General features: G+C 44.1%; 1 protein-coding gene across 3 annotated transcripts; it reads left to right on the top strand.

Moving 5' to 3' along the window:
- The first annotated feature begins 18,544 nt into the window (after window positions 1–18,544).
- LOC115203979 (rhotekin) lies at window positions 18,545–57,721 on the top strand. 3 transcript variants are annotated; one of them, XM_029769121.1, is made up of 13 exons: window positions 18,548–18,937; window positions 27,111–27,310; window positions 27,408–27,469; window positions 32,499–32,552; window positions 33,330–33,447; window positions 33,665–33,916; window positions 34,076–34,170; window positions 34,251–34,351; window positions 35,809–35,937; window positions 44,418–44,586; window positions 49,462–49,566; window positions 50,528–50,620; window positions 56,603–57,721. In XM_029769121.1, exons 1-13 carry the CDS (start codon window positions 18,830–18,832, stop codon window positions 56,752–56,754), a joined length of 1,638 nt encoding a protein of 545 aa, XP_029624981.1. In that variant the 5' UTR covers window positions 18,548–18,829; the 3' UTR covers window positions 56,755–57,721. The 3 variants fall into 3 exon arrangements, 2 of the variants coding, with proteins under 2 accessions (XP_029624982.1, XP_029624981.1); XR_003880290.1 differs by lacking the exon at window positions 44,418–44,586 and having other exon boundaries at window positions 18,545–18,937; window positions 56,603–56,630; XM_029769122.1 differs by lacking the exon at window positions 50,528–50,620 and having other exon boundaries at window positions 18,546–18,937.
- Window positions 57,722–69,333: the final 11,612 nt, after the last annotated feature.

Below are 69,333 nucleotides of genomic sequence, written 5' to 3'. Positions count from 1 at the left end.
TTAAATAGTGAAATCAGAAAGGTGAAGGATCTGATCTATCTTCATTGTATTGTTCAACCAGAAAATACTGCGAAGGTAAGAAACTACGGTCTCTTGGATCCAATAACTACTCAAAGGCAAAGCATCTCTCTCTCTCTCACACACACACACACACACACACACACACACACACACACACACACACAATCTATCTCTGTCTGTCTCTCCCTCCATCCCTTGGCAAGTATTTATTTCACCTTTATTTAATCAGGTAGGCTAATTGAGAACAAGTTCTCATTTACAACTGCGACCTGGCCAAGATAAAGCAAAGCAGTGCTACACAAACAACAACACAGAGTTACACATGGAATAAACAAACATACAGTCAATAACACAATTTAAAAAGTCTATATACAGTGTATGCAAATGAGGTAAGATAAGGGAGGTAAGGCAATGAATAGGCCATAGTGGCGAAATAATTACAGTTTAGCAATTAACCACTGGAGTGATAGATGTGCAGAAGATGAATGTGCAAGTAGAGATACTGGGGTGCAAAGGGGCAAAAGGAGAAAAAGTATGCAAGCAGACACAGAGCGACTGATTACAGATTCGGAATCAGCCGTTTCTACAGGGCAACAGAGGAAAATTAAAGCTGTAGTAAACAGTGAGACGGTGAGCCGGAGGTGATATCTCTACAGGCTGGCTACTAGCTCCTCTCAAGCTTTCCCCTGTTGCTGCCATTATCATCATGGCTGCTGGCCATGGGGAAATGTCTGAGTCACAACTCACTGCATGCACTCACCCTTTCTCCTTCTGAGTAGTTGCTAGACCCATTTCCTTTGACTATTCCTATTATCCTGATCAGAAAGTGTCCTATAAGGCCAAACAGACAGCGTATGACTTGCGGACCAAAGACGATTATGAAGGGGATACAAGGCCGGCTCCAGGCATATTTTTAAAATATTTTATTTATTTAACCTTTATTCAACTAGGCAAGTCAGTTAAGAACAAATTCTTATTTACAATGGTGGCCTACCCCGGCCAAACCCGGACGACACTGGGCCAATTGTGCGCCGCCCTATGGGGCTCCCTATCACGGCCGGTTGTGATACAGCCTGGAATCAAACCAGGGTCTATAGTGGTTGTGCATTACCATTTTTTCTCTTGTTTGTCAGTCACCGACCGTCACTCAATTAGCCATGTCAGCTAACAATTTTTAGATTGGTAGTTAGTTATCTAAACTTGAGGTAATCATGGCTGAATACTGACCGGCCACACAGGGCATGTGCCCACGGGCCATGACTGGCAAAATATGTAGATTTGTAGAAAATATGCTTTAAAATTGCACAAAAATGATCTCCATCCCATGGAAAAATGGGTAGAATTGCAGGAAAGCAGCTTTAAAACTGCAAAAATGTCTCTCTGCCCGATGGCAAAATGAGTAGAATTGCAAAAAACATACTTTAAGTTTTGAGGGAGCATGCAATTGGCATGCTGACTGCAGGAATGTTGACCAGAGCTGTTGCCAGATAATTGAATGTTCATTTCTCTACCACAAAGTAGTTTTACAGAATTTGGCAGTACGTCCAACCGGCCTCACAATCGCATACCATGTGTATGGTATTGCATGGGCGAGTGGATTGCAAATGTCAACGTTGTGTCCGGGGGCATTCGTATTGTGCCGCTAGAGGTGAAATTCATGGACCGGCGCAAGACGGACGAAAGCGAAAGCATTTGCCAAGATTTGCCATGGTGGTGGCGGGGTTATGGTATGGGCAGACATAACCTACAGACAACGAACCCGATTTGCATTTTATCTATTGGCAATCTGAATGCACAAAAATACCTTGTGACCAAGAAATGCATATCTGTATTCCCAGTCATGTGAAATCCATAGATTCCTCACATGAACTGTAACTAAGTCAAATCTTTGAAATTGTTGCATGTTGCATTTATATTTTTGTTCAGTATACATCGAGACCTTCGAGACCTATGCCCTCGACCCCAGTCCCATCATTGATATATATACAAAAGTATGTGGACACCCCTTCAAATTAGTTTACAACAAGTCAAATTTCTGCCCTGCTAGAGCTGCCCCAGTCGACTGTAAGTGCTGTTATTGTGAAGTGGAAAAGTCTAGGAGCAACAACGTCTCAGCCGCGAAGTGGTAGGCCACACAAGCTCACAGAATGGGAATGGTTTGTCGAGATCGATGTGGAAGAACATGAGTGGCCTGCACAGACCCCTGACCTCAACCCCATCAAACACCTTTGGGATAAATTGGAACGCCGACTGTGAGCCAGGCCTAATCCCCCAACATCAGTGCCCGACCTCACTAATGCTCTTGTGGCTGAATGGAAGCAAGTCCCAGCAGCAATGTTACAACATCTAGTGGAAAGCCTTCCCAGAAGAGTGGAGGCTGTTATAGCAGCAAAGGAGAGACCAACTCCATATGAAGGCCCATGATTTTGAAATTAGATTTTCGATGAGCAGGGGTCCACATACTTTTTGGTCATGTAGTGTATCACAAAGTATTGGGTTTGCAGTGAGGGAGATGTGACAGTCAAAACCTGCACCATGATTCCACCTAGTGGTGATTTCACAGAACATACGTCTCATATTCAGTTCAAGATTGGCAGTATTTCTTGACACTGACAAGGACTTATAATGACACAGACTACTGTGGGGCCAGAACAGAAGGGGTGAATTTCTGAGTTTGTGGCCATGCTATTGTGGCACACTGCCCAATTTATGTGGATAGTGTAGCTCTTGGGCATAATCAGATAATAATGACTGACGATAGGAAACTCGTCCCAGGACATTTGGCACTGTACGTTATGTTGTAGGCTAACGTGACCTCACAATTACACAATAGAAAAGGGGGTTCTCTCTCTAAGCACCTATAGAAGAAGCCTACTTTTTTAGCAGATGTCCAAAATACGGATTCTTAATCCACACATTATTTGCCTCACAAGTGATTTGTACTTTCTGGTGTTTGTAAAAATAAATGTTTTGAAAAGAATGTCAGACGAATATCGACATCAGCTAAATTTACTAGATATAGGCAAAGACACAGAGATAAATCCTACACTGTTGAGACTCACCACAATTCTGTTATAGCTCTCTATCTCCCTCCGGCGTTTTAAAATGACACATAAAGCTTGGAGTACACCTTGTTGTATATCACAAAGTGGTGGTTCTGAGGACATAAGGGAAGGGAACACTGCCGTTGGTTCACTCCAACCAAAGTGCATGAATTTTACAGAATGAATATCGGGCGCGTCAAGCAGATCAATTTTGTCCAGTGGTGTAAAGTACTTAAGTAAAAATACTTTAAAGTACTACTTAAATAGTTTTTGGGGGTATATGTACTTTACTATTTATATTTTTGACTACTTTAACTTTTACTCCACTACATTCCTAAGGAAAATAATGTACTTTTTACTCCTTACATTTTCCCTGACACCCAAAAGTACTCGTTACATTTTAAAAGTGTAGCAGGACAGGAACATTTCTAAATCACGCACTTATCAAGAGAACATCCCTGGTCATCCCAACTGCCTCTGACCTGGCAGGCTCTCTAAACACAAATGCTTAGTTTGTAAATTATGTCTGACTGTTGAAGTGAGCTTTTGATACTTAAGAATATTTAGCGATTACATTTACTTTTGATATATTTAAAACCAAATAAATCGCTCCCTATCCCAGTCTGTTGTCCCCACATGCTTCAAGATGGCTGCCATTGTTCCTCTACCCAAGAAGGCAAAGATAACTGAACTAAATGACTACCGCCCCGTAGCACTCACTTCTGTCATCATAAAGTACTTTGAGAGACTAGTCAAGGATCATATCACTTCCACCTTACCGGCCACCCTTGCCCCACTTCAGTTTACATACCCCCCCAACAGGTCCACAGACAACGCAATCGCCATCACACTGCACACTGCCCTATCCCATCTGGACAAAAGGAAAGCTATGTAAGAATGCTGTTCATTGACAACAGCTCAGCATTCAACATCATAGTACCCTCCAAGCTCATTATCAAGCTAGAGGCCCTGAGTCTCAACCCCGCCCTGTGCAATTGGGTCCTGGACTTTCTGACTGGTCGCCCCCAGGTGGTGAAGGTAGGAAACAACATCTCCACTTCGCTGACCCTCAACACTGGGGCCCCACAAGGGTGCGTCCTCAGCCCCCTCCCATACTCCCTGCTCACCCACGACTGCGTGGCCATGCACGCCTCCAACACAATCATCAAGTTTGCAGACGACACAACAGTAGTGGGCTTGATTACCAACAACGATGAGACAGCCTACAGGGAGGTAGTGAGGGCACTCGGAGTGCGGTGGAGAAGGTGGAAAGTGGAGAAGGTGGAAAGTTTTAAGATCCTTGGCGTACACATCACAGACAAACTGTGATGTGCAACAGCGCCTCTTCAACCTCAGGAGGCTGAAGAAATCTGGCTTGTCACCCAAAACCCTGACAAACTTTTACAGATGCACAATCGAGAGCATCAGGCTGTATCACAGCCTGGTACGGCAACTGCACCGCCCTCAACCGCAAGGCTCTCCAGAGGGTGGTGCGGTCTGCACAAAGCATCACTGGGGGAAAACTACCTGCCCTCCAGGACACCAACAGCACCCGATGTCACAGGAAGGCCAAAAGATCATCAAGGACATCAACCACCCGAGCTAATGCCTGTTCACACCGCTACCATCCAGAAGGCGAGGTCAGTACAGGTGCATCAAAGCTGGGACCGAGAGACTGAAAAACAGCTTCTATCTCAAGGCCATCAGACTGCTAAACAGCAATCATTAACTCAGAGATTCTGCTGCCTACATTGAGGCCCAATCACTGGCCACTTTAATAAATGGATCACTAGTCACTTTATACAATGCATTCTAAATAATGCCACTTTAATTATGTTTACATATCTTACATTACTCATATCACATGTTCTGTATATACTGTATTTTAAACCATCTATTGCACCTTGCCTATGCCGCTCGGCCATTGCTCATCCATATACTTACATGTACATATTCTCATTCACCCCTTTAGATTCGTGGAATTGTTAGATTACTTGTTAGATATTACTGCCTGTCAGAACTAGAAGCACAAGCATTTCGCTACACTCGCATTACCATCTGCTAACCATGTGTATGTGACAAATATAATTTTATTTGATTTTAGACTTTTACTCAAGTAGTTTTTACTGGGTGACTTTCACTTTTACTTTAGTTTTTTTTACTTTTAAGGTATCTTTACTTTTACTCAAGTATGACAATTGGATACCTCTCCCATCTCCTCAATGGTTTTTAGGAGCATATACTCACATGCCATTTCCTCATTGGTTTTTAGGAGCAAATACCCACGTGGGTGATTGAAAGATGAACTGAGGTCCACACTCCAGTCCAGTCAGTAGTGGTAATGCACCTTAAAGTTGGTTGCCAACTGCCATATAAAGTCCAAAGAAAAAGAAGAAGAAGCCTGAAGGAGGAGAGATTACTAGAAAACAAACTTTAACCATTTTATCTGTGCATTAATTGTCGGAGTAGAGGACCTTGTGCATTTCTGGTAAAATAACAATAACAACAATGTTTATATCCCAGGACAAATTAGCTTGCAACAGCAAGCTAGCTAGCTAAATTGCCATAAATGTTTGCTTTTCGACCTGTCCCCAAATTAATATTGTTGGTTCAGAGTTAGTTTTGATATTTCAACCTGCGTGTCCTGATCGTGTCTGGTAAACAAAATCAACATGCGCGCGATGGCATGGTCAGCATGTTAGTGTGTTTTTAGTTGACCCACGCAAACATGACCAAAGACGTGACTGAAACAGGAACCAACTTTGCCTTGATTCTAAAGCTACAGGGGATACAAATGAAAGTGATATTTGAGACCTATAACCAATTTATTGGACACATGTTGTTTTCAGTTTGTGTGGGTGTATATGTAACCAGTGCTGTACTGAACCACTGAAACTCTGCTTTGTGTGTGGTTGATTGAGACTATAGACGTGGACTTTGGAGATCAGGTTGTTTTAATTAAGCAGAATTCACTCTCTGCATCCTGCATCTGCATCCAAAAGAAAAGAAAACATTTGTAGAGCACATATGTTCTGTGAATCGTCGCCTCTTTCTCCCATAGTGCATCAAAATTATTTTAGAATACAAAAATTATTACAGCCTCTCCTTATTATGCATCAGCACATAACATATATTTTACATAGATAAAACCACATGCCTGCATCCAAAAGAAAATAAAACATTTGTAGAGCACATGTGTTCTGCGAATCGTCGCCTCTTTCTACAACAGATGCACAATACAACAGACTGGGATCATTTGAGGAGCTAGCAATTGTTCACACATACAATAGCCTGCTAATACCTTAGCTAGCTATTTACCACATGTTGAATTCAGAATGTTAATATTGTAGCGACCCACACAGACAGCTGTGTGTTATGTGTTAGGCTATTAGTTGGTTGTGTTGTACTTACCAGTACCCAGTGTTCGCGGGGTCCGACATGCCAATCAACCCGCTATCTGCCAATCATGGGAATGCCTGGAATGTTCTGATGCTGGGCATCCTGCTGGTTGGCGCAGTGGCGTGGAGGGGGGTTGGGCAGGGGGATGGAGCATTGGAAGTTAAGACCAGGTTTAGCCATTGTTCTCTCTCTTACGTCTGGGCTTCACAAGAGACGGTCACGGTTGGTTTGTGGGGTATCCTTTATTTATTTTGCATGGGCTACGGCCAAACAGTAGCCTGTGTGAAGTTGGGTTAATAAACCGTCAATTCGTAAACTCAATTCTCTGTCTGGACAATTGTTCCTTTATGATCTAGTCCGGTCATTACAATATCATCCTAAAAAGTAGTTATAAGTGCATCTTAACAATACCATCCACTTCTGAGTAACCTCTAAATATACACATTATTCATGAACAAAACACAGTGTATGACTTTGTGCTTAAAATAATCAAACTTTTCTGAAGATGACAGAAAAAGTGTGCCTACCTCTCATAGTGCATCAAAATGATTTGAGCATGAGCACGCAGGGAAAAACGTAAGTACACACTCCCCTACTCCCAGGATGCAGGCATGCATAATAACAAATCAACATGCCATATTAATATATGAACCTGGTGAAATTCACACAGTACTTTAACAACTGTTACATATAGAAAAGTTAATTTCGACATTTATAAAGAAAAACTTTGATAAACAAATGCAGCTATTTTGACACTGGCATGTTGATCTGAGCCTTGCTGTTGGCTAGGTCATAGGAAGAAGTAAAGAGAGGCCCAAACTCATTGGAAAATCTGTCTCCCTCCAGCAGATGGTGTTTTTTCGCCCACCAAGCAAGGAGTTTTTGTATGGAGGTCAATTTGGTCAACAACAAAAATGTATGGCTTATTTGCTACATGAGGTTTATTTGATTGACTATAAGTTTCGTAATGCTTAGGTTGTTACGAGTGTACTGATATAAGAAGGACACGTGACATCCCCGCAACTTTGAGAAAAGTGTCACGCCCTGACCTTAGAGAGCCGTTTTATTTCTCCAGTTGGTTAGGTCAGGGTGTGATGTGGGGTGGGCATTCTATGTTGTCTATTTCTTTGTTTTTGGCCGAGTATGGTTCCTAATCAGAGGCAGCTGTATCGTTGTCTCTGATTGGGAATCATACTTAGGCAGCCTTTTCCCACCTGTGTTTTGTGGTTAGTTGTTTTTTGTTTTGTATCTGTACCTGACAGAACTGTGCGCTTTCGTTTCGTTTTTTGGTTATTTTTGATTGAGTGTTTTGGTGAAAATAAAACATCATGAACACTTTCCACGCTGCGGTTTGGTCTCATTCCGATGACAGCCGTTACAAAAAGGCTCTTTATATTGAAGTTGTATCAAAATGGCTATTCATGGCATGAAGCTAGTAGCATAGCATTGCTCCGTTGAGTACAGGCGGTTGACGTCAACAACCCTCATCAAATATTCCAAAAAGTATTACAATTATGAGATGTATCCACCAATCCAAAGAAAGAATAGGCGGGAACTAGACAGCACGCCATGCCGCTTTGTGGACGACTCCCATTGTTTGTATATTGTCAGTATATGCATAATCTTTGGCTCAGATCAACAGTGTCCGACTTTCGGCTGTTGCAGATGCACCTCCCCCGACTTTACTCGTCAACTTTCCTCTACAGCCAGTTTCGTTAGCCTTAAAGACAATTTATGCTTGCTCTGGAAATGCAATCCGGAGTCTCTGTAAGGAGGGTGAGGTGAAATTGTGGAGGCTTGCGTAGGCCAAATTGAGCTCCATACCGCATTGCCAAATTTTGTAACAATGCAGAGGGCTCCATATAGCTCCACATTGACATGATTGGTTGACGGTAGGTGGGAGTGGTACATCAAACTCACTTCCTTGACAACAAACATGGAGAACTTTGAGGAAAGGCTATCAGAACAAGTGAACAAATTTAAAAAAACATCTTTACCTCATAGGGATTTCAAAGACACAAAAATTAGTTTGAACTCCTGGAAAGAGATCAGGGAGGTAATGGGGATAGATGCGGTACTGTAAAGAAGTCAATGGAATGCAAACCAAGGGGGATTGAAGGACGCTGGATTGGCGCACATTCAACAAATTCGGTCTAACAAAGTGGCAATTTGTCAAATCCGTCATGATTGATGTTTTGTAACAGGCCCACAAGGTGGTTACTAAAATCAAATATGGATATATTTGCCTATTTTTGCTGCCTAACATTTAGTTGTCCCTTTTCAGGTTTAGAAAAAGTGACTGCTAAATGCTAACTCCCATTCGTATAAGCTGGTAGCATGGCTAATATACAGAAATCGGTGGTGGTAGTCAGTGGTTTTGAACTTTAATGGAGTGGATTTATGAAGATGACATGAACATGTATTGGGGTTGTCATCCATACAAGCATTATACTCAGATTTTTACCTCAACATAATGTGAAATACACATATAAACAGTAGTCTAAATGTAGGCTAATTTTGCTATGGGGAGATTCGGAATGGAGCTGCAGGTGTGAAAACGGTGCAGTCTTTTTACTTCATCCTATCTTAGCTGAGCTCCTATGTCAAGCACTGGAAAATGGACTCCAACATCTCAGAATAGGTAAGGTCTTGTCTTTTTGTTTAGCCAGTTGCTTGTAGCTGGATGGCTATAGAGATTAGCCCTGAAACACTACAAGTGGTGTGGTGCTGACATTTGTAGGATGTGTATGACAGCTCCCGGAAGCCTAAGAGGTATGGATGCTCTGACTTCTGCTCGAATGCGCCCAACTTATTCTCCTTCTCTGGTATAATATCATTTGCACATTGAATGTGCATGCCGCCACCTGGAGAAATTGTTTTAAGCTAAAATTCTAATAATTCGCCTAATTTCAGTTTATGTGACAAAACAAGCAAGTATAATGTAGAGAATCATTGTTTCATCTAAACCGCTGTGAAATATATTTTCCATAACCAATAGTATTCTTTTTGTAGCTGTTTGAAACTGGTGTACAAAACAGAAAGTAAAAGATGCAAAAACAAGACTTAAAAACAGGAAGCATAGAAATAGAGCACCTAGAACAGATCTACCGCTTCTTAGACTTGCTTTCAATGCAAATTACAGAGTTAGAACTCACATTTCTATGTGAATTTTGTCAGGTTAACCAAAATGTTACATATGCAGCTTTAAGTTCATTGCAGAAAAGAAAAAAGAAAATGACAAAAAAATAAAATAGATAAATCAAAACCCATCCCACTCCTTCAGTCATAGTCAAATCGAGATCTCATTCCTACACAGGCTCAGAGACCTGTGAGGGCGGAAAAGTTGTTAACAGGATTCCTTGAAAGGCCTCGGCTGTGAAATCAAGGAGACCCAAAAAGCTTTCAGCCACACTCACAATGATGCTAATTTTCTCTGATTTCTTCTCCGCTTGTGTTGTACAGTTTATGACCGTTGCAGTAAATTATACAAATTCCACTTTTTCATATGCAATATGTCAGGATCCCTCACTTGATGAGAAACATTCACTGGTGGCGCTACTACCATTGTTTTTTCAATTCCACTTGCCCTTTCAACTCTTCTAACCAACTCCGGCCTCCTGGTAGGACACACGTTGAACAGCCCTTATTCTTGCTATCTCTGTCTCCTTCACCCTAATAGGTCGCTTCAGGAATTTGGGGTGCATATTCACCACCACATTTGCAGCATTTTACCTCAGCTGGCATATGATACTCTTCCTGTATGCATACACTTGACACATGACCAAATCTTTTGCATTTATGACACTGGAGGTACTTGGGTATAAAAGCTCTTACAGGGTATCTCACAAAGTCTAACTCTACGTGAGAAGTGAAAGACTCTTCATCAAAGAACAATAGTATGGATGAAGTACCACTCCAGGTACTATCAAAAATGAAAGGTATATCATTTGCATCCACTTCATGTGCCACCCCAGAGATAATCGGTAAAGGTAGCTCGAAGTGGACTTGTGATGATTTTCTGTGTTTCTTCTGTCCAGAAAAAGAGGGCGCTCATGTCACGTGCCTAGGGACAAGACCTGTGCTCTCCGGAGCAGGGCGACGTTGAGGGCGGCGTTGAGGTGGAGCAACTGAAATGGAAAATTCCCTGTGTCTGTGATGACAATGTGAGTGTGGTGAAACTGAGAAGACACTGTCTGTCCTTTTTGAGTTTTGAAGCAGTCTTTACCTGACAAAGTAATGGTAGGATATGTCAGGTATCCCGTCAGAGCTTTTGTGCCGAACCCACTAAGGTGTTTCAGATGCCAAGATTATGGTCATGTTGCAGCAGTGTGTAGGAGGGAGATTCCAAGATGTGGGTGTGCAGGAGGTCAAAACTGTGTGTGTCAATTGTGAGGGTGCCCATGTTGCTGAGAATCAGAAGTGCCTGGTGCGAGAGAGACAGGTTGAGGTTGCCAGGGTTAGAGTAGAACAGAAGGCATTGCATGCTGAGGCAGCGAAGAGAGTAGAGGATGATGGGTCAAGGGTAAGGGAAGACCCTCATGAAATGGACAAAAATGAATGGCAACTTATTGGCATTGGGCGAACCATATACACAATCGCAAATACCACTCAAATGGACGGCAGTTCATCAAAACCATATTGCAAGCGGAACATGGCAAATGCCAAGTGTTATACCCCCAGAAATCCCAAAGATGGCGAGCACGCTCCACTGTAGATTTTCATATGGCAAATGGTCACAAAGTCAGGTCCCAAGGGTGACATTTTGAAAATCTAAAAATAAAAATCTAAATTTTAAAACCTATTTATTTATATTTTTGTCAATTATTCATATGTAATAACTGTATGGACATACATTTGTCTTATTTTATTGAGTTTGTCCATAAGGTCCATTTGCCATATATGATCATAGGAAGTTGGCTTCCGAACCCAAAAGTCAGTGAACCATGTCCAAATGGCATAAGAAATGTCCAAATGGCATTTATACTGACCAAATTATACATATCCCTATGTTAAGCCCTGAATCAACCTAGAAGGTCTATTTGTCATGTTTGATCATAGGAAGTCATAGGAAGTAAGAATTTCTCATTGGTTTTGATTTCAGCCTGTCCATTTGGTGATGGAAAATCCCTCATTAAATACATTGGAAATGGACAAATGTAAACTGTCCATTTGCAATGTCTTACAATGGGCATTTACCATTGCGAATTGGACATGGTCTAATATACTGCAGAAATGCCCAACTAACTGGCTCGTTGAACGGACAAGCAGTGATAGTGGTTCCTCTCCATCACTCGTTGGTGCAATGAGAGAGAAGTGGGACTCTGTCATTTAAAAAAAAAGTTTTTTTGAAAAACGTCCAAAATGACCAGGGGCGACCCCCATTGGCAGGACCCGGGTGGGGGTGCTCCCTGCCTGGCCATGGACCCCTAGCACCCCCCTGAAGCCATTTAGAGCCATATTAAAAATACGCTCCTGCCTGGCCATGGACCCCTAGCACCCTCCTGAAGCCATTTAGAGCCATATTAAAAATACGCTCCTGGTAACCCATTCAGATGACCAGGTGCACGGCTGCCTATTTGCAATGTCTTACAATGGGCATTTACCATCACGAATTGGACATGGTCTAATATACTGCAGAAATGCAAAATTGACTGGCTCGTTGAACTCGGGATGGTCGAGCAGTGATAGTGGTTCCTCTCCATCGCTTGTTGGTGTTGATTTCAGCATGTCCATTTGGTAATGGTAAATCCCTCGTTAAATACATTGGAAATGTACACTGTCCATTTACAATGTCTTCCAACGGGCATTTACCAACACGAATTGGACATGCTCTAATATACTGCAGAAATGCCCAATTGACTGGCTCGTTGAACTCGGGATGGCTGAGCAGTGATAGTGGTTCCTCTCCATTGCTCGTGGTGTTGATTTCAGCCTGTCCATTTGGTGATGGTAGATCCCTCATGAAATACATTGGAAATGTACACTGTCCATTTACAATATGAAATGTACAATGCCAATATATTATACTGCCATGAAGTCAGCCATCAGTTAATAAGATATCATACTGACACCAAACTTATAGATACTGACACCAAACCCACTTTGTCCAACACGTTTACAAGCCAACTATTACATATTTCAGAGAAGGCCCAAAATTCACAGCGCCTTCTGTTAGAACCATAATAAAAACTTAAAACACGTAGTTACATTCGAGCTGCGGGTCCAGTTCTGACATTATGTGTAGGCCTAGCTGAGGCAACACCGAATCCAGAGTTTCAGGTTGATAGGTCATTCGGAGACCGAGCAGCTACCTTAATTAGTGCTGAAAATTCACTTTTTCCGGGCGTTGCTACAGGGTCCCTGAAAGAGCTGTAGCAAATAAACTTTAGGGTCTCTATGGGCTGAGGTGGTTTCAACGTACCTAGACTTGTGATTCTGGGACTTTTCTAAATGTCGTCATTTTCGCGACGTTCAAAATGAATTGAAGTCATTGCAAATGTATGAGGCTGTTTCTTGGCCTGAGAACCTTCTAGAGCCACATAACTCACCGTGCACTATCGACTTAAGCTCTAGAACATGTATATAACGTTTCAGAGCCCTAGGTCTGACGGTTCTTTGATAGTTCAAACGCAGGTGACTATTGTACGCTCTGTGTGTCTGTAAGCCTCAAACTGTGTCAGTCCCCATTGACTGTGTGTGTGTGAGTTCAAAAAAATCACAGAAATCACGTAGAGCTCCGAAACCCGCCTTAACAGATTTGCCTGAACACGCCGCAACTGGATCTATAACTTAAAAAAAATAACACATTTCTTTAACCATCAGCAAATGGACATTGTACAATTTCTCGTAAATTACGATAGATAAATGGCTGTTTCTTTTTTCCTTATACCGTAGGTTTATGTACTTTGACGTGAAGCGGTCAAATTAGCACTGTATTACCGTTTTCGACCTTTAATACCAGAAAATGGGCCTTAACTCAAAAAGCATTGAGGCCCCGATGCCATCTTGTTTCCATTTGGCCAAACCTGTGCTCACAGAGTTTCGTCTTCAAAGTCTTTTCCGTTTATGAGAAACGGCCATGTCCGTTTGGTAATGTTTTGTCCATTTGCAATAAGCAGCCACTCGCCATCTGGTGGAATTCTCCAGTACAGCGGAAAAATTACAAAAAATGTAACATTTTATAACGTGGAAACCAAATGTCCGAGATACTTTATTTGATAACTTCCCGGAAGACCGGGCCCTGGGGCACGACCTGAGGCCATCGGCCTATTTTAATAACACTTGCGAACGTCTAGTAAGGGACCGTACATTTGCAATATAGAGATCCTCATCAACCATACAGGAAATGCCACTCGAGTCCCTTATGTAGGTGAGTACTAGACCTAGGCCAATAAAGAATAATATGAATTTGTGCTTCAGTAAGGTTTGCTTCTTAGCATTCATTGCCATTGTTTTCAACTGTACTGCAGAAATAGAATGTACACTGAGTATACCAAACATTAGGAAGACCTTCCTAATATTGAGTTGCACTCCCCCCTCTTGCCATCAGAACAGCATCAATTAGTCGGGGCATGGACTCTACAAGGTGTTGAAAGCGGTCCACAGGGATGCTGGACAATGTTGACTCCAATGCTTCCTACAGTTGTATCAAGTTGGCTGGATGTCTATTATTGGCTGGTGACTGGTCAATCAATCAATCAATTAAGCTGATGTCACAAAGTTCTGTACAGAAACCCAGCCTAAAACCCCAAACAGCAAACAATGCAGGTGTAGAAGCACGGTGGCTAGGAAAAACTCCCTAGAAAGGCCAGAACCTAGGAAGAAATCTAGAGAGGAACCAGGCTATGAGGGGTGGCCAGTCCTCTTCTGGCTGTGCCGGGTGGAGATTATAACAGAACATGGCCAAGATGTTCAAATGTTCATAGATGACCAGCAGGGTCAAATAAAAATAATCACAGTGGTTGTGGAGGGTGCAACAGGTCAGCACCTCAGGAGTAAATGTCAGTTGGCTTTTCATAGCCAATCATTCAGTGTATCTCTACCGCTCCTGCTGTCTCTAGAGAGTTGAAAACAGCAGGTCTGGGACAAGGTAGCACGTCCGGTGAACACGTCCGGTAAGGGTTCCATAGCCGCAGGCAGAGCAGTTGAAACTGGAGCAGCAGCACGACCAGGTGGACTGGGGACAGCAAGGAGTCATCAGGCCAGGTAGTCCTGAGGCATGGTCCTAGGGCTCAGGTCCTCCGAGAGAGAGAGAGAGAAAGAAAGAAAGCGAGAGAGAGAGAGAAAAAAGAGAGAGAGAATTAGAGAGAGCATACTTCAATTCACACAGGACACTAGATAAGACAGGATAAATACTCCAGCTATAAAAAACTGACCCTAGCCCCCCGACACATAAACTATTACTACTGGACAGGTGGTGGACCATTCAAATCAAATTGTATTAGTCATATGCGCTGAATACAACAGTTGTAGACCTTACAGTGAAATGCTTACTTACGAGCTCATAACTAACAATGCAGTTTAAAAAAAGTAAAAAAAATACGGATAAGAATTACAAATAAAAGTAACAAGTAGTTAAAGAGCAGCAGTAAAATAACAATAGCAAGACTATATACGGGGGGTACCGGTACAGAGTCAATGTGCGGGGGCACCGGTTAGTTGAGGTAATATGTACATGTAGGTAGAGTTATTAAAGTGACTATGCATAGATGATAACAACAGAGTGTAGCAGCAGGGGTGGTGTGGTGTGTGTGTGTGTGTGGGGGGGGGGGTTAATGCATATAGTCTGAGTAGCCATTTGATTAGGTGTTCAGTAGTCTTATGACTTGGGGGTAGAAGCTGTTTGGAAGCCTCTTGGACATAGACTTGGTGCTCCGGTACCGCTTGCCGTGCGCTAGCAGAGAGAACAGGCTATGACTAGGTCGGCTGTAGTCTTTGACCATTTTTAGGGCCTTCCTTTGACACCACCTGGTATAGAGGTCCTGGATGGCAGAACGCTTGGCCCCAGTGATGTACTGGGTCGTTCGCACTACCCTCAGTAGTGCCTTGCGGTCAGAGGCCGAGCAGTTGCCATACCAGGCAGTAATGCCTTTTGAGGATCTGAGGACCCATGCCAAATCTTTTCAGTCTCCTGAGGGGGAGTAGGTTTTGTCATGCCCTCTTCACGACTGTCTTGGTGTGCTTGGACCATGTTAGTTTGTTGGTGATGTGGACACCAAGGAACTTGAAGCTCTCAACCTGCTCCACTGCAGCCCCATTGATGAGAATGGGAGAGTGCTCGGTCCTCTTTTTACTGTAGTCCACAATCATCTCCTTTGTCTTGATTAAGTTGAGGGAGAGGTTGTTGTCCTAGCACCACACAGCCAGGTCTCTAACCTCCTCCTTATAGGCTGTGTCGTCATTTTCGGTGATCAGGCCTACCACTGTTGTGTCATCGGCAAACTTATTTATGGTGTTGGAGTCATCCCTGGTCGTGCAGTCATGAGTGAACAGGGAGTACAGGAGGGGACTGAGGGGCCCCTCTGTTGAGGATAGAAATTTGGTAAAATGGATTTAAGTTTCACTGCATTAAAGTCCCTGGCTAATAGGAGCGCCGCCTCTGGGTGTGCGTTTTTTTGTTTGCCTATTCAATGCTGTCTTCGTGCCAGCCTCTGACTGTGGTGGTATGCAAACAGCTAGGAATAATACAGATGAAAAGTCTCTAGGTAGGTAGTGTGGTCTACAGTTTGTCATGAGACTTCCTTAGATATCGTTCACCAGCTGTTATTTACAAAAATACATAGTCCACCACCCCTTGTCTTACCAGACGCTGCTGTTCTATCCTGCCGGTGCAGTGTATAACCAGCCAGCTGTATGTTGATAGTGTCATCGTTCAGCCACGACTCCGTGAAGCATAAGATTTTACAGTTTTGAATGTCTCGTTTGTAGTTTAATCTTCCGCGTAGGTCATCTATTTTGTTGCCCAAAGATTGCACGTTTGCTAGCAGAATGGAAGAAAGTAGGGGTTTATTCGATCGCCTTCAAATTCGCCCTCCGGACCCTTTTTCTCCACTTCCTCTTCACACAAATCACAGGGATCTGGGTCTGTTCCCGAGAAAGAAGTATATCATTCGCGTCGGCCTCATTAGACTCATTAAAGGAAAAGAGGATCCTACCAGCCCATGGAGAGTAATCGCAGTCCTGATGGGTTTTGATCGTGAAAAACCCAGTTTTTCACGATCAACAGTTTCCCCATGTGTATCAAGAATGTAAGATGGCGCCGGAGAAGAAGGCAGACGTTTTACGTGCCCCCAACCGATTGTGTTTTCTTTGTTCATTTATTTGCCTTGTTTGTAACTTATTTTTGAACTTATTTTGTACATAATGTTGCCGCTACCGTCTCTTATGACCGAAAATAACTTCTGGACATCAGGACTACAATTACTCTCCATGGACTGGTAGGATCCTTTTTTCCTTTAACGAGTCCGATGAGGTTCTTGACAGTTCTTGACACAAACCGCTGCGCTTTGCACCTACTACCATACCCCATTCAAACGCACTTACTTTTTTTGTCTTGCCCTTCCACCTTCAAAATGGCACACATATACAATCCATGTCTCAATTATCTCAATGCTTAAAAATCATTCTTTAACCTGTCTCCTCCCCTTCATCTACACTGATTGAAGTTGATTCAACAAGTGGCATCAATAAGGGATCATAGCTTTCACCTGGATTCACCTGGACAGACTATGTCATGGGAAGAGCAGGTGTTCTTAATGTTTTATATACTCAGTGCAATTCACGGTCCCGTCGATGTGAATGGGGCGTGCTCTGTCTGGTGTCTCCTGAAGTCCACAATCAGCTCCTAGCTTAATGATGAGCTTGGAAGGTACTATGGTGTTGAAGGCTGAGCTGTAGTCAATGAACAGCATTCTTACATAGGTATTCCTCTTGTCCAAATGGGATAGAGCAGTCTTCAGTGCAATGGCGATTGCATCATCTGTGGATCTATTGGGGCGGTATGCAAATTGAAGTGGGCCTAGGGTGTCAGGTAAGGTGGAGATGATATGATCCTTAACTAGACCCTCAAAGCACTTCATGATGACAGAAGTGAGTGCTCCCTGGTGATTGTCATTTAGTTCAGGTACCTTTGCTTTCTTGGGTACAGGAACAATGGTGTATTCTAGATCCGTTTAACAAAAGGACACAATCACACCATGAGTAGTTAATAATGAAACATACACCACACCTTTCTTCTTCCCAGAGAATTCTTTATTCCTGTCTGCGCAATGTACTGAGTACCCAGCTGGCTGTATGGATGGGAACAGTATATCTGGAGAGCGCCATGAGTCCGTAAAACAGAGTGTGTTACAGTCACTGATGTCTCTTTGGAAGGATAAGTCAGTTATCCCGTGAAAGCATTTGTGCCGAACCCACTAAGGTGTTTTGGATGCTAAGCTTATGGTCATGTTGCAGCAGTGTGTAGGAAGGAGATTCCGAGATGTGAGAAGTGTGCATGAGGGCATGGGAAAATGGAATGTCTAGTATTGGTGGAAAAAAACTGTGTCAATTGTGTGGGTACTCATGTTGCTGGGGATCAAAAGTTCCCGGTTTGGGAGAGACCGGTTGCCAGGGTCAGTGTAGAACAGAAGGTGTCGTATGCTGAGGCAATGAAGAGAGTAGAGGATGATGGGTCAAGGGTGAGTAGTAGTCCTAGGCCAATACAGAGTGATACAAATGTGTGCTTCAGTAATGTTGGCTTCTTAGCATTCATTGTCATGGTTATCAGCTGTACCGCAGCAATGGAACGTAAATCACAGAGAATAGATGTGGTGGTGGCAGCTGCAGAGAAGTACTTGGGTGTAGGAAGTTTTACTGCAGAGTTACAAGGCCTGTTAAACAAAAGTGTCCTGTCCTCCCAGGCTGTCAGCTTGGTGTAGGATCAGTTAGGGTCAAAGTAGTGGAATGGGGTGTTTTTTTAAATTGTATTTTATTTGTAATTATTATTTATTTTTTAAATAGTGCTATTATAGGTGTAGGATTAGTTGGTAGTGCAATTTTTTCATTTTCATTTCACAAAGTGTAACGTGATCAATAGGCGGCGGCAGGCACAAACAAATGTGCGAACGCCTTGATACCGAAGAAGAAGAAATATCCTCCTCCGCGCTCCCAACCACACCTCTGTCCCCATGGATAAAATAGTAACGTTACGAACACGCCGATGACCCATGGACCTTACTATAACTTCTTGAATAACTTATTAATTTCTCGATAGCATCTACTAAAGAACAGTAGTCATAGTGCGGGTCTTCGCATTTTCAGGATACCATTTGTCATAGCTTTCAAGAATCCTTTCGACTTGTTACTGTACATGGTAGGTTATTAGAATGTTTTGCCGAAATCAGGTGTCGAGAACCACGATAGCAAGGGGGTCAGCATTGGATCTGGAAATACGACGACGGGGGCATTTCAACACTCTTACGGACACGGCACAGGTGAGTGGAGAGCTAACGTTTCGCTCCACAAAGCGATCCTCCCGGCCTGTGTTAATGCGTTATACCATATTTTCGGCTGTTGATGCGGTGTATTTGAGTTCTCTATGATAAATTGGATCACCATAATCAGGCTATTTGAAATAAGTAATGTGCTCTGCTCATAACAACTATAATGTAAAGGGGCAAATCGCATTTGAAACAATAACAAATGGCACCGGCGACCCCTGTTTTGGTAAAAAACGAAGGGATGAGCCTGGAGAAATGTTTGTCTTAAATTCATAGACAGAGCTATTGATGAAAGGACTGACCATCCATATATCAAAGTAATAGTTCTAATGGGCTATGTCCGTTGAACTAAGCTCATGAGTCATTTATAAGTTATATTCTTCAAGAGTCAATGAGTATATAATTTAGAAGTCCCGCAAAAATGTATGTAGCAAAAGCAGATTGCCCCTTTAACAATATTGCTTCGATTTTTTTTGATACAATGACATCACATACTGGAAATGACAAAAATCCTAAATGGTTCTCAGAACTTGTGAAATGACTCATACCTGAGTAATCTAGTTGGAAGGTACATATTGCTTCCTGGCCTTGAAATTATATTGTTTGTCTTGAGTAACAGTAACTCTTTAAGTCACTAATAAGAGGTGATACGATGCTTGAAATAATATATAGTTCATATACACATTCATTCTCTCGCTCCCCATTCCTCCCTCCCATGGGAAATGCAACACTTTTATTCCGACATGATGTCATTTCCCCCCCCCCCCAAGCTCTTTGCCCGCTAATCTTTATACTTGGCACAGACAGATTTCTTATCAGACTCATTTAACACTTTTATCAGCTGCATAAAAACATGGAATGTTTTTTCAAACTCACAGAATCAACTGATCACATTATAAAGTCACCAACCAAGACTAGACCAAGGGGCATCTTCAGGTGAATTGAAGAATAGACGGAGGGGAGAAGGAGATATAGAGGGAAGATGGGAGATGAAGAGCTGAAATCCCAACACACAAACACTCACACACCTGACTTAACGCCAGGGAGTGGAGGAGAGCAGACCAGACCGTGACTCATATCATTGCTCAAGTGCCGGAAGTCCAGACAGCTCCATTTGTCACAGTTAATGATTGATCCATAACTTCTCTTACCTCTTTAACTATGCAGGGTCAGTCTCAAACAATGACTGTTCTGTCTGAGAGCAGCTTGGGGTTTTCCTTGGGTACTGCTCAGTGGGTTGTAGCCTGCAGTATGTGATGCTGCCATTGGGGAAACCACCAAGTGTCCTCCTGTGTAGTAAGCCTAATTTTGACCTAATCATGACCGTCCATGTGTGATGTCCACAAGTTGGTTGCTGGCTCAATTCTTTTTTTGGTCACGGCTTAAGACATGGGTCTTGGTTTTAAAACATTGGTTGGGTTCAAATGTCGCTTAAAACTACATCTGTTTTTAAGCTAGCTAATTAGCACAGGTAGTCCACTCTGTCTTCCATCTGCTTTCCATAAACAAATGCTGTAACATGGGAATATGGCTGTTGGAACCCTAACCCTATTAAGGTGTGTATCAATTTAACCTTTCGTTTTTTATTTTTTATTATTTCTTGCTGATATCAAAGATATGGTCCAAAACCGTACCACACGTGATGCGTGTTAAAGTTCAGACCGAACGTTGCGGCTCTTAACAAAACTCCCCCGTAGAGAAGACGCCTTCGTCCTATGACTCTTATGCGTAATGGAATGGAACTGAGTCATGATCAGGGACTAAAATAATCCATGTCCTGTCCTCCTGTGCAGTTGACTGACCTTAGATCAGTAGGCCAGAGTGAGCTAGCTTTACCCCCCATTAACATCTCTACATAGTGCTGCAGTGGAGAGAGCCTTGATGATACTCTGGCAGGTTCCAATATCAGATTGGACAGCATTTCATTGTGGTTTCACTGACCAGTAACCCACTAGGCAGTCCAAATCCTTTTCTACATTATTGGCTCCAACTCTCCCCCTCAGGAGTTGAATGGATTTGACAATGCTGTCACACTGCATTGTCAATGCTTGAGGTCTGTAACCATGTGCTCTATGAACCACGAATAGAAAGGCCATTGGATGTAGTACAAAACAGTCCAGGAGAGGGCACTGTTGCCTAAAATGTACTCAGGCATAGTACAGTACAGTACATGAAAATAGTTTAATAATACTTTGTCTGAGCCACGATAAAATCTGCATGCTGACAATAGGTCAGAGCTGCAGACGGCGTTAAGATCTGTGTTTATATGACATGTAACATACAGGCCATAGTCATATCTTGTCAGGTAAAGCACATCCAGGTATTAAGTTAGTCTCTCCAGAGGTGGGACAAGTCTGGGACTTGAAATAACAAGGCATACTAATCCATGTAAAATCCCTGCCTCCACTCCCTGTTGACTGGACCTTCTCTCGTCTCTCTGGCTGGCTGTAGTTTTAATAACTCAAACTAGACTGGACTGTATATTCTGTATTATACAACTGGTGGAGTCATTCACAAAGTAGATGGTCGGAGCTCTTTTTGAAGGATCGAGGAACATGAACGTCTTTGAAAATAACCAGGTGAGTGTACAGAACAGTGTTGGTACAGAGGCGGCACCAGACCTTTTTACTAAGGGGTAGCTTGGTCGTTGCGTAGGGATGCTTGTAATATATGGTGTACATGTGTGAAATAAGAAAATCTTTCTCAGGAGCGCCCATGATCACGTATTTAGGGCCATGTATTTATGTATGTACAAGATGGCTAGTGAAGAATTTAATTAATATATTGGAAGGAATCTGGAGTCTAGTCAGAATTTGGGCTGTGTAGACACCTGTTAGAATGTAAATTGGGCCTGGATAGGAATTCTTATGTTTCTGTACAGATATGGTAATCAGGGACCCCTTGTCAGGTGTGCTACATCCTGGTAGGTAACTGGTAGATGTTTGAGGGAAGAGACAGCAGACATAACACAGTTCATTTGGACATGCTTGGACAAATTATTTTTTTTAACCTTTTTGGCTCCCGAGTGGCGCAGCGGTCTATTTCACTGCATCTCAGTGCTAGAGGCGTCACTACAGACACCCTGGTTCGAATCCAGGCTGTATCACAACCGGGTGTGAGTGGGAGTCCCATAGGGCGGCGCACAATTGGCCCAGCGTCGTGCTGGTTTGGCCGGGGTAGGCCGTCATTGTAAATAAGAATTTGTTCTTAACTGACTTGCCTAGTTAAATAAAAATTACTGTCACATGGGGATTTGGTTGTTCAGAGTTAAGTACACTGAACTAAAGGGTAATGGGGCTCCCAAGTGGCGCAGCAGTCTAAGGCACTGCATCTAAGTGCTAGAGGCATCACTACAGACCCTGGTTCGATCCCGGGCTGTATCACAACCAGACGTTATTGGGAGTCCCATAGGGCAGTGCACAATTGGCCCAGCGTCGTGCTGGTTAGGGTTTGGCCTAGGTATGTCGTCATTGTAAAATAACAATTTGTTCATAACTAACTTGTTTAGTTAAATAAATAATAAAATGTAAAAAAAAAAAAGGGATCTATCCATGCTTAAAGAAACATAACACACCATTGAGGGTAATGGTCAAAATACTATAATTAAATGACGTAGCAGCAGCACAAAGCATGATCATTAATCTCTTCCAATCCTCTAATCTTAAACTGGTTTGAATGTGTATAGTGATATAGAGTTAAACCAATGTTGCAACAAAACCTAAAACAATATAGCATCAGTCACATGGCTAGATAATGTCACCACGTTTTGCCCCACATCGTATTGTCTTTGCAGTCTGATCTGATGAATTTATCCTGCCAAGTACCAATGCCAGTGCACACACACACACACACACACACACACACACACACACACACACACACACACACACACAGCCCAAACCCTGATACTTTAGCTGGGTTGTTCCATGTCATTTCAGTAAGCCATGACACCCCCCATCTCAGATTCTTCTGAAATGGTTTCGGTGGTTAAAAATGTATAAGATTAGCATTCCTGCAACATTATTTTATTGAAATATAATTCAACTAATTGATTGCACCCAAATTGGCCATTTATTTCTTTATAGGATTCGTATAATATTCAGTAAATATAATACACTGAACGAAAATATAGATGCAAGATGCAACAATTTCAGAGATTTTACTGAGTTACAGTTCATTATAAGGAAATCACTCAATTAAAATAAATAAATTAGGCCCTAATCTATTTAGAATTGTGTGCAGATCCTTGTGACATGGGGCCGTGCATTATCATGCTGAAACATGAGATAATGGCGGTGGATGAATGGCACGACAATGGGCCTCAGGATCTCGTCACGGTATCTCTGTGCATTCAAATTGCCATCGATAAAATTCAATTGTGTTCATTGTCTGTAGCTTATGCCTGCCCATACCATAACCCCACCACCACCATGACGCACTCTGTTCACAACGTTGACATCAGCAAACCGCTGGCCCATACGATGCCATACACACTGTCTGTCTGCCATCTGCCCAGTACAGTTGAAACCGGGATTCATCTGTGAAGAGCACGCTTTTCCAGCGTGCCAGTGGCCATCGATGTTGAGCATTTTCCCACAGAAGTCGGTTACGACGCTGAACTGCAGTCTGCTAGACCCTGGTGAGGATGAAGAGCACGCAGATAAGCTTCCCTGGGATGTTTCTGACAGTGTGTGCAGAAATTCTTTGGCTGTGCAAACCCACAGTTTCATCAGCTGTCCGGGTGGCTGGACTCACACGATCCCGCAGGTGAAGAAGACGGATGTGGGGGTCATGGGTTGGTGTGGTTACACTTGGTCTGCTGTGGTGAGGCCAGTTGGATGTACTGCCAAATTCATTAATTTCTCTGTAACAGCTCTGGTGGACATTCCTGCAGTCAGCATGCCAATTTGCACACTCCTTAAAAAAAAGACATCTGTGGCATTGTGACAAAACAACACATTTTAGAGTTCCCTTTCATTGTCCCCGGCACAAGGTGCACCTGTGTAATGATCATGATTTTTAATCAGCTTCTTGATATGCCACACCTGTTAGGTGGATGGATTATCTTGGCAGAATGTTTTAATCTTTTGCAATGACTTTTTCAAGCTAAACATGCATGCCGCCTATAGTGAGTGCCAACCACTGGCCGCGCATTTTGCAAGATTGATTGCTTATTAGAGCAATTTAAAAGTAAATGTTACAGCCTGCACTTCTATGCCAGAGAGGAATATTTTGTTTATCAATAGATGATTGTGATCTATCTCCTGCCTTGGTATAGGCTGTGAAATTAAATAGGCTATGATGTTGTGCTTCTATCACACAGCAACACCATGCTGTAGCCTAGTATTGTTGTCAAATATTTCAAATAGTCTACCGGTCTATTTAATTTTGAGCATGCTTAAATAAGGGCTGGATGAATGGTAATATTTGTTGTCGGCCTAGGCTATAGTAGCGGAAATACTGTAAGTCATGTCAGAAAAGGAGAGAGGTCCTGCAATTTCATTGATTTATATAATGAAAGAAACATATAAGGTCTATACGCCTAGTTATGCGATCTCCTTACCAACGGCGAATGTACTCAGCTTTTTAAAAAGAAAATGATGCCCCAGGATTGTGTCTCCTATTTCTGTAGCGTGAGGCAGCTAGATGAACAAGTACACCCCATTGACAGGAAGCTAGTCTATAAAAGGGCCTTACCTCAATCTATCCCCTTAATGCGGAGTGCAAGCAGTGACGCACCGGCTCCCATTTTTACAGTCTATGGTATGACTCGGCCAGGGATTGAACTCCCAAACATCCAATCTCAGGGCAGGTACTCAAATCACAAGGCCACTGAGTGGTAGTGTAGGATAGGAATTTTATGTGTGTGTGGGCGTGCCTCTTTCGGACGTCTGACACTGAAGTGCTTGTTTTGGACATGGATGGTATTTATTATCTGAGTGGACAGGTTAGAAGACTGTGAGGAGAGCTCAGAGACTACATCATGACCGAACAGACAGCGTTCTTCTTGACTTGAGTCATTTGTGTCAATCTGCAGTTTAAACTACAACAAAGCCATCACCCCGCCACTGTTTTGGTAAACCGCTGAGGAAAGGGGCACATGAGGCATTTCTGAGTCATATTCTTCAAGAAACAATGGGTAGGTACGAGGTTTATGTACACTGATTGTACCAAACATTAATATTTTGTTCCATAGGGATGCTGGCCCATGTTGACTCCAATGCTTCACACAGTTGTGTCAAGTTGGCTGAATGGCCTTTGGGTAGTGGACCATTCTTGATCTACACAGCAAACTGTTGAGCATGAAAAACCCAGCAGCGTTGGAGTTCTTGACACACTCAAACCGGTGCGCCTGGCACCTACTACCATAGCCAGGTCAAAGGCACTTAAATATTTTGTCTTGCCCCTTCACACTCTGAATGGAACACATACACAATCCATGTCTCAAGGCTTAAAAATCCTTCTTTAACTGTGTCCTCCCCTGCATATACACTGATTGAAGTGGATTTAACAGGTGACATCAATAAGGGATCATAGCTTTCACCTGGATTCACCTGCTCAGTCTGTCATGGAAAGAGTAGGTGTTTCTAATGTTTTGTACACTCAGTGTATAATTAAATTAAAAGTCCAAAAATGTATGTATTATCACAGATCAGTCTGTTTAACCCAAGATGCTATTTTGACCGGGTCTTTCAGAGTGGGCATTCCTGCAGTCAGCATGCCAATTGCATGCTCCCTCAACTTGAGACATCTGTGGCATTGTGTTGTGTGACAAAACTGCACATGTTTAAATTGGCCTTTTATTTTCCCCAGCACAAGGTGCACCTGTGTAATGATCATGCTGTTTAATCAGCTTCTTGATATGCCACACCTGTCAGGTGGATGGATTATCTTGGCAAAAGAGAAATGCTCACTAACAGGGATGTAAATTAATAGCACAAAACTTAAGAGAAATAAGCTTTTTGTGCGTTTGGAAAATTTCTGGGATCTTTTATTTCAGCTCATGTAACATGGGACCAACACTTTACGTGTTGTGTTTATATTGTTGTTCAGTATTATTATTATTTGGTGGGTGCTTATTTGTCCTATTTCACACATGTACAAGTGTGGTATTATACACGTGTGAATTGGAAATGTGTTTTTTGCATCCAACCCCCCCCGGAAATACCCTTAGAGAGTGGGGGTCATGGCTAATAAATATAGTACCAAACCTCCTAGCTAGTTGGACCAAACCTTTTCGTGACAACAAATTCTGCAAAATGGCACTGATGCAGTAAACTGGGACAAGATCACTCCTATGACTTAAATGACATTGTATACCCAATACATTATTCACACGATTTACCTAATAGCAGGAATGGCATCATCTAGTGGTCAGAACCTGGTAATGTCAGGATGTCTGATGGGACATAAAATCTAATAACTTCAGACAAATTTCTCTGAACAGTTGGCGAAAAAAACGTCACCAAATTCACTGAGAATATATTACATAATTTGAAGAAACTATACTCAGAGCGCAGCTCCATACTACTTGTCATACACAGAGAATTGATACTGTATACTTGTTGTTGGGGTGGGACTGGCGTGGATGTGGGGGGTCCGTGGGAGGCTTTTTATTTTTGGGATTCCTCATGTCTTATTGAATATAAGGAAAAAGTTTGGACCAAATTGGATGTTAGGTACTATATTTATTGAATATTATATGAATCCTATACATTTTAAATGGCCAATTTGGGCGCAATCAATTATCTTAACATCTCAAGAGATCAGATTATATTCCAACAAAATGTTGCAGGAATGCTCATTTTATCTGTTTCTAACTACAGACACGATTTCATAACAAACTGAGATGGTGGGTGTCAATCCTCTTTCTTGTGCTGTTTGAAGTGGAAAGCCCCAGCTGCTTGATTGTCTAGGGTTTCTGGTAAACAGGACAGAATATATCCTTACTGCCCTCATCCTCCTGTCTAGGCCTGGTCCAAGACCTCTGACTTCTGTTGAGTCGGGTAGTGTTGTTAGATTTGGCACTGTTGAATGCGGAGGAAGGGTCACCTAGCTGTACACAAGCCAATAGTAACTGATTAGTAAAGTAGAGCCACTCTTATCTTTTCTGTTATCTTTCTCTCCTTATTGTTCTTGCTCTGCTCTCTCACTCTCAACCACTCAGGACGGTGAAGTGCAGCGTCAGATAGACCGCGAGGTGCGGATGCGTGAGGGGGCCAGTAAGCTGCTAGCTGCGTGCTCCCAGAGAGACCAGGCCCTGGAGGCCTCCAAGAGTCTGCTCACCTGCAACACCCGCATCCTGGCCCTGCTCAGCCAGCTGCAGAGGATGAGGGAGGCCCAGGTCCTGCAGAGAGTAGGCCACAGGTAGGAGAGAGAGGGGGTGGGTGGGTGGGTGGGTGGGGGCAGTTTGTTGTCATAACAATTTAGTAAATAAATAAAACCACTCTGTTCTCCGCTGCAGGTCCTGTATTGGTGGGTCACTGGATGAAAGGCTGCCCTGCATGGGTAATGTGGCCATTTCAGGTGAGTGTACACATGCGCACACAGACACCATTGTAAGATGGCGCCGATAGATGGCAGCTTTGCTTCAAGTCCTTAGGAAACTGTGCAGTTTTTTTGTATTATTTCTTTCATTGTTAGCCCAGAAAACCTTAAGTGTTATTACATACAGCCGGGAAGAACTATTAGATATCAACTTACCAGTACAACCAGCACTACAACCAGGAATACGACTTTCCCGAAGCGTATCCTTTGTCTGCACCTCCCAGGGCATTTGAACTGATTCCAGAGGCCGACCCAAAACAACGCCGTCGGAGGAGAGGGTGCCGGAGCGGTCTTCTAGTGGGGCTTCGGATTCGCGTACACCACCCACTGCTTCCGAGTATATTACTCGCTAATGTCCAGTCCCTAGTTAACAAAGTCGACGGAATTAGTGCAAGAGTTGCTTTCCAAAGAGATATCCGGGATTGTAACATACTCTGTTTCACGGAGACATGGCTAGCTGGGGACATGCTGTCGGAGTCCGTACAGCCAACGGGATTTTCAGTGCATCGCGCCAACAGGAACAAACATCTCTCTGGTAAGAAGAAGTGTGGGTGTGTATGTTTCATGATTAATGACTCATGGTGTAATTGTAACAACATACAAGAACTCACGTCCTTTTGTTCACCTGACCTATAATTCCTCACAATCAAATGCTGACCGTATTATCTCCCAAGACAACTCTTCTCGGTTATTGTCACAGCCTTGTATATCCCCCCACAAGCAGATACCAATACGGCCATCAAGGAACTTCACTGGACTTTATGCAAAGTCCAGTGAGGCTGCATTTATTGTAGCTGGGGATTTTAACAAAGCTAATCTGAGAGCAAGGCTATCAGCATATCGATTGCAGTACACAAGCGAGTAACACACTCGACCACTGCTACTCTAACTTCCGCAATGCATGCACGGCCCTCCCCCGCCCTCCATCTGGCAAATCTGACCATGACTCCATCTTGTTGCTTCCCTTGAATAGGCAGAAACTAAAACAGGAAGTGCCCGTGCTTAGGTCTATCCAACGCTGGTCTGGCCAATCAGATTCCACGCTTCAAGATTGCTTCAATCACGTGGATTGGGATATGTTCCAGGTAGCCTCAGACAATAACATTGACATATACGCTGACTCGGTGAGAAAGTTTATAAGGAAGTGTATAGGAGATGTTGTACCCACTGTGACTATTAAAACCTTCCCTTACCAGAAACCGTGGCTTGATGGCAGCATTTGCGCAAAACTGAAAGCACGTACCACCGCATGTAATCATGGCTAGGCGACTGGAAACATGGCCGAATACAGTGAAGTTATTCCCTCCGTAAGGCAATCAAACAAGCAAGAGGTCACTATAGAGACAAAGTGGAGTCGCAGTTCAACGGCTCAAACATGAGACGTACAGTTGAAGTCAAAGTTTACATACACCTTAGCCAAATACATTTAAATTCAGTTTTTCCACAATTCCTGACATTTAATCCTAGTAAAAATTCCTTGTCTTACGTCAGTTAGGATCACCACTTTATTTTAAGAATGTGAAATGTCAGAATAATAGTAGAGTGATTTATTTCAGCTTTTATTTCTTTCATCACATTCCCAGTGGGTCAGAAGTTTACATACACTCAATTAGTATTTGGTAGCATTGCCTTTAAATTGTTTAACTTGGGTCAAATGTTCCGGGTAGCCTTCCACAAGCTTCCCACAATTAAGTTCGGTGAATTTTGGCCAATTCCTCCTGACAGAGCTGGTGTAACTGAGTCAGGTTTGTAGGCCTCCTTGCACGCACACGCTTTTTCAGTCTTGCCCACACATTTTCTATGCGATTGAGGTCAGGGCTTTGTGATGGCCACCCCAACACCTTAACTTTGTTGTCCTAAAGCCATTTTGCCACAACTTTGGAAGTATACTTGGGGTCATTGACCATTTGGAAGACCCATTTGCGACCAAGCTTTAACTTCCTGACTGATGTCTTGAGATGTTGCTTCAATATATTCACATCATTTTCCTACCTCATGATGCCATCTATTTTGTGAAGTGCACCAGTCCTTCCTGCAGCAAAGCACCCCCACAACATGATGCTGCCACCCCCGTCCTTCACGGTTGGGATGGTGTTCTTCGGCTTGCAAGCCTTCCCCTTTTTCCTCCAAACATAACGATGATCATTATGGCCAAACAGTTCTATTTTTGTTTCATCAAACCAGAGGACATTTCTCCAAAAAGTACGATCTTTGTCCCCATGTGCAGTTGCAAACTGTAGTCTGACTTTTTTATTGCGGTTTTGGAGCAGTGGCTTCTTCCTTGCTGAGTGGCCTTTCAGGTTATGTCGATATAGGACTCGTTTTACTGTGGATATAGATACTTTTGTACCTGTTTCCTCCAGCATCTTCACAAGGTCCTTTGCTGTTGTTCTGGGATTGATTTGCACTTTTCGCACCAAAGTACGTTCATCTCTAGGAGACAGAACACGTCTCCTTCCTGAGCAGTATGATGGCTGCGTGGTCCCATGATGTTTGTACAGATGAACGTGTTACCTTCAGGCGTTTGGAAATTTCTCCCAAGGATGAACCAGACTTATGGAGGTCTACAATTTTTTTTCCTGAGGTCTTGGCTGATTTCTTTTGATTTCCCCATGATGTCAAGCAAAGAGGCACTGAGTTTGAAGGTAGGCCTTGAAATACATCCACAGGTACACCTCCAATTGACTCAAACGATGTCAATTAGCCTATCAGAAGCTTCTAAAGCCATAACATAATTTTCTGGAATTTTCGAAGCTGTTTAAAGGCACAGTCAACTTAGTGTATGTAAACTTCTGGCCCACTGGAATTGTGATTAAGTGAAATAAGCTGTCTGTAAACAATTGTTGGAAAAATTACTTGTCATGCACAAAGTAGATGCTTGCTTAGTCCCCTCTTGTACTCCCTGTTCACCAAGACTGCGTGGCATTACTCCAACACCATCATTAAGTTTCCTGACGACACGACGGTGGTTGGCCTGTGTCATGCACAACGTAGATGTCCTAACCGACTTGCCAAAACTATAGTTTGTTAACAAGATATTTGTGGAATGGTTGAAAAACGAGTTTTAATGACTCTAACCTAAGTGTATGTAAACTTCCGACTTCAACTGTATGTGGCAGTGTCTACAGACAATCGACGTCTTTCTCCCAGACAAATTAACCTACTTTTTTGCTCGCTTTGAGGACAATACAGTGCCACTGACACGGCCCGCTACCAAAGCCTGTGGGCTCTCCTTCTCCATGGCCAACGTGAGTAAAACATTTAAACGTGTTAACCCTCGCAAGGCTGCCGGTCCAGATGGCATCCCTAGCCACGTTCTCAGAGCATGCGCAGACCAGCTGGCTGGTGTGTTTACGGACATATTCAACCAATCCCTATCCCAGTTTGCTGTCCCCACATGCTTCAAGATGGCCACCATTGTTCCTGTTTCCAAGAAAGCAAAGGTAACTGAACTAAATGACTATAGCCCTGTAGCACTCACTTCTGTCATCATGAAGTGCTTTGAGAGACTAGTCAAGGATCATATCACCTCCACTCTACCTGATACTCTAGACCCACTCCAATTTGCTTACAGCCCCAATAGGGTCACAGACGATGCAATCGCCATCACACTGCCCTATCCCATCTGGAAAAGAGGAATACCTATCTAAGTCTGCTGTTCATTGACTACAGCTCAGCATTCAACACCATAGTACCCTCCAATTTCATCATTAAGCTTGAGACCCTGGGTCTCGACTCCGCCCTGTGCAACTGGGTCCTGGACTTCCTAACGGTCCGCCCGCAGGTGGTGAAGGTAGGAAACAACATCCTCAACACTGGGTCTCCACAAGGGTACGTTCTCAGCCCTCTCCCGTACTCCCTGTTTACCCACAACTGGGTGGCCATGCGCGCCTCCAACACAATCATCAAGTTTGCTGACGACACTACAGTGGTAGGCTTGATTACCAACAATGACGAGAGCCTACAAGGAGGAAGTGAGGGCCCTCGGTGTGTGCCAAGAAAATAACCTCTCACTCAATGTCAGCAAAACAAAAGAGATGACTGTGGACTTCAGGAAACAGCAAAGGGAGCACCCCCCTATCCACATCGACGGGACAGTAGTGAAGTTGGAAAGTTCCTCGCTGTACATATCACCGACAAACTGAAATGGTCCACTCGCACAGACAGTGTGGTGAAGGCGCAACAGTGCCTCTTCAACCTCAGGAGGCTGACAAAATGTGGTTTGTCACCGAAAACCCTCACTAACCTTTACAGGTGCACAATCACCGCCTGGTACGGCAACTGCAACGCCCACAACCGCAGGGCTCTCCAGAGGGTGGTGCGGTCTGCATAACACATCATCGGGGGCAAACTACCTGCCCTCCATGACACCTACAACACCCGATGTCACAGGAAGGCAAAATAGATAATCAAGGACAACAACCACCCGAGCCACTGCCTGTTCACCCCGATTCCATCCAGAAGGCGAGTTCAGTACAGGTGCATCAAAGCTGGGACAGAGAGATTGAAAAACATCTTCTCATCAGATTGTTAAACAGCCACCACAAGCACAGAGAGGCGGCTGCCTACCTACAGACTTGATATCATTGGCCACTTTAATAAATGGAAAACTAGTCACTTAAAGAGGCATTATTAAAGAATGTTTACATATCTCACATTACTCATCTCATATGTATATACTGTATCCTTCACTATCTAATGCATCTTAGCCTCTCTGTCACTGCTCATCCATATATGTTATACATATATATCCTCTTCCCATTCCTTTACTAGATGGTGTGTATTAGGTTTTGTTGTGGAATTGTTAGATATTACCTGTTACATACTGCTGCATTGTCGGATCTACAGTAGAAGCATAAGCATTCCGCTACTCTCGCAATAACATCTGCTAACCATGTGTATGTGACAATAACATTTGGTTTTGATTTGCCCAACAGATACAGGTAGGAGTACTATATCTAACAGAAATGTCTCATTCTCCCTCTCTCGCTGTCTCTCTGTCTCTCAGACCTGCGTATCCCACTCATGTGGAAAGACTCAGAGTACTTCAAGAGCAAAGGAGGTGAGTCCCATATAACCTCAGATGGTGCTGTCACTAACCCTGTCATGACAACGCATCATCTGTTCATGCCAGAGACACACATAACTTTGGGGGGGATTAAATCCTCGCTCCTCAACATCGGTCCTGAACATCTCACATCCAATAACAACATTAGACAGTAATAGCACTTGATAGCATCTAGCTCCTAACAGTAATGTTTGAATTGAATGGAACAGCTACTGGTAACCCTTTGGTTAGATTAGAATGCAAGTGGTGCATATTGAGAGAGTGGAGTCTCTATTGGCTATTTGTATTTAAGTGTACCCGGCCGGTACGTCATCAGTTCATCAGAGTTTAATTTGAGCCATATCTCTCCCACCACTACCAGAGTGTCCTGAGTACATACATTCCATTGATGGAGTAAATCTAAGGTCTCAATCTATAATCTGGTCTAAACCAGTTACGTGGCTAATCCATGCAGATTATGACTCGTGCATGTGGGGTAAGCACATTCAATTAACTGCCTCCTGTTTGTTTCTAAAAACACTTGTATTATCGTGGCTCCTCTCAGAGCTACATCTGAAATCAGGTCAGATTTAGAGGTCACACAAGTTAATCCTGTAAAGGTGTAGTTATTGGACTCTTACTTAACCTACTACGTTCTCACTTTTTCTGCCATCTCTGTCCTGTTCTCTTTCTGCTCTCTCTGCCCATCTTCTTTTCTCTAAAACTCCATCCTCTCCATCTCCATCTCCCACTCTATTCTATTCTTTCTCTATCTATCTTGCTATCTTTCAGAGCTGCATCGCTGTGCTGTGTTCTGTCTGCTCCAGTGTGGCAGAGAGATCTATGACACAGACCTGGTGATGGCGGACAGGACTTTGACTGACATCTGCTTCGAGGACACCGTCATATTGCAAGTGGCTGCTCGAGTTGCTCTCATTTTGTCTCCTTAACTTATATGACACTATTAGTGCAGGTGATGTAGCATTTTGTCTGTGGTTTTAATATTTGCTCAGAAACATGTAGAGAACTTCTGTCCTCTTCAGTTTAGTTGTGTGTAATTCTGTATTTCATTATGTCCATTGCTATATTCATCTGTGTGTGTGTGTTGGTTCCTGTATATGATCCAGTAAGGAGGCGAGCCCGTGCTTTGAGATCCGTGTGGAGCTGTACAGTACCTGTGTGGTGGAGGACTTCTCTCCGGGCCCAGGGGCACTAGGACCCAGGAGACATAACCGCCTCAGCAGCTCCCTGGGCTGCACCTCTGGGAGGAGGATCAGGGCAGCTCTAGAGTCTGCAGCCTGTGGTACCATATCCAACGTAGAGGGATGTGATGGACGAGGAGGGTCTCCACCACCTCTGCTGCCTGCTCTCTGTACAGAGTGAGTGTTGATGTAACAGCTTGCATATGCATGACACACACACACACGCAACGGTGATGCAAATGTCAAATCAAACTGGCCACACATGTCGTCAAATATGCATACTTACATGCAGTAAGTTCAGACTAACTGTCGATTGTGTGTGGTTTCTGTTTACAGGGGGCCAAAGTATCACCTTCTGGCCCACACCACACTGACAATAGCACATGTTCAGGACAGCTTCAGAACACACGACCTGTCCATATCAGCCACAGGTGAGTGGTGACTCCTCTCCTTAGGCCGTTTACTGTCCTTGTATAGCAAGCAACAAACTCATTAACCAATATTGTTCCAGAGGACAGTGCATTCTGGCTGCCTCTCTATGGCAGTGTGTGTTGCCGTCTGGTAGCCCAGCCTCTCTGTATGACCCAGCAGGTTATCAGCGGCAGGATCAAGGTGAGTGAACTCTTAGTCACCGCCATCAGTATCACACCCACCATCATCATTCACATCATTTGTTTAATCATTCTCAGTTTTAGTATGATCATTAGAGTCGTAATTACAGTGCCTTCCAAAAGTATTCCGACAACCTTGACTTTTTCCATGTTTTGTTACGTTACAGCCTTATTCTAAAATGGATTCAGTCGTTTTTTTCTCTCATCAATCTACGCACAATACGCCATAATGACAAAATAAGAATAGGTGTTTAGATTCTTTTGGCAAATGCATATAAAAAACTGAAATCGCATTTACATAAGTATTCAGACTCTTTACTCAGTACTTTGTTGAAGCATCTTTGGCAGCGATTACAGCCTCGAGTCTTCTTGGGTATGATGCTAAAAGCTTGGCACATCTGTATTTGGGGAGTTTCTTCCATTCTTCTCTGCAGATCCTCTCAAGCTCTATCAGGTTGGATGGGGAGCATCGCTGCACAGCTATTTTCAGGCCTCTCCAGAGACCTTCGATTGGGTTCAAGTCCAAACTCTGGCTGGGCCACTCAAAAACATCCCCACAGCATGATGCTGCCACCATCAGGCTTTGCTGTAGAGATGGTGCCATGTTTCCTCCAGACGTGACGCTTGGCATTCAGGACAAAGAGTTCAATCTTGGTTTCATCAGACCAGAGACTTTTTTTTGGTTCTCGTGGTCTGAGTCCTTTAGGTGCCTTTTCGCAAACTCCAAGCGGGCTGTCATGTGCCTTTTACTGAGGAGTGGCTTCCGTCTGGCCACTCTACCATAAAGGCCTGATTGTGCTGCAGAGATGGTTGTCCTTCTGGAAGGTTCTCCCATCTCCACAGACACTCTAGGAAGAGTCTTGGTGGTTCCAAACTTCTTCCATTTAAGAGTGATGGAGGCCACTGTGTTCTTGGACCTTCAGTGCTACAGAAATGTTTTCATACCCTTACCCAGATCTGTGACTCCACACAATCCTGTCTTGGAGCTCTACGAACAATTCCTTCGACCTCAGGGCATGGTTTTGGCTCTGACATGCACTGTTAACTGTGGGACCTTACATAGACAAGGTGTGTGCCTTTCCAAATCATGTCCAATCAATTGAATTTACCACAGGTGGACACCAATCAAGTTGTAGAAACATCTCAAGGATGATCAATGGAAACAGGATGCACCTGAGCTCAATATCGAGTCTCATAGCAAAGGGTCTGAATACTTATGAAAATAAGTTTTTTTTTAAATTTTTTTTTATAAATTTGCAAACATGTCTAAAAACCTGTCTTTTTGTGTCATTATGGGGTATTGTGTGTAGATTGAGGAAAACAATTAATTGAATCAATTTTAGAATAAGGCTGTAACGTAACAAAATGTGGAAAAAGTCAGTGTCTGAATACTTTCCGAATGCACTCTAGTTTAGTTAAAAGCATCGTTATAATCATTCCTACCATTCTCATGATCAGCTTGAGAAGGAGCCTGAGTGCTGGACTGACACCTACGGTGTCCTCAAAGGGACAAGTCTTATCTGTTACCACAGTCAAGAGAGCATGGTTGCCCAAGAGGAACCGTTATTCACCATCGCCATCAACAAGGTTTGTTACTCCTGTAGACACGTCAGCATATTCACACTCAGTCATCCATACACACGGCCAAAATGCAGAGACTGACGCAAATTTGCATAAATACTGAACTATAATCACATTTAGCACCCACAAAAGGACAATATTGTTTTTATTAGAGGTGTACACCCCTTGTAGCAAGAAATAACAGCACAACACCACTCTGCATACAGTCCAGTACATCACTGGGGCTGAGCTTCCTGCCATCCAGGACCTCTATTCCAGGCGGTGTAAGAGGAAGGCCTTAAAAATGGTCAGACTCCAGCCACCCAAGTCATAGACTGTTTTCTCTGCTACCGCATGACAAGCGGTACCGGAGTGCCAAGTCTGAGACTAAAAGGCTCTTTAACGCTTCTACCCCGAAGCCATAAGACTGCTGAACAGTTAATCAAATGGCCACTGGACTATTTGCATTGACCCCCTTATTTTATTCAGACTCTTGCACAGCCTTGATGTACACTCACTAGACTCTAACCATACACTCACACAAACACACACATGCATATTGATGCCACACACACATAGTACCTGGCCAAAAGTATGTGGACACCTTCAAATTAGTGGATTTGGCTATTTCAGACCGAGCCGTTGCTGACAGGTGTATAAATTTGAGCACACAGCCATGACATCTCCATAGACAAACATTGGCAGTAGAATGGCCACACTGAAGAGCTCAGTGACTTTCAACATGGGACCGTCATAGCTTACCACTTTTCCAACAAGTCAGTTCGTCAGATTTCTGTCCTGCTAGAGCTGCCCTGGTCAACTGTAAGTCCTGTTATTGTGAAGTGGAAACGCCTAGGCGCAACAACGGCTCAGCCACACAAGCTCACAGAACTGGACCGCCGAGTTCTTAAGCATGTAGCTCGTAAAAATCATCTGCCCCCGGTTGCAACACTCATTACCGAGTTCCAAACTGCCTCTAGAAGCAACGCCAGCACAATAACTGTTCGTCGGGAGCTTCATGAAATGGGTTTCCATGGGCGAGCAGCCTCACACAAGCCTAGGATCAACATGCGCAATACCAAGCTTTGGGATGGTGTAAAGCTCGCCTCCATTGGACTAGGGAGCAGTGGAAACGCGTTCTCTGGAGTGATGAATCATGCTTTGTCATCTGGCAGTCCGACGAATGAATGTGGGTTTGGTGGATACCGGAAGAATGCTATCTGCCCGACTGTATAGTGCCAACTGTAAAGTTTTGTGGAGGAGGAATAATGGTCTGGGGCTGTTATTCATGGTTCGGGCTAGGCCCCTTAGTTCCAGTGAAGGGACATTTTAATGCTACAGCATACAATGACATTCTAGATGATTCTGTTTTTCCAGCTTTGTGGCAACAGTTTGGGAAAGGCTCTTTCCTGTTTCAGCATGACAATGCACAAAGCGAGGTCCATACAGAAATGGTTTGTCGATCAGTGTGGAAGGACTTGACTGGCCTGCACAGAGCCCTGACTTCAAACCCACCTTTGGGATGAATTAGAACGCCGACTGCGAGGAAGGACTAATTGTCCAACATCAGTGCCTGACCTCATTAATGCTCTTGTGGCTGAATGGAATCAAATCCCAGCAGCAATGTTCCAACATCAAGTGGAAAGCGTTCCCAGAAGAGTGGAGGCTGTTATAGCAGCAAAGGGTGGACCAACTCCATATTAATGCCCATGATTTTGGAATGAGATGTTCGAATGTGCACATACTTTTGGCCCTTCACAATCTTCACATATACTGCTGCTACTCTCTGTTTTTTATGTATGCGTAGTCACTTTAACCCTACCTACATGTACATATTACCTTAATTATCTTGACTAACCCATACCCCTGCACATTGACTCGGTACCGGTACACCTTGTATATAGCCTCGTTGTTATTGTGTTACTAGTTTTACTCTTTTTGGTTCATCACATTTTTCTTACATAACCAATAATGCTTTTAAATAACGAAGGGCGCGTAAGTAAGCATTTCACTGTAAGTTCTACCTGTTGTATTTGGTGCATGTGACATAGAATTTGATTTCTTTGAAGTCTGCTGCAGTTTCATGATCAGTCCACTAGAGAGCACTGTCGAAGTGTAACCCAAAGACACCCCTTGCCTGGAGATTATTTTTTATTGCTTTTATTTAACTAGGCAAGTTAGTTAAGAACAAATTCTTATTTAGAATGACAGCCTACCAGTAGGCAAAATACCTTCTGCAAGGGAGAGGGGCCTAGGATTAAAATAAAGATAGGACAAAACACCCATCTCGACAAGAGACACCAACACTACATGGAGACCTAAGACAACCTAGCATGGCAGCAACACATGACAACCTAGCATGGCAGCAACACATGACAACCTAGCATGGCAGCAACACATGACAACCTAGCATGGCAGCAACACATGGCAAGCAACACATGGCAACCTAGCATGGCAGCAACACATGGCAACTGTCACGGTTGTCGTTGGTTAAGGAGGACCAAAACGCAGCAGGAATGTTGATGCTCATCTTGTGTATTTATTTACAAACTAAGTGAACACCAAAACGAACTTACGAACAACGAAACAGTCTTGAATGGCTCACTCGGCGAAACAATCTCCCACAATTACACAGACAAACACACCCAACTAATATAGGACTTCCAATCAAAGGCAACACCAAACAGCTGCCTTCAATTGGAAGTCCACCCCAATTAACTCAACACAGAATTACATAAACAAGGAACAGTGCCCAAAACCCCCGGAATACATAAATCAAATGCCCTTTTTAGAAAAACCACCACCCGGAATACATAAATCAAATGCCCTTTTTAGAAAAACCACCACCCCGAACCACATAAACCAAATACCCTCTGCCACGTCCTGACCAAACTACAATAACAATTAACCCTTATACTGGCCAGGACGTGACAGCAACCTAGCATGACAGCAACACATGGCAACCTAGCATGGCAGCAACACATGGCAACCTAGCATGGCAGCAACACATGGCAACCTAGCATGGCAGCAACACATGGCAACCTAGCATGGCAGCAACACATGACAACCTAGCATGGCAGCAACACATGACAACCTAGCATGGCAGCAACACATGACAACCTAGCATGGCAGCAACACCGCATGACAACCTAGCATGGAAGCAACACCGCATGAAAACCTAGCATGGCAGCAACACCGCATGACAACCTAGCATGGCAGCAACACCGCATGACAACCTAGCATGGCAGCAACACCGCATGACAAACTAGCATGGCAGCAACACCGCATGACAACCTAGCATGGCAGCAACACCGCATGACAACCTAGCATGGCAGCAACACCGCATGACAACCTAGCATGGCAGCAACACCGCATGACAACCTAGCATGGCAGCAACACCGCATGACAACCTAGCATGGCAGCAACACCGCATGACAACCTAGCATGGCAGCAACACCGCATGACAACCTAGCATGGCAGCAACACCGCATGACAACCTAGCATGGCAGCAACACCGCATGACAACCTAGCATGGCAGCAACACCGCATGACAACCTAGCATGGCAGCAACACCGCATGACAACCTAGCATGGCAGCAACACCGCATGACAACCTAGCATGGCAGCAACACCGCATGACAACCTAGCATGGCAGCAACACCGCATGACAACCTAGCATGGCAGCAACACCGCATGACAACCTAGCATGGCAGCAACACCGCATGACAACCTAGCATGGCAGCAACACCGCATGACAACCTAGCATGGCAGCAACACCGCATGACAACCTAGCATGGCAGCAACACCGCATGACAACCTAGCATGGCAGCAACACCGCATGACAACCTAGCATGGCAGCAACACCGCATGACAACCTAGCATGGCAGCAACACCGCATGACAACCTAGCATGGCAGCAACACCGCATGACAACCTAGCATGGCAGCAACACCGCATGACAACCTAGCATGGCAGCAACACCACAATGTTTTTTGGGGTGAAGTTTAAGGAGCTCCTTTAGCACCTCAGACTCTGACCGCCTGCAGGGAGAAACTTTGTAGCGGGGGCAGTGGCAAAAAAGAGGGAGGAGCATCGGGGATTTGAGGAAATGTTTGGTGGGCAATAAGGCATGGCTGAGTGAAATAGGAATACTGACTTAATGAGGTGGTGATTTAAACTCTGCCAGATCACGGTCGAACCAGGGGCTGAACCTGTTTTCTAATTATAATTTTCATTATGGGTGCATATTTGTTAACGATACCATCTGAAAATATCAAAAAAGAAGGTCCAAGCGTCTTCAACGGAGGGGATCAAGCTGATTCTATACCAATTTAGAGGCCAGATCATGAAGGAAGGCTTGCTAAAAAACCTTAATGAGCAAGTGTCAACAAATCAGGACAGGTCGTTTCACTGAGCAGCCATTACGAACACAGGCTGTGAAACAGCGATCAATGGTGTTTTCTGTAATGACCTATCAGGATTATTTGTGAGGATAACATCAGGGAGAGTAGCCTTTTCTGGGTGTTTGGACTCATACCTTGTGGGATTGGTAAGTCCCATTGCTTTAGGATTTGGTCAGGTGGTTTAGCATGTCCCAGTTTAGGTCACCTAGCAGGACAAATTCAGACCAAGTGTAAGGGTCCAGGAGAGAGCTTAGGGCAGGTAGGGTTCAGACCGGTGCTGATGGAGGACGATAACACCCAGCAACAGTCAACAAAGAGTTAGATGAAAGTTTAATGTGTAAAACCAGCAAATCAAATTGTTTGGGGACAGACTTGATGGAGACAACCGAGCACTGAAAGTGTTCCTTGGTAAAGATTTCCCCTCCACTACCTTTGGAAGATTTGTCTTGCAGAAAAAGGTTATAACCAGAAAGGATAACATCAGTGTTCAAAATACTCTTTCTTAACCACTTCTCAGTAATGACCAACACATCTGGATTGGAGCTGTGAACCCACACTTTCAATTGATACATTTTAGGTAATAAGCTTCTAGTGTTAATGTGCAGAAAACCCAGGCTTTTACAAGAGCAGAAATCAGTGAAGCAGATATCAGAGCACAAATCAGAAATGGGGCTAGCAACAGTAGATGGGCCAGGGTGTACATGCACATTTCCAGATATAATCAGGACACGGCAGAGGACAGGGAGAGCTCTGCAGTGTTGATTTCTAACATTTTGAATGTGCATCAGATGGCAAAAAGATAATATTGTAGGGCAATTTAATCAGGTAACATGAATACAAAGCCGGTGAGAGGTGGTTAGAATGGGATGGGAGGCCAAAAGACTGTGTAACCAATAGAGAGTCAGAGTCACGGGTGTGGGAACAAACAGTCTACCCCACGGTTGGGTAAACAAGCAAGTTTAAAGTCAGATCTCGCTTTGAGCATTACAGGAAGGGATTTCTGTTTGCTTGCTGTTTAACCCCTCCACGCTCATTCTCTCACAATGAAGCCAACTATTTCATGCAATGTGGGTGGGTGCTTATCAGCCTGACAGCAACTACAGTACATGCACATCAGCTATGTGCACAACACAGCAGCTATGGGCACGAGTGGTGCACGGGTCAGCTGTTTGTTCACCCGCACCTGCCCGCGTTTGCTAATAACCCATCCACAACCGCCTGACTATATGTAATAAAGTGAAAATCTAAGGCCCTTACCCGCTAATATAGAAAATGGGCTGTAGGCTACAGTCAGACACACTGAAGGAATTGTTTTTTTGACAGAGAGGGCAGGATTTTTTGTTGCCTGATTTTATATATGTTTCTGCTTATAATTTCCGATATTTTGTTAAGCAATTTTTTTGTCAACTTGTCTATAATTAGATACATGCAGCTTCTCTTCTGTCATTAGCCTATATGTTGCCCTAGAATACTAAATAAAACCTTGCTCACCAGAATGGTATAAATCGATAAAATGAATTCTTCAATCAAATCAAATTTTATTGGTCACATACACATGGTTAGCAGATGTTAATGTGAGTGTAGGGAAATGCTTGTGCTTCTAGTTCTGATCATGCAGTAATATTTAACAAATAATCTAACAATTTCACAACAACTACCTTTTTTACGCACAAGTGTAAAGGAATGAATAAGAATATGTACATATAAATATATGGATGAGCGATGGCCGAACGGCATAGGCAAGATGCAGTAGATGGTATAGAGTACAGTATATACAGTGGGGAGAACAAGTATTTGATACACTGCCGATTTTGCTGGTTTTCCTACTTACAAAGCATGTAGAGGCCTGTAATTGTTATCATAGGTACACTTCAACTGTGAGAGACGGAATCTAAAACAAAAATCCAGAAAATCACATTGTATGATTTTTAAGTAATTAATTTGCATTTGTTGCCACTCGTTGCCATAGGCACAATAAATGGATCCAGAAAAGAAAGAACGTAGCAGAAGCACCAAGGCTGCTGGCCTGAAGCTGCTGACCCAGACCTCTTCTTCTCTTTCTCTGCCCTTCTCTCTCTCTGATACCTGTCCCTGAGTCCTCTCCACTTCCTCCTAAAATCTTCTTCTACATAGACATGAACATGATAAGCCAAACCATTACCTAGCATAACTATAGTTATTAGATAGCTATCATGAACATGTCACCTACTGTACACACACACACACACACACACACACACACACACACACACACACGGTTATCTGACCAAATTATCAGGGGTACAGTAGTATCTACTATTACTATTTATCTGACATTCACACTCACACTCTTTCAAACTTGATTATTTGGTAAAGTTATCAGGGGTAGTAACTAGCATAATTTATGACTTTCTTTCACACACACACACCTCATTGGCTAGGTTAGCAAGCAAGGTTAGCTAGCTAGCTCACGTTAACTAGCCACATCTAGCACACGCTCACTACTAAACTGACCTGGCAATCCTACTATCGTGGACACTTGTCTCCAAGCAGCATTTTTTGTGTTTATGTCCCTGTAGCTGTCAGCAGTTGTGTCAAAAAGACACGGTTTTGAGGACACTGCGAAAAATGATTCCTCCATGTGTCCAACCGCATGTGACCATCTGCAAAAGATACCTGCATCAGTATAGTTGCCTAGCTGCGCAAAATGTTATGCAGCAGTGATGCAATGACTCGGTCGGTGGGTTCGAAGCGTTATTGATGGCTGTTTTAACAGTCTGATGGCCTTGAGATAGAAGCTGTTTTTCAGTCTCTTGGTCCCAGCTTTGATGCACCTGTACTGACCTCGCCTTCTGGATGATAGCGGGGTGAACAGGCAGTGGCTCGGGTGGTTGTTGTCCTTGATGATCTTTTTGGCCTTCCTGTGACATCGGGCGGTGTAGGTGTCCTGGAGGGCAGGTAGTTTGCCCCCGGTCCGGTGATGCATTGTGCAGACCTCACTACCCTCTGGAGAGCCTTACGGTTGTGGGCGGAGCAGCTGCCGTACCAGGCGGTGATACAGCCTGACAGGATGCTCTCGATTGTGCATCTGTAAAAGTTTGTGTGTTTTTGGTAACAAATTTCTTCAGCTTCCTGAGGTTGAAGAGGCGCTGTTGCGCCTTCTTCACCATGCTGTCTGTGTGGGTGGAACATTTCAGTTTGTCCGTGATGTGTACGCCAAGTAACTTAAAACTTTCCACCTACTCCACTACTGTCCCATCGATGTGGATAAGGGGGTGCTCCCACTGCTGTTTCCTGAAGTCCACGATCATCTCCTTGTTTTTGTTGACGTTGAGTGCGATGTTTTCCTGACACCACACTCCGAGGGCCCTCACCTCCTCCCTGTAGGCCGTCTCGTTGTTGGTAATCAAGCGTACCACTGTAGTGTCGTCTGCAAACTTGATGATTGCGTTGCAGGCGTGCGTGCATGGCCAGAGAGAGTACAGGAGAGGGCTGAGAACTCACCCTTGTGGGGCCCCAGTGTTGAGGATAAGCGGGGTGGAGATGTTGTTTACTACCCTCACCACCTGGGGGCGTCCCGTCAGAAAGTCCAGGACCCAGTTGCACAGGGCGGGGGTCGAGACCCAGGGTCTCGAGCTTAATGACGAGTTTGGAGGGTGCTATGGTGTTAAATGCTGAGCTGTAGTCGATGAACAGCATTCTTACATAGGTATTCCTCTTGTCCAGATGGGTTACTTTTTTCACGAAGCAAAGACGTTTAGGGAATGGGGATCACATGCAACAACAACAAAAAATGCCTGTGCAAAATGTCCAAATGACATCGGTTTGACCGGTTGTGGGAAAATAGAAAGCTGTGAAAATGACCCAACCTACAAATTACCTTGACTAACCTGTACCCCGCACATTGACTCGGCACCAGCCCCCCCCGTATATAGCCTCTTTATTGTTTTATTGTGTTAAATTTTTTTATTTTTTTTTATTTAGTAAATATTTACTTAACCAGCAATGCTGCTCAAGAAAGAGTTAAGGGCTTGTAAGTAAGCATTTCACGCTAAGGTCATTACCTTAGATTTGATTTGAACATGCTTCTGTTAAGATTTCAGTATTGCGTGTTCTCTCCTTCTCAGGAGACCCGCATCCATGTGTCCGAGAGAGGGCCTCTCCACCATACCCAGAGTATATCCATCAACACGCACACCCGAGGTGAAGAAGCTGTCACACACACTCTGGTCACACACACACCCCAGGACACACAGCGCTGGATGGAGGCCTTCAGGCAGCACTTCTATGACATGAGTGAGTCATACTGATTCAATTTAGTTACATTTGATTGGATTTGGTTAAGTTTGATTAAATTCTATTTGGTTATTTATTCGATTCAATTTAAATCCTTATCTATTTGCTGTATACTAGTGGACACAATCCCTGGTCCTGCATACTCACAGGCTGTGCAGGTTTTTGTTTTGACCCATTACACGCTACTGGCCCACCCTTCTTTAATCCGACAGGGACAGCTAGAAGAGACATTTCCAGTTACATGATGATCATTACTGTTGAATTGTAATGTTAGGTTTTATCATTCTTGTCTTCATAAGAGGGTCATTATATATACATACACAGTTGAAGTCGGAAGTTTACATACACTTAGGTTGGAGTCATTGAAACTACTTTTTTCCACACATTTTTTGTTAAACTATAGTTTTGGAAATTCGGTTTGCACATCTACTTTGTGCATGACAAGTAATTTTTCCAACAATTGTTTACAGACAGATTTTTTTCACTTATAATTCAATGTATCACAATTCCAGAGGGTCAGAAGTTTACATACAAAGTTGACTGTGCCTTTAAACAGCTTGGAAAAATCCAGAAAATTATGTCAAGGCTTTAGAAGCTTCTGGTAGGCTAATTGAAATCATTTGAGTCAATTGGAGGTGTACCTGTGGATGTTTTTCAAGGCATACCTTCAAACTCAGTGCCTATTTGCTTGACATCATGGAAAAATCAAAAGAAATCAGCCAAGACCTCAGAAAAAATATTGTAGACCTCCACAAGTCTGGTTCATCCTTGGGAGCAATTTCCAAATGCCTGAAGGTACCACGTTCATCTGTACAAACAATAGTGTGAAAATATAAACAACGTGGGACGATGCAGCCGTCACACCGCTCAGGAAGGAGAAGCGCTCTGTCTCCTAGAGATGAACGTACTTTGGTGCGAAAAGTGCAAATCAATCACAGAACAACGGCAAAGGACCTTGTGAAGATGCTGGAGGAAACGGGTACAAAAGTATCTATATCCACAGTAAAACGAGTCCTATATCGACATAACCTGAAAGGCCGCTCAGTAAGGAAGATGCCACTGCTCCAAAACCGCCAATAAAAAGTCAGACTACGGTTTGCAACTGCACATGGGGACAAAAATCGTACTTTTTGGAGAAATGTCCTCTGGTCTGATGAAACAAAAATAGAACTGTTTGGCCATAATGACCATTGTTATGTTTGGAGGAAAAAGGGGGAGGCTTGCAAGCCGAAGAACACCATCCCAACCGTGAAGCACAGGGGTGGCAGCATCATGTTGTGGGGGTGCTTTGCAGCAGTAGGGACTGGTGCACTTCACAAAATAGATGGCATCATGAGGATGGAAAATTATGTATATATTGAAGCAACATCTCAAGACATCAGTCAGGAAGTTAAAGCTTGGTCGCAAATGGGTCTTCCAAATGGACAATGACCCCAAGCATACTTCCAAAGTTGTGTCAGAATGGCTTAAGGACAACAAAGTCAAGGTATTGCCGTGTGGAAGGAAATTTGCAACACAAACAAACATGGAGAGTGAACGTGACACAGAGCACGGAGACACAGAGCTCGTACCTAAAGAGGGGCTACTTCGGTCGCATGGACGTGGTTTGGATATGAAAAGTCTGACGTGGACCAGAAAATCGTCCTCTGCAAAATATGCCGCAGGCCGGTCCCGACCAACAGGCTCAAACGCCAATAACCTCTTATCACCTACACAAGAATCATGTGAAACAGTAAGGAGAGAGTCTATGGATGAGACCCCAAAAAAGTAGTCGAGTGCTCAAAACAAACTCAGACTCAGACGTTGCAAGAGGCTTTTGCCAGCGGCACACCATATGGCAAAGAATCACGAAGATGGAAGGAGATAACAGCTGCCGTTACAACTTACATCTGCAAAGACATGGCCCCAATTTACACGGTCGAGAAACGGGGGTTTCGTGAGTTGGTGCTAACACTCGACCCAAGGTACCAAACGCTAATTAATATACGACACGTATTAGTGCCAAAATAACATGCAAAACAGGCAAGCCCCAAAAAATAAATAGTGTCTCACAAAAGTGAGTACACCACTCACATATTTGTAAATATTTGAGTATATCTTTTCATGTGACAACACTGAAGAAATGACACTTTGCTACAATGTAAAGTAGTGAGTGTACAGCTTGTATAACTGTGTAAATTTGCTGTCCCCTCAAAATAACACAACACACAGCCATTAATGTCTAAACCGCTGGCAACAAAAGTGAGTACACCCCTAATTGAAAATATCCAAATTGGGCCCAAAGTGTCAATATTTTGTGTGGCCACCATCATTTTCCAGCACTGCCTTAACCCTCTTGGGCATGGAGTTCACCAGAGCTTCACAGGTTGCCACTGGAGTCCCCTTCCACTCCTCCATGACGACATCACGGAGCTGGTGGATGTTAGAGACCTTGCACTCCTCCACCTTCCGTTTGAGGATGCCCCACAGATGCTCAATAGGGTTTAGGTCTGGAGACATGCTTGGCCAGTCCATCACCTTTACCCGCAGCTTCTTTAGCAAGGCAGTGGTTGTCTTGGAGGTGTGTTTGGGGTTGTTATCATGTTGGAATACTGCCCTGCGGCCCAGTCTCCGAAGGGAGGGGATCATGCTCTACTTCAGTATGTCACAGTACATGTTGGCATTCATGGTTCCCTCAATGAACTGTAGCTCCCCAGTGCCGGCAGCACTCATGCAGCCCCAGACCATGACACTCCCACCACCATGCTTGACTGTAGGCAAGACACACTTGTCTTTGTACACCTCACCTGGTTGCCGCCACACACGCTTGACACCATCTGAACCAAATAAGTTTATCTTGGTCTCATCAGACCACAGGACATGGTTCCAGTAATCCATGTCCTCAGTCTGCTTGTCTTCAGCAAACTGTTTACGGGCTTTCTTGTGCATCATCTTTAGAAGAGGCTTCCTTCTGGGACGACAGCCATGCAGACCAATTTGATGCAGATGCGGCGTATGGTCTGAGCACTGACAGGCTGACCCCCCACCCCTTCAACCTCTGCAGCAATGCTGGCAGCACTCATACGTCTATTTCCCAAAGACAACCTCTGGATATGACGCTGAGCACATGTACTCAACTTCTTTGGTTGACCATGGTGAGGCCTGTTCTGAGTGGAACTGTCCTGTTAAACCGCTGTATGGTCTTGGCCACCGTGCTGCAGCTCAGTTTCAGGGTCTTGGCAATCTTCTTATAGCCCAGGCCACCTTTATGTAGAGCAACAAGAGTTCTTTGCCATGAGGTGCCAGTCAGTATGAGGGAGTGTGAGAGCGATGATACCAAATTTAACACACCTGCTCCCCATTCACACCTGAGACCTTGTAACACTAACGAGTCACATGACACCGGGGAGAGAAAATGGCTAACTGGGCCCAATTTGTACATTTTCACTTAGAGGTGTACTTACTTTTGTTGCCAGTGGTTTAGACATTAATGGCTGTGTGTTGTTATTTTGAGGGGACAGCAAATGTACACTTATACAAGCTCTACACTCACTACGTTACATTGTAGCAAAGTGTCATTTCTTCAGTGTTGTCACATGAAAAGATATACTCAAATATTTACAAAAATGTGAGGGGTGTACTCACTTGTGAGATACTGTATATATTTATTTTAGGCCTATATTTATTTTGTTTGCAACGATAGTTGAAGTGTGTTCTATTTACTTTTTTTGATTTTATACATTATTTTATATTTTGTTACATGCTTATTTGAAAAGTTGCGCAGAGGTTCTAAATAAAAGAAGAAATAATAAAATATCAGTAAGTACCTTTTATTTGTTGAGTTTAATTCAAAATGTAAACTATTTATTCATTGAATTTACAGAAAATGTGCTGTATATGTATCGTTATCGGGATATGAAATTACCTATATCGGGATTTGAGATTTTGGCCATATCGCCCAGCCCTGGGCGGCAGGTAGCCTGGTGGTTAGAGCGTTGGACTAGTAACCGAAAGGTTGCAAGATCGAATCCCCAAGCTGACAAGGTAAAAATCTGTCATTCTGCCCCTGAACAAGGCAGTTAACCCACTGTTCCTAGGCTGTCATTGTAAATAAGAATTTGTTCTTAACTGACTTGCCTAGTTAAATAAAGGTAAAATAAAACATAAACATGCTGCTTATAGTGAGTGCCTAACACTGTCTGTGCATTCTGCAAGATTGATTGCTAATTCAAGCTATTTAAAAGTAAATGTTACAGCCTACATTTCTATGCCAGAGAGGAACTGTTTAGTATTTTGTTTATCAATAGATGATTGTGATCTATCTCCTGCCTTGGTATAGGCTGTGAAATTAAATAGGCTATGATGTTGTGCTTCTATCACACAGCAACACCATGCTGTAGCCTAGTATTGTTGTCAAATATTTCAAATAGTCTACCGGTCTATTTAATTTTGAGCATGCTTAAATAAGGGCTGGATGAATGGTAATATTTGTTGTCGGCCTAGGCTATAGTGGCGGAAATACTGTAAGTCATGTCATGTTCTACACGCCCAGTTATGCGATCTCTTACATACGGCGACTGTATACTTTTTTTAACATGCTGAGAGAGGCCTGACTTCTGGAATACAGGGGCAATGCATGCACAAGGCCATGCCGACGCATATTAATTAGAAAAACCTGGCTGGAGAATGTGGCTTGATTTGGCATTATACTGAAATTAAATAATCTCCTTGCCATACTACTCACTCTTTTCTTCCTTCTTGGAAAAAGATCATGTAAATTAACTATATTTAAATTGAAGTGGTTTAGGGTTACATTTCACCAAGAAGCTGTACGTAATAATAGTAACATTTCAAGAAATCTATTTTACAAAGTCATGTCGACGTTTCACTCTGCAGGTCAGTGGAAACAGTGTTGTAATGACCTGCTGAAGATCGAGGTACCCTCTCCTAGGAAATCCCATTTGGTCACAGCCAAGCAGGGGTCGCTTTACCACGAAATAGGTAACTATTCAATAACACACACCACCATCACATAGGTCTATACACTCACCTACACTTACACAGTTTGAATGATTCTAATATTAGTCTGCAGACCTGCTAGAATTGTCTCTAAATTATTAGACAAATTGGATGCTTTAGCAACTGTAGGGAAATAAGATAGCTCTCAAGGGATTATATTGTTGTCATCAATATTGTAAGTAGTCCTTCTACAACAGCGCAGTAGTGCGACCTCTTAGTAAATAGATATTTTGTGAATCGTCTAAACTTAGTTTCCCCTCAAGCTCTAAAGAAGTGAAAATACCGTTGATCACCATTACCACAAATTTCGGGCTTTCAGATAAAGCGTGGGATAAAATAATCATTAAAAACAGGTGGAACTCGCCATATGCCGCCTCCCTCTACCTTTAAGCAAGATGGACTGAACGAAACCTGCTCTGATAGACTGGGATGAAAAACCTGTTTTGAGAGCAAATGACACTACATTTATTTTGTATTACTTGAACCACAACGACAGCATACATAGAAGCACAATGGTGGCATTATCGCCAACACCTGTTATGTATACCACAATGACTCAGATGGATCAAGGCCCTATTCAGGAATTTGAGAGCGAGACAGAAATAGAGATTGACGGAGAGAGAGAAGGAAAAAAAAGAGAAAGAGGAGAGGAACCAGATGTGAAAGATGATGGGTAGAGAAGAATGCAGGAAAGAGGAGTTATTTCAAGGAAATGGTCGAGGGGAAAATGGATCAAAATTTCTTTGTTCCTTCCACATGCCTGAGTTGAACCAGAAGAAAGTAATAATAAGTTCGGGGCTATTTTACTACTTCTCTCCTTTCTTTCACAATAATCCATCGATCATATTGTCCTTTTTTTATACAACTCTACTATACCTCATCACACACTCCCACTCTACTCATCCTCCTCCTCCTCCTTCCTTCCTCTCCTCCTTTTCCTCAGTCACTCCATCTTCCCCAGGTGAGAGTGTGGTAATCCAGGATAACTCTGTGACTGCTGAAGTGTGGGCCTGCTCTCCTCTTACTGTAACCACAGGTAGAGTACCACCAACAGTAACAGCCCCACAAACACACACAAACGTGTGTGTGTGTGTGTGTGTGGCTGTTACTATATTAATTTTTATATATATTTTTTTTATATATAAAATATATATATATATATATATATATATATATATATATATATATATATATATATATATATATATTACTGCTCAAAAAAATAAAGGGAACACTTAAACAACACAATGTAACTCCAAGTCAATCACACTTCTGTGAAATCAAACTGTCCACTTAGGAAGCAACACTGATTGACAATAATTTTCACATGCTGTTGAGCAAATTGAATAGACAACAGGTGGAAATTATAGGCAATTAGCAAGACACCCCCAATAAAGGAGTGGTTCTGCAGGTGGGGACCACATACCACTTCTCAGTTCCTATGCTTCCTGGCTGATGTTTTGGTCACTTTTGAATGCTGGCGGTGCTTTCACTCTAGTGGTAGCATGAGACGGAGTCTACAACCCACACAAGTGGCTCAGGTAGTGCAGCTCATCCGGGATGGCACATCAATGCGAGCTGTGGCAAGAAGGTTTGCTGTGTCTGTCAGCGTAGTGTCCAGAGCATGGAGGCGCTACCAGCAGACGTGGAGGAGGCCGTAGGAGGGCAACAACCCAGCAGCAGGACCGCTACCTCCACCTTTGTGCAAGGAGGAGCAGGAGGAGCACTGCCAGAGCCCTGCAAAATGACCTCCAGCAGGCCACAAATGTGCATGTGTCTGCTCAAACGGTCAGAAACAGACTCAATGAGGGGGGTATGAGGGCCCGGCGTCCACAGGTGGGGGTTGTGCTTACAGCCCAACACCGTGCAGGACGTTTGGCATTTGCCAGAGAACACCAAGATTGGCAAATTCGCCACTGGCGCCCTGTGCTCTTCACAGATGAAAGCAGGTTCACACTGAGCACATGTGACAGAGTCTGGAGACGCCGTGGAGAACATTCTGCTGCCTGCAACATCCTCCAGCATGACCGGTTTGGCGGTGGGTCAGTCATGGTGTGGGGTGGCATTTCTTTGGGGGGCCGCACAGCCCTCCATGTGCTCGCCAGAGGCAGCCTGACTGCGATTAGGTATTGAGATGAGATCCTCAGACCCCTTGTGAGACCATATGCTGGTGCGGTTGGCCCTGGGTTCCTCCTAATGCAAGACAATGCTAGACCTCATGTGGCTGGAGTGTGTCAGCAGTTCCTGCAAGAGGAAGGCATTGATGCTATGGACTGGCCCGCCCGTTCCCCAGACCTGAATCCAATTGAGCACATCTGGGACATCATGTCTCGCTCCATCCACCAACGCCACGTTGCACCACAGACTGTCCAGGAGTTGGCGGATGCTTTAGTCCAGGTCTGGGAGGAGATTCCTCAGGAGACCATCTGCCACCTCATCAGGAGCATGCCCAGGCGTTGTAGGGAGGTCATACGGGCACGTGGAGGCCACACACACTACTGAGCCTCATTTTGACTTGTTTTAAGGACATTTACATCAAAGTTGGATCAGCCTGTAGTGTGGTTTTCCACTTTAATTTTGTGTGACTCCAAATCCAGACCTCCATGGGTTGATAAATTGGATTTCCATTGATTATTTTTGTGTGATTTTGTTGTCAGCACATTCAACTATGTAAAGAAAAAAGTATTTAATAAGATTATTTCTTTCATTCAGATCTAGGATGTGTTGTTTAAGTGTTCCCTTTTATTTTTTTGAGCAGTGTATATATATACACAGACAGAGGAAACTGGCAGTTCAACTTCACAACATGAGTCACAGTGGAAGTGTAAATGATGTGCCCGGAACAATACACGATTTTCACCTGCCATGCCAACCAGTCTTGGTATGGCAACCACAGACTTACTGGAATCAATCCACAAAGGACTAATGGGGTGATTATAGTTGGGACTTGTGCCCATGTGGAATATGTAAGGTAGGGGAACCTGTCAAAGCCAGGCCTCATTAGAACACTCCATTGACACTCCCAAATCATAATGATATGATCATAATGTTTCTTCAACTGTCTGATCTGTCAGCCTAGCAGATTGACACTAATCTCTAGAATATTACTTCCGCTCTGTGAGACAGCTACTGCACTGGGCAGGTTCATAGTTCAGTTTGAGTTCTACTGTAGGCTTGTGTTCTTCCCTGCTAGTCCTGGAGAGCTTTTATTTCAGCCCAGCGGTAATACCCCTGATTCAGCTAATCAAAGTATTGGTGATCAGCTGAATCAGATGGTATAGAACATTGGCTCGTAAACTGGTGCACACTTTCGACCCGCGTTGAACCAGGTCAGGTCAGTAGCAGCTGTGGTTTCCTACAGTCATCTGACAGGAACCATAACAAATAGGTCTACGGTCAACAAACCCGAGACACACTGTCCCTGGGAGACGATGTACAACATCAAACGTCAACTGTTCTGGTTGGCAGCGTGTTTGACTGACTCAGTCATGGTAAACACTAATTAAGCCAGGGCATAATCCAAGTCAATGTGCCAAACGCTCCAAATATCTCACTGATGGATAGCTGATGGATGTTTATAGAGAAAAGCCAGGGTTGGGTCAAAATGGTTACCAAGTCTTAATTATATCATAGCGTCTGTTGCGTTGGCGTGTTATACAGGAGTTGATGTAGTGCATACGAGTCCATTGTTGTACCCGACAATGGATGGCTGTGTGTAGGCTGTGCCTTCTTTATATTGCATCATGGATTTCAACAGTGTCATATGGTACCTTATTGTTATGATGGATTAAAGTAAACATATACAATTATTGTAGTCGATACACTTCTTAATTCCTTAATCCTGATCCAATCACATTAACTATAGTTCTGAGCTTTGTTTTACTTGTCTCTCATCTGATTATTTATGTACAACAAGGTACCACACATTACCTCTGAGGCAGGGTAGATGGCACATCTATCTGGCAAGTTGCTTGGCATATTGGCTGTTTCTCAACATCAGTAATCACTGTAACTGGGGGAGTCAAAAGAATGCTGCTGATCTGAAAATCTTAGACAGGTTCTCCACTGTGTGTGGTAGCAGTTGTGTTGCGCAACGTTCCCATGAAGCCGTTTGGCGAGGTATGTGTTGGGCAGAGTGGGGGGGTTGGGTGAGTGCGTGCTTGTGGGTGTATGGAGTGTTTTTGGAGTTGGGGGATTTTTGAGATTGCTGTGCTATTCTTAGCCGGATTTAGAGCTCTCAACACTTAGAAATCATAAATCATTTAGTGGAATTGAAACGCCACCACTTTCTGAAGCAGAATTTTTAACGAGTCAGCAGACATTCAAATGATCTTTCTGCTTCGCTCAGAGGAGGTTATAGTACAAATTTAGCACCCATTTCCTATCACTAAATATGATCATATTTATTTAACAGTTTATAAGATAGGTGACATCTAATAGAAAGCTGTTTATCATTTTATTGTTACTATATTTAGAAAGAATTTCAGTCATTTCAAGCCCTATTGCCCCGCTTTCTTTGAATAGGAAAAAAATCATGTACAGTTAATTCAGAAAGTATTCACACCACTTGACTTTTTCCACATTTTGTTGTGTTACAGCCTGAATTTAAAATTGATCAAATGTAGATGTTTTTGTCACTGGCCTACACACAATACCTCATAATGTCAAAGTGGAATTATGTTTTTAGATTTTTTTTACAAATTAATTAAAACTGAAAAGCTGAAATGCTTTCAGTCAATAAGTGTTCAGCCCCTTTGTTATGGGAAGCTGAAAAAAGTTCAGGAGTAAAGATGTGCTTGCCAACTCAAATAATAAGTTGCATGGACTCGCTCTGTGTTCAATAATAGTCTTTAACATATAATTTTTTAATGACTACCTCATCTCTGCCCTCAAACATACAATTATCTGTAATATCCCTCAGGCGAGCACTGAATTTCAGAAACAGATTCAACCACAAAGACAAGGGAGGTTTTCCAATGTCACGCAAAGAAGGGCACCTATTGGTAGATGGGTAAAACATTTTAAAAAGCATACATTATATATCCCTTTGAGCATGGTGAAGTTATTAATTACACTTTGGATAGGGTATCAATAAACACAGTCACTACAAAGATACAGGCATCCTTCCTAACTGAGTTACCCGGAGAGGAAGAAAACCGCTCAGGGATTTCACAATGAAACCAATGGGGACTTTAAAACAGTTAGAGTTTAGTGGCTGTGATAGGAAACTTACGATGGATCAAAAACATTGCAGTTACTCTACAATACTAACCTAATTGACAGAGTGAAAAGAAGGAAGCCTGTACAGAATAACAATATTCCAAAACATGCATCCTGCTTGCAACAAGGAACTAAAGTAATACTGCAAAAAATGTTTGCAAAGCAATTATCTTTTTGTCCTGAATACAAAATGTTATGTTTGGGGCAAATCCAATAAAACACATTACTGGGTACCGCTCTCCATATTTTCAAACATGGTGGTGGCTGCATCGTGTTATGGGTATGCTTATAATCGTTGAGGACTGGGGAGTTTTTCAAGATAAAAAAATAAACGGAATAGAGGTAAGCACAGGCAAAATACTAGAGGAAAACCTAGTTGCTGCTTTCCACCAGACACTGGGAGACGAATTCACCTTTCAGCAGGACAATGACTTAAAACACAATGCTAAATCTACACTAGAGTTGCTTACCAAGATGACATTGAATGTTCCTGAGTGGCCGAGTTACAGTTTTGACTTAAATCTACTTGAACATCTCTGGAAAGACCATAAAATGGTTTTCTAGCAATGATCAACAACCAATTTGACAGAGCTTGAAGAATTTTGAAAATAATAATGGGCAAATGTTGCACAATCCAAGTGTAGAAAGCTCTTAGAGACTTACCCAGAAAGACTCACAGCTGTAATCGCTACCAAAGGTACTTCTACAAAGTATTGACTCAGGGGTGTGAATACTTATGGAAATTAGATATTGCTGTATTTCATTTTTATTACATTTGGGTGAGAAAAAAATCAATTTGATCCATTTTGAATTCAGGCTGTAACACAACAAAATGTGGAACACGTCAAGGGGTAGGAATAGTTTCTGAAGGGACTGTATGTTTAAAAAAGATATATTTTTTCATAATATTTGTACTATGTATTTGAGCTTGTGTCCTCAAGGGAGTACACCTCAGCAATGTATAACTATTTTTACCAGAAAGGGGAGTTCCAAAACATTCTAGAACTATGCTACTAGTCTACTTAGGCAAAAATCAAAATTTTGAAGTAACGTTCAAGAGTTTAACGTCAGACAGAGATGTTTAGCCTTCTGTTTGTGTTATTCTTTCTTACATGTAATTGAATATTGGCGTGCAGCCACACTCATAGCTGCACCTGCTATTGTGATAAAGCATGAACCTGTACTCTCCACAGGGCTGGCGTTATTGGTGGGCCTTGGGGGTCCTGGCCCGCCCTACCATACCTCCTGCCTGTCCAAATAAAATATTTTAATATTGATAATTTATTTGTCCGAGATGCGCACCAACAGAAAGGCGCATCAATCTCTGATAAAGCATCTGAGCGAACAAAACAGAGCCCATGTATCTGATTCTTTCTGGCCCCAAAAAGTATTGCAATGTGCGCACATAGGCGGACCCTGTGAAAATAAATTGTCCCCCCTATCGACGTCAAATGCCCGTGCAACTGATTTGTTATGGCACCAGCCCTGACTCTCTGTGAAGACCCTTCACAGGTCCCATTTGGCACGTGCAGCTAGATGAATCAGTTGGCCATCCAATAGTTCTTCTCGATGGTATAACCGTACTGGTTCACATTAAATGGAGTAGAATAATAGGATTTTGATCATTTGTTGTTATAATGGATGTCTTTGTCTCTCTCTCTCTCTCTCTCTCTCTCTCTCTCTCTCTCTCTCTCTCTCTCTATCTATCTCCATCTCCATCTCCATCTCCATCTACATCTCTCTCTCTATATCTCTCTCTCTCTATATCTATATATAAATACCTGTGCTACCGGTATAGTTGAAGGACCCTCCATGATTGCCAGGTTGTCCCAGTCAATGGGACCAACATCAGGCAACTGCATCATCCAGGACAGGATCCACCTCTTACCAAACTCCAGCACCCCTCCACCCCCCAATTGTACTCCTGCTCTTGGGAGTGACGTGCAGTGACACCCACCTCTCCCATGACACAGTGTCTCTGTACTGTACCTATCCCTGTCCTATAATAGCACGAAACAGCCACAAGAGAAAGCCACTCCTCTCCAGAAACACATACAGGAATGCCACAAATTGGGGGCTGCAATCACACACTTTTGCTAATTGTAGCATTCCACACTCTTGAGTTATTCTGGTAATGCAGCCTTGACCTTTTCTAGTCCAGACTCAATGTTTTATAGGACACTTGGCTCTTCTCTTTACTTGTCCGAAGTCCAAACCCAATCGGCTCTTAAATGCAGTTAATTGATTTTAAAGGGTAAAAATATGTAGGTATGATTTTGGTACTTAGTCTTACTTTTAGTCTTTAGCCTTCTCTCTTCCTACTTAGCCAGCAGCAGCATACCACCCTGCATCCCACTGCTGGCTTGCTTCTTAAGCTAAGCAGGGTTGGTCCTGGTCAGTCCCTGGATGGGAGACCAGATGGTGTTGGAGGGCCAGTAGGAGGCACTCTTTCCTCTGGTCTAAAAAATATCCCAATACCCTAGGGCTGTGATTGGGGACACTGCCCTGTGTAGGGGGCCCTCTTTTGGATGGGACGTTAAACGGGTGTCCTGACTCTCTGAGGTCATTAAAGATCCCATTGCACTTATCGTAAGAGTAGTGGTGTTAACCCCGGTGTCCTGGCTAAATTCCCAATCTGGCCCTCATACCATCACGGCCACCTAATCATCCCCAGCTTACAATTGGCTTATTCATCCCCCTCCTATCCCCTGAAGCTATTCCTCAGGTCGTTGCTGTAAATGAGAATGTGTTCTCAGTCAACTTACCTGGTAAAATAACAGTAAAATAAATAAATACAAATTTAAATGAGACCGTTTTGTTTCTGACACAAAAATTCAGGATAAGATAATCAGTATGATTGCAATGCGGAGCATGTAACTCAAACTTGAGGATGGCAATAAAAACCTAAAACCCTTTATTTGTATGTCTCCCGGTCATGATTGTTGTCATGAACTGTCATCTCCGTCAGTGACGTGGCAACTCTGTCATTGATGGCTACCCAAATTCTTTCAATCATCACTGTTCTGCAGTTCATGCATAAACTAATTAAGGACCAGTGCAGTCAAAACGTGATTTTCATGTGCTTTATATATACAGTACCAGTCAGAAGTTTGGACAAGAGTGTGCAAAGCTGTCATCAAGGCAAAGGGTGGCTACTTTGAAGAATCTCAAATATAAAATATATTTTGAAATGTTTAACACTTTTTTGGTTGCTACATGATTCCATATGTGTTATTTCATAGTTTTGATGTCTTCACTATAATTCTACAATGTAGAAAATAGTACAAAAATAAAGAAAAACCCTGGAATGAGTAGGTGTGTCAACTTGACTGGTACTGTATTTCATAACTATGACGTTGGAATAATACTGTGGAATTGTGAAAATGATAATGCCCTTTTAGTGTAAGAGCTGTCTGAAAATACCACCTGACATTTCAACCAGTTTTTGTGGGATGGAGATTTGGCCTGCCTGGTGACGTTAATAGACTAATAAGAAAGAGTTTCAAACCTCTCTGCCAATAACAGCAAATATTCAGTTTTCTCCTACTCACTCAGAACACTCCCAGACAGTCCTGCCAAAATTCTTGCCGGAGAAAAGCAATTTGTTTATTTTAATTGAAAACAATCACTAATGTACTTCATTGTTACCTGGAAATTATTTGATACTGAGGATAAAAAGGCTGCATTGGATCTTTAAAGTATTTACTGTGCTAGACCTAGGGATACTCTTTGCTATATACAATGCAATCGGAAAGTATTCAGACCCCTTCACTTTTTCCGTACAGCTCCGAGACAGGATTGTGTCGAGGCACAGATCTGGGGGATGGTACCAAAAAATGTCTGCAGCATTGAAGGTCCCCAAGAACACATTGCCCTGTATCATTCTTAATTGTAAGAAGTTTGGAGCCAGCAAGAGACTTCCTAGAGCTGGCCGTCCGGCCAAATTGAGCAATCGGGGGGAAAAGGGTCTTGGTCAGGGAGGTGACCAAGAACCCGATGGACACTCTGACAGAGCCTTCGAGGTGGGAGAGCCTTCCAGAAGGACAACCATCTCTGCAGCGCTCCACCAATCAGGCCTTTATAGTAGTGTGACCAGATAGAAGCCACTCCTCAGTAAAAGGCACAAGACAGCCTGCATGGAGTTTGCCTAAAGGCACCTAAAGAACATGAAAAACAAGATTGAACTCTTTGGCCTGAATGCCAAGTGTTACGTCTGGCGGAAACCAGGCACCACTCATCACCTGTCCAATACCATCACTACGGTGAAACATGGTAATGGCAGCATTATGTTGTGGGGATGTTTTTCAGGATCGAGGGAAAGATGAACGGAGCAAAGTACACAGATCCTTGATGAAAACCTGCTCAGGACCTCAGACTGGGACTAAGATTCACCTTCCAACAGGACAATGACCCTAAGCACACAGCCAAGACAATGCAAGAGTGGCTTTGGGACAAGTCTCTGAATGTCCTTGAGTGGTCCGGCCAGAGCCCGGACTTGAACCCAATCGAACATCTCTGGAGAGACGCTCCCTATGCAACCTGACCAAGCTTGAGAGGATCTGCAGAGAAGAATGGGAGACCCTCCCCAAATTCAGATGTGCCAAGCTTGTAGTGTCATACCCAAGAAGACTTGAGGCTGTAATTGCTGCCAAAGGTGCTTCAACAAAGTACTGAGTAAAGGGTCTGAATCTATGCAAACATTTCTAAAAACCTGTTTTTGCTTTGTCATTATGGGGTATTGTGTGTAGATGTATTATTTATTTATTTTTGTCCATTTTAGAAGAAGGCTGTAACATAACAAAATGTGGAACAATTGAAGGGGTCTGAGTACTTTCCGAAAGCACTGTACCTGTTGTTAGTGGTATCATAGTGGTTATGAAATTAGCTCTGGAGCATTATATAGTGATTTAAAAAAAAAAGAGAAATTTGGAGATTTGCTTTACATATTTGAACATTGTGTTAGAATTAAACAATCAAGGCCTTTAAACACTTGTTGGACAATACAACAAAATCCCTTTTATCGAGTCTTACAGAGTTGACATAATTCCAGTTAAGTGCATTTTAATGTAAAGCTTTTTTTATTAACCTGTTGCTCCTTTACCTGATGTGGTAGCTGATACTTTTGTCAATAAAAATGTCAATAAATAAAATGCAAATATTTCACATTTTGTAAATATTATGGGGAAATTTGGTTTTTGTCCCGGCTTTCAAGAACGTCTATAGTCTAACAGTGCGTGTATGTCAGTTGTTTGGGAGTGTGTTCATGTGATTGGCATAAGTGTTCTAGGAGGCAGGTTAACCTGTTATTCCTGCTAAAACTGTAAAGTCCTGGGGTGAGGGGGGGGGGGCTGTGGGATTATTTAAGATACTCTTTGAATAGTTAAGGTTTCAGATGTTATCTTAAGTTGGGCAGGGACTCTGCTGTCCTAGCTTCAGGGGGAAGCTGGTTCCACCATTGGGGTGCTAGGACAGCGAAGAGCTTGGGCTGAGCAGGAGCTTCCCTCCCGTAGGGGTGGGAGGGTCAAGAATCCAGAGGTGGAAGAACAGAGTGCTAGGGTTGGGGTGTAGTGTGTGAGCACAGCCAGAATGTAGGGAGGGGCAGTTCCTCTTGCTGCTCCGTAGGAAAGTACCATGGTCTTGCAGTGGATGCGAGCTTCGACTGGAAGCCAGTGGAGTGGGCGGAGGAGCTCGGTGACATGGGCTGGAATTTTCACAATGTTTTATATCTGAAACTGGTGCACCTTAATATGACAGCATAATTAATATGGATAGACATGGGATTGACTATGAACCGGTCTGTCTTCTTGCAGTCAGAGGACTGTGTGTAGATCTGTGATGCTGTTTGGTGGTATTGCTCAGTAAGACTTACTGGCAATTATGATGTTATGTACCTAGACCTTTCTTCAAGTAATAAGGCTACCCACTTGTTTGTGTGTGAGTGCACAACTACACATGTACAGTTGAAGTCGGAAGTTTACATACACTTAGGTTGGAGTCATTAAAACTTATTTTTCAACCACAACAGCTTGGAAAATTACAGAAAATGATGTCATGGCTTTAGAAGCTTCTGATAGGCTAATTGACATCACTTGAGTCAATTTGAGGTGTACCTGTGGATGTATTTCAAGGCCTAGCTTCTAACGCAGTGCCTCTTTGCTTGACATCATGGGAAAATCAAAAGAAATCAGCCAAGACCTCAGAAAAAATATTGTAGACCTCCACAAGTCTGGTTCATCCTTGGGAGCAATTTCCAAAACGCCTGAATGTACCATGTTCATCTGTACAAACAATAGTACGGAAGAATAAACACCATGGGACCATGCAGCCGTCATACCGCTCAGGAAGGAGATGCGTTCTGTCTCCTAGAGATGAACGTACTTTGGTGCGAAAAGTGCAAATCAAAACCAGAACAACAAAGGACCTTGTGAAGATTCTGGAGGAAACAGGTACAAAAGTATCTATATCCACAGTAAAACGAGTCCTATATTGACATAACCTGAAAGGCCGCTCAGCAAGGAAGAAGCCACAGCTCCAAAACCGCCATAAAAAAGCCAGACTACGGTTTGCAACTGCACATGGGGACAAAGATCGTACGTTTTAGAGAAATGTCCTCTGGTCTGATGAAACAAAAATGTCCATAAAGACCATCGTTATGTTTGGAGGAAAAAGGGGGAGGCTTGCAAGCCGAAGAACACCATCCCAAACGTGAAGCACGGGGGTGGCAGCATCATGTTGTGGGGGTGATTTGCTGCAGGAGGGACTGGTGCACTTCACAAAATAGATGGACTCATGAGGGAGGAAAATGATGTGGATATTTTGAAGCAATATGTATAGACATCAGTCAGGACGTTAAAGCTTGGTTGCAAATGGGTCTTCCAAATGGACAATGACCCCAAGCATACTTCTAAAGTTTTGGCAAAATGGCTTAAGGACAACTGTCAAGGTATTGGAGTGGCCAACACAAAGCCCTGACCTCAATCCTATAGAAAATTTGTGGGCAGAACTGAAAAAACGTGTGCGAGCAAGGAGGCCTACAAATCTGACTCAGTTACACCAGCTCTGTCAGGAGGTATGGGCCAAAATTCACCCAACTTATTGTGGGAAGCTTGTGGAAGGCTACCCGAAACGTTTGAACGTTTGAAATTGGATCCGTTTGAAATTGGATCCGTTTGATCCAATTTCAAGGCAATGCTACCAAATACTAATTGAGTGTATGTAAACTTCTGACCCACTGGGAATGTGATGAAAGAAATAAAAGCTGAAATAAATCATTCTCTCTACTATTATTCTGACATTTCACAGTGAGTGCTTTTCTTTTATTGATAACATTCTAATAGGTGAGGTCAACTCCTTACACATTTACACAGCCGATACTGTACATCTCTGTTGCTAGGCAGGAACGTAATTGGTTCCTCTCACTTGTGTAGTCATAGCCCTGCCTGATACTAGAACCTTCGTGGGCAAGGAAGTGTATGTGTGAGATAGGACTGTAGTAGGAGAGTAGTTGTGGTGGGCCCCTCTGGCCTCCCTCCCAGAGGTTTCTTCTCACTTCATCTGTTGACTTGACCTCGAGATGCATTACTCGCTCCTCCCTAGTGCCGTAGCTGGCCTGCCTTATCAGAGACTAGCTATTGCTCTTCGCCTCCCTCTTTTTAGAAAAATGTACAGAATATGTGTACATGTAATGTAATCAATAACGTATTGTATGGTAACATAAGTATATTTCAAGCTTGAATCCAACATGAATTGGGAATGAATTGAACATCGCCAAATGCATCATAAAACAAATTGCGCCTATTTAATGCAAACCTTCAATGCAAATACATCAGAAAGCAGCATACAACTGAGCTAAACGTTCGGAAATGACAAGTTCACTTTCTAATTCATAGCCTAAAAATGCATATCAAGTGCAAGTGCTCTGTTAACTCACATCTGATGGATGGGGGGTAATTTTGGACGTCTTCTTCTGCGGATCGCTAAAGTCTAATGATTATGATCCCACTTCCTCAATTCAAATATTATGGCGACACTATACCAAAGATGGTTTAGAAACTTGGGAACCAAGCTCGAGTTATCAGTGTAGCCAGTTATAGCCCTCACTTGTTGAAATATCTTCACACCTAGAAAACAAACTCCAGGCTTCCATCTGCCAATTTTTATATACACTGTATATAATATATATTGTGGCAGACCAGGGGTTTGGTAAAGACGTTTACCCATATCAGACACGGACAGAGAAGGATTAGCTCAGTTTCAAGGGTGTTTATTTAAAGAATAGATCAAAAAAGAAAAGGATAGGTCTCCCCTGAGACCCTCTCCAGGATGCTGTTTTCTGGTATTCCGGGTCTGGCTGTATCCTGTCGGGCACAAAACTGAACTCCCTCTTCTTACCTCTGCAACCGTCAGCAATACCACAGGAGTCCTTTCTTCCCCCATTCCCTCTTGTGTGCTGCCCTTCTGGCAGCTTTATGGGACTTGCACAGCTGGTAAGCAATCCGCCCTTGATTACTCACCAGCGCCCAATCAGCCCCAATTAGTCCTGGCTGGAGTGCCTGTCGAGACCTGGCACGTCCAGCAGATGGAGCCATCGCCTCGTGATGCATCTGCCTCGACAAGTCTCCCCCTGGTGGCTGACCTGCTGTACGCCCCCCCCCCCCCCTTAGCTCTGTCTGGAAGGGGACTGTCATCAATGCAACGTAGGTCTCCCTTCTCGATAGGGCATCCGCGTTTCCATGCTTCGCCCCTGACCTGTGCACAACAGAAAAAGAGAATCGTTGAAGGGACAAGAACCACCTGGTGACCCGATCGTTCGTGTCCTTTCCCCTGGCCATCCAGACCAGGGGAGCATGGTCCGTGACCAGGGTGAAGTGGGTACCTAGCAGGTAATACTTGAGTGTGTAGCGCCCACTTCACCACTAGACACTCTTTCTCAACGATAGAGTATTTATTTTCACTAGGCATCAGCTTTTGGCTGATGTACATGATGGGGTGCTCCTCCCCCTCGTGTACCTGGGACAGAACGACCCCTAGTCCCATATCACATGCGTCCGTCTGGACCACCATCGGCACTTGGAAATCGGGCGTTACGAGAATCGGATGGGAGCACAGCGCTTCCTTCAGACCATTGAACGCCGCTTCTGTCTCGTCCGTCCATTTCACTGTTTTCGGGAGGCGGGCCCTGGTTAGATAGGGGGAAGCTATAGCGGCAAAGCTGGGGATAAACCAGCTATAGTATCCTGCCAGTCCCAGGAAGGACTTGACCTGTGTCTTGGTGCGTGGAACGGGCCAGTCACACACCGCATGAACCTTCCTCTCCTGGGGCTTGACGTTCCCCCGTCTGATCAAATACCCCAGGTACTCCACCTCCTCAAACCCTAGCTTGCACCGCCTGGAGATGCATCAGGTGCTCTTCCCAACCTTGGCTGTGGATGAGGATATCATCTAGATATGCCGCTGCGTACTGCTGGTGGGGTCGAAGCACTCTGTTCATCAGCCATTGGAATGTGGGCGGGGCTCCGTGGAGACCGAACGGGAGCACCCGGGACTGATACAACTCGTCTGGTGTCGAAAACGGCATCTTCTCCCGAGAGGAGGCTGCCAAAGGTACTTGCCAATAACCTTTGGTCAGGTCAAGGGTGCTGATGTACCGGGTCTTTCCCAATCGGTCAATGAGCTCGTCCACCCTCGGCATGGGATATGCGTCGATCAGGCTGATGTCGTTCACCCCCCGGAAATCGTTACAGAAGCGGAAGCTACCGTCCGGTTTGGGCACCAACACGATGGGGCTGCACCATGCACTGTGGGACTCTTCCACGACCCCCATCCTCAGCATAGCCTTCACTTCCTGTTTTACGGCCTCCCTTCGGGCCTCCGGAATCCAATATGGCCTCTTTCGTACCGTTTCCCCGGGCCGGGTACAGATGTGGTGTTCAGTGAGGGTCGTGCGGCCTGGCTTCTCAGAGAAGACCGCCGTGTTCCGATCAACGAGCTCCCTGAGCTCTTGCTTCTGGGCCGGGTCGAGGTCCTCATTGCTCAGGACCTCCACTGGTACCATTGGCGTCCTGGGTCCCGACCATAACACGGCCAAGGCTGTCCTCTCGTGCCACTTCTTCAACAGGTTCACGTGGTAAATCTGTTGGGGTTTCCATCTCCCCGGTTGCCGTACGCGGTAATTGACAGGTCCCAGCTTCTCGATCACCTCGTATGGTCCATGCCATGTTGCCAGGAACTTACTTTCGGCAGTGGGGATCAAGACCAACACCCAGTCTCCCACCTGGAATTCTCGGGGCTGGGCTCCCCGATTGTAGACCTGGTCTTGGGCGCGTTGGGCCTTCTCCATATGTTCCCTCACGACTGACCATATGGCTGTCTTCTGCTCCCACATCGTCTCAACTTGCTCTACCACGCTGCGTAAGGAGGTCGGTTGGGCTTCCCACACCTCCTTGAAGTGGTCCAGTAGGCCACGTGGCCTCCTCCCATGGAGGAGTTTGAACGGGGAAAACCCAGTGGAGGATTGGTGTACTTCTCGGATTGAGAACATTAGGTGGGGTAGTAGCTGGTCCCAGTTCTTCCCTTCCTGCTCGATGACCTTCCGCAGCATCTGTTTGAGCATTTTATTAAAGAGCTCGACAAGCTCATCCGTCTGCAGGTGAAAAACGGAGGTCCGGATCTGCTTGATCTGCAGGAGGGCACACAACTCTTTCATGAGGCGGGACATAAACTCCGTGCCTTGGACTGTCAGGATCTCGTTCGGGATGCCCACCCGGCTGAAGAGGTGGAACAGCTCCCGGGCGATTCCCTTGGACACCGCCGCCCATAGGGGAATGGCCTCGGGATACCAGGTGGCATAGTCCACTATTACCAAGATGTACCTGTGTTCTCGTGCAGTCTTTACCAGGGGTCCCACTATGTCCATGGTGATGTGTTCAAAGGGCACCCCGATTATTGGCAGGGGGACCAGAGGGTTTCGGAAGTGTGCTTTCGGGGCAGTGAGTTGGCACCGCAGGCAGCTGCGACAGTAGTCTTCCACGGACCTCCGGGCCAGTGGAACCTGGTGGCGATCCATTCCCGGGTCTTCTCCATTCCCAGGTGCGCCCCCAACAGGTGGGTGTGGGCCAGCTGAAGAACGGTTCCTACGTACCGTCGGGGCAGTAACAATACCTCTCGAAGTTCCCCCTGTTAGCGCGACACCTGATACAAAAGGTTATTCTTAATTTGGAAATGGGGCTATCATCAGTCACTCACCCCCGGACGTAGCTGTCCATCCACCGCTATCACTTGGGCGACGGCCACTTTCAAGTTCGGATCCTCCCACTGGGCCGTCCCGAATTGTCCCCTCAGTTGACCCCCAGTGGGGGTCTATACTGGCCCCTAGAAATCGAGGAGGGGGAGGAAGGGCTCCTCCTCCAGGGGTTCCCCAAGGGGATCGGGTTCTGGCGCCCCCTCTGACTCCGACTCCGGAGCCGTAGACACAGGCTGGTTAACCGGTTGCTTCCGGGCCGTACAGGCTATTGGTCATCCCCGCTCTCTTCTTTGGCCGGCTCGTACCTTCTTCCTCAATTCGTGCCCCCATAGGGCCGCAAACAGTGGACAATCCCGTCCCACTAGAAGAGGTACCGGCAGCTCTGGTACTGCACCCACCATCATCTGACAACTCCCTTGTGGCGTCACGATGTTGGTCCATACGGTGGAATACCGCTTTGTGTCCCCGTGAACACAGGAAATGGACATCTCCCTACTCCGTTCGGTCTCCTGGTTCAGCAGGCTCGTGGTTACGAGCGTAACCATTCTTCAGGAGTCTAATAGCGCTTCCGTGTCGTGTCCGTCTACCTTCACCGGGACCATGGGTGCAGTTGATTCATGGTGCGCCCAACAGGAGGTGACATGGTTCACGGTGTGACCCACCTCGCCTCCGGGGCTAGCTAATGGCATCGACTCCTATCGAGCCGGGCAATTCCAGGCAATGTGTCCCCGGGCGCCACACTCAAAATACCTCCTTTGGTCTCCCTCTACCTGGGGTTGTCGGTGGCGGGTCGGCCCTACCCCCGCCGTCTCTCCACGGGTTTGCGGTCCTTTGGCCCTGCCAACTGTCGGTTCAGGGTACACCGCGGTGGGGCTGTCCTTCCGTCCCCTCGGACGGGTCGCTGACTCATCCCGGCTCCCACTCAGCAGTGCCTGAGTGTTCTTATGCGTCTCCACTGCTTCCAGGAGGTCCTCCAAGGTCTGGGGCGCACATAGACTCGCGGCCCTCTTCATGTCATGGGGTAGCGCCCGTAAGAAGCGATCCAGGACCACTTTGTCGAGGGTGGATACGTCCGTGAGGAGCCATGCCCTGGTGACACGCAGTAGGTCGCTTATCTGGGCTCGGGGGGATGCGTCGGGTACGAACCTCCAGTCGTGGAACCATTGAGCCCGATGGGCCAGGCTGTACCCATAGCAGCTGAGTATCTCCCGTTTGAGTCCGTCGTAGTTAGCCGCCTGTTCGTCGTTCACGTCCCAATACGCCTTTTGGGCATTCCCAGAGAGGAATGGGCCAGCAGACTTGCCCACTGCGGCCTTGGCCATCCTTCCCGTAGTGCTGTCCGTTCAAATGTACAGAGGTATGTTTCGATGTCATCGTCTTCCGCTAGCTTGATCAAAAACTGGTTGGGATGTGATCCAGGACACGCTCCTCCTTGCAGCTTCCTGACTTCCTCAACGAGGCGAACGTTTTTTAGTCTCTGTTCCTCCAGCGTTCGTTCATGAACCGCCTGTTGTGCTTGTTGGGCCCGGGCGAACTGAGCTATCAACTCGTCCATGCTGATACTGTGTAAACGTCAACCCTGATCTGACCATGTTATCAGACGTGCCCGCATTCTCCACCACTTGTGGCAGACCAGGGGGTTTGGTAAAGACGTTTACCCATATCAGACACGGACAGAGAAGGATTATCTCAGTTTATTTAAGGGTGTTTATTTAAATTATAGATCAAAAAAGAAAAGGATAGGTCTCCCACATGAGACCCTCTCCGGGATTCCATCTTCTGGTATTCCGGGTCTGGCTGTATCCTGTTGGGCACAAAACTGAACTCCCTCTCTTACCTCTGCAACCGTCAACAATACCACAGGAGTCCTTTCTTCCCCCATTCCCTCTTGTGTGCTGCCCTTCTGGCAGCTTTATGGGCCTTGCACAGCTGGTAAGCAATCCGCCCTTGATTACTCACCAGCTCCCAATCAGCCCCAATTAGTCCTGGCTGGAGAGCCCGTCGAGACCTGGCACGTCCAGCAGATGGAGCCATCGCCTCGTGGTGCATCTGCCTCGACAAGTCTCCCCCTGGTGGCTGACCTGCTGTACCCCCCCCTTAGCTCTGTCGCCTCGTGATGTTTACTCCATCTGTTACCAGGCCTCGACGTGTCTCCCCCTGGTGGCTGACCTGCTGTACGCCACAATATATATATATATATAAAAGAGAATTACCGGCGGGCAGTTTGGGTAAAAAACAAATCCTCTCCAAATCGTCCTCTAGAGTAACGGACATTCTGGGGTAATAAATACATAACCAACGTTCTCTAGTAATACTAGTCCCCTGTGAATAGGGCTCTAGACTAACCAGATGAAAGCTACAGTATGATCCTTTATTGATGTCACCTGTTAAATCCACTTCAATCAGTGTGGATGAAGGGGAGGAGACAGGTTAAAGAAGGATCTTTAAGCCTTGAGACATTTGAGACATGGATTGTGTATGTGTGCCATTCAGAGGGTGAATGGGCAAGACAAAATATTTGAGTGCCTTTGAACGGGGTATGGTAGTAGGTGCCAGGCGCACCGATTTGAGTGTGTCAAGAACTGTAATGCTGCTGGGTTTTTCACGCTCAACAGTTTCCTGTGTGTATCAAGAATGATCCACCACCCAAAGGATATTCAGCCAACTCGACACAACTGTGGGAACCATTGGAGTCAACATGGGCCAGCATCCCTCTGGAATGGTTTCGACACCTTGTATTCCATGCTGTTCTGAGGGCAAAAAGGGGTGTAACTCAATATTAGGAAGATGTTTCTAATGTTTTGTACACTCAGTGTTCATGTACTGTGTGTTGTGATATATGTGACCCACCGTCTCTTTTCAGTCTTATGATCCAAAATGTTTTACATTGGATAAAAGTACAGAATCAGAGCTTCAAAATGGTATGTCATACACTTTAGTTGGAGAAAAAAATGGGGAAGTAATGCTGCTTTAAAAGTTGATAAATGTATAATACAATTTAGGAGAAAAAGGCATTCAAACATTTGCTGTGATTTTCACAATTGCTCTACATTAATCCTTGAGGAACATATTTAGAAAAGGAATGCTTTCACCAAATTGCCACAATGGATTGTCAGAACATTATCTCTCAAAGTTACCTCATTAGGCAAAAGTTACCTCATTAGGCAAACCATGAAGAATATTAAATTGCCTATTGTTGTATAATAAAGATAACCTTTCACAGTTACAGTGCTGTTCTTTGTTTAAGCCCATTAAGCATCGTTTTACACCCTCTAATGCCTTAGACC

The sequence above is a fragment of the Salmo trutta genome, chromosome 12, assembly GCF_901001165.1.
Source record: "Salmo trutta chromosome 12, fSalTru1.1, whole genome shotgun sequence".
In the NCBI taxonomy this organism is placed as follows: domain Eukaryota; kingdom Metazoa; phylum Chordata; class Actinopteri; order Salmoniformes; family Salmonidae; genus Salmo; species Salmo trutta.
This window is presented reverse-complemented; position numbering and strand designations above follow the sequence as displayed.

Bases quoted from the DNA above. Each gene is read 5' to 3' on its own strand.
- LOC115203979 (XM_029769121.1), top strand. From the start codon at position 18,830: ATGTTTTGCCGAAATCAGGTGTCGAGAACCACGATAGCAAGGGGGTCA. The intron at 27,470-32,498 runs GTGAGTGTACAC...TCTGTCTCTCAG, and splicing joins GGGTAATGTGGCCATTTCAG to ACCTGCGTATCCCACTCATG. The intron at 34,171-34,250 runs GTGAGTGGTGAC...ATATTGTTCCAG, and splicing joins CCTGTCCATATCAGCCACAG to AGGACAGTGCATTCTGGCTG.